Source organism: Oreochromis niloticus, linkage group LG4, assembly GCF_001858045.2.
Source record: "Oreochromis niloticus isolate F11D_XX linkage group LG4, O_niloticus_UMD_NMBU, whole genome shotgun sequence".
Classification (NCBI taxonomy): Eukaryota; Metazoa; Chordata; class Actinopteri; order Cichliformes; family Cichlidae; genus Oreochromis; species Oreochromis niloticus.
This window is the reverse complement of record NC_031969.2, coordinates 5,971,035-6,043,123: the sequence shown is the minus strand read 5'-3', so window position 1 is coordinate 6,043,123 and position 72,089 is coordinate 5,971,035. Positions and strand designations below refer to the sequence as shown.

Genomic DNA, 72,089 nt, shown 5'->3' with positions numbered 1-72,089 from the left:
TTTTTTTTTTTTAAGGCTGTCATTACATGGGTCAAACTTAGACGGCAACATTACTGTCTGACAGAACACTAATTGAAGTGTATGGAAAAGTCCCCTTCTTGAGGCTTAAATACCAGTTCATCTGTTTAAGGTCAAAGTTCAAGTCAGTATTTAAATGTAACCTTAACTAGCTGATTCTGACCACCCTCGACTGAAGATGTTGACCCTCCACTTTTTATTTGCCAGCTATACAGGATATTAGGATTTGATAAGGAACTTAGTATTACAGAAAACATCCTGAGGGTTGTGTCTGGCTCCTAGCATAAAAGACCTTCCAATGTGATGCTGTTTGGGGGTTGTCAGGCTTTTCTACCTTTGCTTGATTGGCTAGTTTGAAACAACAAGGAAGTCAAAAATGCTGTTTAACCAATGCAAATGTACCAAATGTTGGCAGACCTCTCTGCATCGAATCATATCTGTTATTAATCTCTGTCTCTCTTCCACAGCATGTCTTTATCCTGTTTTTCTTCTTTTGCCCCAACTTGTCGCAGCAGATGGCCCCGCCCCTCCCTGAGCCTGGTTCTGCCGGAGGTTTCTTCCTGTTAAAAGGGAGTTTTTCCTTCCCACTGTCATCAAAATGCTTGCTCATAGGGGGTCATGTGATTGCAATCTCCAGTGACTGCTCTGTCTAGCAGTAGCTACACCCCACTCAATTATTGAGCCAATAACAGATGGTTTGTTTGATCTGCCAGACCCTTATGAAATACACTTAGCGTTTTGGTATGAATCAAGTTGGTATGAATCATATCAGGGCCTGGTGCGGTCCAATTCTTTTTACACAGGGAGATGCTGTGATCTGCTTTTAGCTCCACTAGCCACTGAGCATTATTGTCATAGCTGGACTGGCCATCATGCATACCAGGCATTTAAGGGCTGATGTTTTTTTATTTGTTTGTTTGTTTTTTCTAACGGTATAAACAATGAAAGGTGGTGGATTGGCCAGATGCTGGCCGATGTGTAAAAATAACTCAGTTCTTTGGTGGTAGCAATGGCGGAGCTTCCACAGAGGCCAGCAGGTGGATGAGGGAAAGGGAGGCAGGAGGAGAGACCCGAGGCGGCCGCCGGTCCAAATGTCAGGTGAACTGAACTTCAGGTGAGAACTTATGACCTGCAGTCTATCTGGGTCAGATATAAACCAAGTTTAGGTGGAGTTTATTTTTGTTATGCTGACTTTTTACAGTCAGTTACAATAACTCGTACTGCGTGCTAGCTAGCATGTTTCTATACAGCTGGGCGGGTACTATGATGTTACTGATAGTGAACTTTATTTTATTCATAGGTTAGTTAGTAGAGTTGCCAACCGTCCTGTAAAAAACAGAATCGTCCCGTATTCAGAGAAAACATTTCGTATTGAGGTGAAAAGGAACACAGTTTGTCCCGTACTTCAACTAGAATTTGCTGGCATGTTTTGTACCTTAGGCTTTTGGTTTTTATGGGCCGATGGGGTTTTATTTCTTTTCTTTTTTAACGGTATAAATGAATGGTGGTGGATTGGCCAGTTGGTCATGATCGACTCTGGGCTGGACCAATTACAGCCGAGGAGGTCGAACTTTAAAGTTGAGGTGAAAAGGAACGCGATTTGTCCCGTTCTACGTCTGCTAGAAAGTTGCTAATTAAATCATGAAACTGATCAATGATCAGCTGATCAGCTTTTCTCTCTGCGCCAGAAAGAGGAAACCAGCGGATGTCGCGTTAAACAACAGCAGCACGTTTAAGCTTGATCCGCTGTTGTTAGAATTTATTTAATATTACTTTCTAGTATCAGCTGATGTTTGCTGGAACCACAGCTGTAAAGCTGCTGGTCATGATATTGGTTTGGATATGTGGTGAGAGGGAAACATGAAGCTGAAACCAGGAGATGTCCTTACTGAATCATCAGAGCTGAACAGGTGATGGAGAAACAGGTTTACCTTTTAGGTCACATGAATGAGTTGAAGGGAAGTTATGAACTGTTTCTGAGAGACAAATAACACCAGGATCCTTTTCTAAGTAGCTGACAGCTGGTAACTGTGCAGGGGCGGGTCTAGCAAAGTGTTGCCAGGGGGCCAGGTAGGGCATTAACAGGGAAAGGGGGGCACAAAGAAATACTTTTTTTTCTTATTCTCATTTAAAATATCTAGCTTTTATTAAATAATTATCTCAATCATACAACAAACGATCAATAGATTGATACATATATACCATCAGAACAGTGTACATCACTGTCACAACATTTGTTTTCATTCAAAGGCTTTATGATTTTTCCTATAATGGTGGGCCGGTCTCTAGTGAAAATGCCCGGGCTGATTTTTTTGTCCCAGTCCAGCTCTGTATGCAGCTCATCTGCAGTCTGGTGTTGCCTACATCTTCCTATTCAGAAGGCAGAATTTCTGAGTTCTGAGTACAATCAAAAACACCACGACTGCAGTTTTCGTGTTGAATGTAAGAAGCACACATGACGCTGTGATGTAGGCTAGAATCATGGCGGCGGTCAACGACGGTCCAGGCGTGGGATTTCTCTCGTGGAAATGTGCACATTATCTTTTCCTTTCTATTGGTAGGTGGCACAGTGCACTTGTGGCAAGTAAGCAAGCTAGAAGACTGGCGATCTTGCTGGGTATCCAGTTACGGAAGCAACACATTAACAAGAGAATTCTGAGTAAAGCCAAAGTTACTTTCCCTAGTAACTAGTTACTTTGAAAGTAACGAGTAACTTGAAGTAACTGAGTTACTTTTGATAGAAATAACTAGTAATCTAAGTTACTAATTTAAAGTAACTTACCCAACACTGAATGTAAGTCTTTTCACAGCGTATTAGCATATTTTACTTAAGCTTAATAATCATAATAATGCTTTGATCTCTTAAAATAAATGAAAGAATTCCTCTCTATTAAAACTGTCAGTCTGCCCCAGGGCAGCTGTGGCTACAACTGTAGCTTGCCTTCACCGGGGTATGAATGTGAGAGTGAATGAATAGTGGTATTGTAAAGCGCTTTGAGGGGTCCCGAAAAGCGCGATATAAATGCAATCCGTCATCATTATTATTATTATTATTATTAAAACTGTTTATGTTGTTCTCCACCTTTCCCCTAAACACACCAGACCCTTGTGCTGCAGGATTAACCCGAGTGTCCCAGTCCTGGACCATTTTTTTTAAACCAGCAGGATCCCAGGGCTGATTTTTGTTGATGTATTATAAATATTCTTGTCGTATTGTTATTGTTATTTACTTTATTCTCATTAAATAAATATCCATTTAAAATTGGTCAAAGTTAGCGTTATGTTCATACATGATAAAGATAATGTAAAGGTAAATAAAAGTCCTGTGACAATTACTGTTACTGTTTGTTTTAATCAATTTATTCATAACATAAAACTTTTAAACTAATTTAACTCGTATAAAAACGTAACCAGTGTTGGGAAGGTTACTTTTAAAATGTATTCCACTACAGATTACATGCTCCAAAATGTATTTTGCAACGTATTCCCTTACATTACTCAATGAGAGTAACGTATTCTGAATACTTTGGATTACTTAATATATTATCAAGCTTTTTACAACTACATGAATGTACTATTGCTGTGTGATTTATTAATTTTACTAAAGGATACTCGCCATAGCAATTATGAATACCACCTTTTTAAACGGTAATGGTAACGGCACATATTTTGTATTTTAAATGTCTAATGCCGGTAAATGCTCTCCGTTACTCCCCAACACTGCTTGGCAGTTTCCAAGCCAGCTTGCTGTACTTCTTAGGCATATCTTTATTCATCACACCTTTCTGAAGCTCCAATAGTTGGCTAACTAAACTCCGCGCTGCCTTGATATTGATACTTCATGGAGGGTACCTCTGCTTTTAGCTTGTAGTTTCTAGTAGACCTGCAGAGTTGTGTGTGTGTGACATGTTTCAGATCATCAAATATTTTGAATCATTAAGCAAATTTTAATATTGTCTAGGCTTGTTACTCTGTTAATTATTGCACTAAGAAAGTAATTTGGTGCATTACTGTAATGCTAAACTGACTTGAATGCACTGTCTCCTCATTATAGTTAACAACATAAACCTATAGGATACACTTCCACACACCAACATAATGTATCATTCTCTCATGCTCTTGGATCTTTTACCCCATGTTTTTGTGTCATAGCCTATCCTATCAAGTAATTTTTTTAATATCTTCTGATGATTCTTGGCTTGCTTAGTGTTTATGTGCATTTTCTTTGCTGTGTTTGGTCTGGTCTTAGTTCCTGGTTCATTTAAAGTTTAGATTCTTCATGTTTTCTTGTTTCGTCCTTCTGAAGCGGAACCATTTCTTCCTCCCTGCACATAAAAACAGAAAACATTTCTCTTTTTTCTTCCTTTCTATCCGCTCGGAGTGCAGATAACTAAAGAATGAAACCCAACTGAGGAAATGGTCCTAATGTATTTAGCACTATGTGAAAAATAAGTTTCCATCTTCTTAAATCCCAAATTAATATGAATTGTGATTAATAACATTTTTGGAAAGCTGGAAAGCTGAGTTCAGTTTCACCACTCCTTGTCCTTGGGGTGAACCTTGTCCTGCAGCTGTCGTTGGGTTTGAAGTGCACTGGAATGCCATGCTTGTAAAACATACTCAGGAGATTGTCAGACAAACCTACTACATAAGGAAAGCCAATGTTGCTTTTATTCTGCTTCTTCCTAGTTGATGCCTGATCTTCTTTCTGTGCATCTTCCCTGATTTGATGAAAGCCTTATTTGTGTTCTAGAATGTGATGGGAGTCGAGCTCATTAAATCACCAGTAAACAACAGGGTCTGGCTGTGGGGCTGGGGTTATTCAGTGTTATCATTACTCTGGGTTCTTATCTAACTTTGTGTTAACCTGCGGTCAATGCAGATCCTTTGCAAGGAGTTTTGTTAGCAGTTATAATGTGGTTGTTTCTGTACCGGACAGTTTCCACTGTGCCATTGTGCTCTCGCCATTTTGTACCATAAAAATAACTGTAACGATGTCTCCATTCCTGAAAAGCTGCATCGCTGCACCGCTTCACCATTCTCCTCCAGTACAACACAAAAGGAAAGTTTTTAAAGCAGAAAAGGTCATTTATTTACAAAAACCAGGCACAAGAAAAGACATCTGTGAAATAAACATCTGGAAAGAAAAATCCAGATGACCTGCAAACACTGGGATAGGGATACATTGTAGGTTAATTTACATTAACATTTCCCTGGAGTGTTCTTCCACAAATACCATGAAAACAAACTGTATATTTATCTCAGCAATTCAACACAGTGTTTTTATCTGGCAAATGTATATATTTGTTTCATATTATACAAAATACAGACAATACCAAGAAAAAAAAGGACTGACAAGCAGAGGTCAGCATTAGCTCAGCTGCTCAGGTTCCTGTTAACATGAAATGCTGCCACAATATCTTCCTTCCACAAGCGGGTACTCCCAGTATCCAACACTGGGATTATAATGGAGCAAAGTTATATATATTTTGTATGTCAGACATATATACATCTATACACATCACCTTCAAATGAACTGGTGGCAAACAGACAAAACCAGTTTGTCAAAGAGTCCAGTACAGTCAAATGAAAATGTGACATGCAGATGGTAAAACTGTGTAGATGATTGCTTAATGTGACTGTTTTAAATAAATGTTTTTATTTGATTTTTGTTTTTTTATTCATTTCTTATTTATTTGTTGGTTTTAAATACAGCTTTTTATACACTTTACAAGTCTGGCTCCTGTGTTCAGATATGTTCACCGGGTCTTTTCTAACAGTTGTGCCAACCAATGACTCCATTATCTGCGTACATTTTTCTCTTTTCAGTCTGGACATTTTTGTTCCACACCAAGGAGTATGTATGGGAATCATAGATGCTTGTCTAAACTCACATCTACACATTCCAAAAAAAAAAAAAAAAAAATACTCCTACTCAGACTCTATTACAAACACAATAAATAAACTCGCTGGCTTAAAAAATATATAAAAATATATTTTTTTACATAAAAAAAACTAAAATATATTCCACAAATGCATCAAAAGCCAAACACTGAAAACACAGAACCATGTCTACAGTCTTTCATATGTGACGGACAGACAAGATGTTATTTTGGGATAATTAGACATATATAAGATTGAAATAACGTGACAGTATGATAATGAGAAAGTGCAGAGAAGACAGCTTTTTTCACATCTGTTTGTTTTTGCAGTGATTTATGAAAATAATAAAAGCATTGTGGTAGGGAATTTTCTATTTCTACTTCCATGAAACACAAACACAAATGCATGTGTGAAGACTGTATCTAGAACAACTGACAAGATCACATTTTAGAGGTAAAGCTCGCACAGCTTGCTTTAATTTGGAAAAAGGTAAAAGTTCAATTTTCTTATGGTGGCTTAGCTTAATGTGCATTGTGCAATAAAAAAATATATAATATTCAAATTTTTTTAGGCACCTTTAGCTTTTCAGCTGAAGCTTTATCACATACTTAATACATACAAAGAAAAGAAAAAAAGCCACCAAACCTTTTCCCAAATATGTACACATGAACATAGGCAATTAGTCCATTAGCCATAAAAACGTAACTTTTTTTCTTTTTTGCACAGTTGAACACTTTAACACACACACACACATATATATATGTTCACTGACTACATGCATAATGTGTGTCTTTGTGTTTAAAATTATTCTAAATATGACCAAAAACCAACTCGTTATTGCTCGTGTTAAATGGACTTTCTGCAGTGCACTTCTTCTGGCAAGACCTTGGTCACTTATAACCAGCACAGCAGTAAAACTTTTTGCATGAGGCGGACAGAAAACCATCTTGATGTGCGACTGCAGAGCAGTTACATGAACAGGCATGCTGCGGCTTGTTTGGTCTCACTCTTCTTCACATTGGAAGCTTATCCACCTTTGGGCGCAGAGGCCTTCACAGACCACCTTTACTTCACCTGGACTGTTACGAAGCTGTGTCAGGCAGATCCTCGTATCCAGATTTATCCAGATTCTTAGCAGTTCAGAACTTCAAATGGTGTGTTCTATTTGGGCAAGGGCTTTAAATTATGGTGTTTTCAGGTGAATTTATGATGATGGAACTCTCGGGCGTCTGTATGACAAAGAGAAAGAGAAAAGCATTTAGTCTGTGCATTACCAAGTCAATTGTGTGCTTGACTGGCGAAACGCCTGGCTGATCATTTTTAATGGAGGTTTCTGTGGCAGAGTGACTGTAGTCAGCTCTTATCAGTCCCAAAGATCTGACTGAGTAGTCCATATCTTTTGGTAAGCTTTCAAATGGAGCATCCTGGGCTGTGTATTTGAACTGTGATCTTTTCCCAAAACCTGAGTAGTTTTCTTGCTTAGACCTCCATGTATCAGACAATACAATAGAAATAGAGGTAGTCAGTAAGTGAAAGTACATTTAAAATAAAAAGTCCAAAAGACATGCGTCAAACAAAATGACTGTGTTGAAAGTCATTTGTCGCATCGTGATTTCTTTGGACTGTTATAAAAGCATACATCTTTTATAACTTTATGAAAACAAGTATTTGGTGCACAAGTTTGAATTCATTTTGGACTTTCTCTAATCCACACCGTGTCAGAATTATACATGCATGCTCCAATATATAGATCAACCACCCCTATTAATATTAATGTAAATGTCCTTTAGCCACATAAACCAGGTGCTTTCCATAGCCAAGAACCGTCTTATGGTTGGATATTTGAACCCTCTTCCTGGCTGAACTGGTAGAGAGTCATTCGTCTCAAATTCTGTAGAATTTTAGCTTTAAATATCACACATACTTTACATACTACATACTGACATTTTCAGTGGCCTTTCTTACCATCAAAATAAACCTGGATCTATAATTTGGGACTGGTACATTAAAAAAAATGTCTGCGTGCTTGCTAGTTGAAAATATGAAAAAAAAAAAGTCTGATATTTAAACAGACACTAGTAAAAAAAACTTGTAAAAGTCAGCTTGTGATCATCTCTGATCAACAGCCTTATTAAATGCAGAGTAGTTTGGGCCCAGAAGCAGGATTCAACATGTCATCACTTAAAGACCAGATACAATAGAAACAGAGGTGAGAGTCAAGTTACACACACACAAAAAAAAGCCAGTCAAAATGAATGCAAAGTCCAAAAGACATGCATCACACAAAATATCTGTGTTGTGTCATGTGGCCTAAATCTTTTTTCACATCGTAGACAAAGATGTTGTGGAAATTTGGGGACTCCTGCAGAGACCCATATTTGAACAGACACAGTAAAAAAAAAACTTGCAAAAGTCAGCTGGTGATCATTTCTGAATGGTGTATTACTGAATTTCACAATTATGCAAAATAAAACAGGTAGATTATTTTTCAACATGAAATTGTTAGTCACAAAAAAAGAGAAAATGCTACTTTTGTCTAACTTTCATCGTTTTTTTAATCAGCTCCTCACAAAGGAAAATTAACCCAGTGATCTGTGCGTTTCTTCCCAGCAGAGAGAAGTCCAGTATCGAGCACATAAGCAGGCCCAGTTTTGTTTTTTTTTTAACCTACAGTTGGTGGAAAAATAGATTTTTGTAGTTACAGCTGGACCTCTGCTGACAAAAAAAAAAAAAGAACACTTAGTGGGAACAAATATCAAATCAGTCAAGGCTGTGTTTCCATTCAGGTCTTGTCTGGTCTCATCAGTCAAGGAAACCACATGTGTGAAATATTAAGTCTTTTAAAGGCACCGTTTATGAAAGTAGTAGTACAGTAAAAATTACCATTAATCAATTGGAACCCTCTTCAACATCTGTGGGAAATGGGTTTTGCTAAAAAGAGAAGAAAATAATACTGTTAAAGCAAAAACACCCTGACCAGGGTTTAACACAAAGTTGACTCTCCACAAATGTTAAGAAACAGATAAATCACTTCTGTTGTTCTTATTAATGAAATGTAATATCTAAGTAAGACTATCAAATAACTGCAAGTTTAGTTGTATCCTAATCCTCTGTGCTTCAGTTACAGTGAGTTAGCATCCACATTCTACAAAAATACCTGTATCTCTGTCATTCCTTCTTCTTCCCTCAAGTTTCGAATCTGAAGCAGAAATGAAACAGAAGTCAGGGTCAACGTTCATTTCCTCATCAATGTGACAAATTCGTGCTATTACATAAAAGGTTTAACACATACTCTGTCATACTAATGTTCTCACAGAAACTGATACAAAAAAAAAGAAAAATTGTGTAAAACTCTCAAGTTCCCTCGCTTGCGTGTGACTTTCAACTTGCAAGTACGAATTCCTTGCAGCGATTGGTCTTTGTCATGACAACCACAAATTTAACAATCCAATCAGAAATCAGATGGGTTTGGCTTACTCAGCTTTACTGAGCTTCAGGTCCTGGAAGGGTGATACAGTTTGAAGCTGGAGGATCTCTATATGAATATCCCATGAGGCTCATACAAGCTAGGTCCCTTAACTTTCGGTAGCTGTTGGAAAGATAAAGTTGTGCTATACCAGTCAGAAATACCATTATTACTTTAGTATTACGTTAACACAAAGTCAGGGCTGACCCGGGACCTTTGCTGTGAGTCACACGGTGCAGCATAAAGGCCCTTTCACAACGGATGCGGCATGCGCTGCACTCATCACTAACTAAGAGCGAAGGATCCAACATTTGTTGCGCTGGCTGCTGTCATTTCAAAACATGTACCTCTCTGACTTTATATCCTCTACAAGAATTTGTGTTGTATTATGTTGAAATGTTCAATAAAACATGTATCGCTCATTCATAATGAAGAAAGCTTTGTAACTGTCCTGACTAGTGAGGAATCTGTTGTTTCCACAGCACTGTTTTCCCCCTGAAGTCCGCAGAGCAGTTGAAAAGGCTCTGAGTCTGCATAAACACATAAACCTGTGACACAAAAAATTTACTGAACTCAGACAGGCACAAAATGTTTTCCTTCGTGGTGATGAAGGAAAACACTGGCACATGAAAGGGCATTTACCCTTCAAGGGCCTGAGGCTAAGTAAAGCCCACCCATCTGTTATCTGATTGGATTGTTAAATTTGTGACATGACATTGACCAATTAGCTGAAAGGAACCGGGTCAAACCTCATAACTGCAAGTTGAAAGTCACACACAGCCTTGAGAGCAGAATTTTACACATAGTTTTTTTGCTTTGTATCTGTAGCCAGACCTCAACAAAAATATTTGTAACTTGTGTAAATATTTTTTTACAAACTCATAAATTCTCATCTATCACAAACATAAAAATTTTCAGATATTTTGGTTTACAAAGTACTCAGTCCACAACTACACATTGTGATTTAAAAGTACAAAATATTTATGACCACAATGTGAGCCCATATATGTCTGGGTACATGCTGCTACACCCTTGTATTCTTTAAGCCACATGTATCACAAACACGGCCCTGGGCCCAGAATCAGTCTGGCAAAGACTCTAACCAGAGTCTTCAATCATTTTGTTTTTCAGTGGGGGTTTTTTGGTTTTGGTTTTTTTAAACAGGAAATGTTGGTAAATTTATGGGAATTATCCTCTTTTATCTGGAATTTTACACATTTATTTATTTTTATCAGCATTTGCTGTCCTGCTTTATTGTATTAAATTAAATTAAATGTGTAGTTGAACATCCTTCCATCCCTGCATTAAGCAACATTCACATCTGAGCTCCCACTCACCTGTTGAATCTGGTAACGCATGTACAGATAAACAGCTATGGGGACAATGATGTTCGTCGTGATAAGAACTATTGAAATCGTTTGGATGTCACTTCCTGTTTAAGAAGAGGTTGAACATGTATTAATTTTCAAAGTAACACTCCCTTGATAACACATATTTATGCATGAATAAAGTTTTTAAAGTGCATGAACTATAAATCTTTGTCTTGTTTTCTATAGTGTGGCCAATCTGTAAGATTCACACATTTAATAAATATCGTACATGCTATATGGTTGTTTTAAAACAATTATGTTAAATTCTGTATTTGTTTTATCAGTTTTTGGAACCTGAAAAAGAAAATGAGGACTTGGGCTACTCGGTACTACAACAAACTTGTCAATATACATTTTACTGAAGCAAAGAATAAATAAATAAACAAATAACACAAGCTTACCCGTTTCTTTTTCTGAAGCTATGAAAAAAGGAAAGACTGCATGAGAACATCTGCAAACTAAATGTGTGTCAAGAGTATTGTGGTTTGTTTCTTTCAGTACATAGCTTGTTATAGAATGTTAAATATAATGGCAATGCAATCTTGTTAATATATATAATTGTATCAACCCAAATAAACACTAAAATATTAATAAACAATAAAAATTAACTAAAACCATAGAAGTACAACTGCAAATTAAAGTAACTCTTAATTTCAGTATCCAAAGTATATTCAAAAAACTTACATATTTCTTTCTCTGAACCTATGGGAGAAAGAAAAGACTATGAGTACAACTGCAAGGAACAGTTTTTAAATCAGAGTACAGCATCAAGTTAGTTAAACTTGTAGGTCACTGATCTGCTCAGTTGTAAGTACCAGAGGGGGGATGTTGATCAGTTTCATCTGCTTTAGTGTTAATGAAATTGACGACAGGTGCACTACAAGGGCAGCAATGAGAGATAATGGTTTTACATGTGGGGGACACTTTTCCCTTCTCATCTTTTCTTATTGTTTGTTCACTAGTTTTGCATTTGGCTGCTGGTAGCATGAGACGATACGGATACAGAGGTTGCACAGGCAGTCCATCTCATCCAGGATACGTGTTATTGTCAGCAGGTTTGCTGTGTCCCAGCACAATCTCAAGAGCATGGAGGAGAATCCAGGAGATAGGTTGTTACTCTAGAAGAGCTGGACAGGGACAGAGAAGATCCTTAACTCATCAGCAGGTATCCACTTCTTTGTGCCAGGAAGAACAAGATGAGCACTGCCAGAGCTACAAAATGACCTCCAGCAGGTCACTGGTGTGAATGTCTCTGACCACAGAATCAGGAACAGACTTCATGAGGGTGGCTTGAAGTTCTCTAGTGGGCGCTGTGCTCACTGGCCGACACTCCGGAGACTAATTATCATTTCCGCCTATAACATCTCACATCATTGGATGTTTCCAGGTCCAAACTTCTCTTCAGCTCCCAAACTCAAACAAATACTGTGGGGTTAAAAATGAGTTAAATCTGTCTAACTTATTTTATCTTCAATAAAATGATCAGTGTGGCTGCTCTACTAGATGTAACAATAAAGTTTAACATCCAGGCATCCATTAAAAACAGGATTTATGACGTTTAGCAGAGTTAGAAGTTAGCAGGGAGTTAGCCTGCTAGTTTCCATCTAAAGATGATATACCATGTTCTTACTGAGGGATTTCTGAAAAATTAAAATGTACAGCTCTGCTATCACTTCAGACATACACAAAGACAGTAAAATAAACAGCAGCAAAGTTTGTAGGGTTACAGAAGTTAGCTCTGTAGCCAGCCACCATTATATGCCAGCAAGCCTATAGATAGCATAATATAAACACATTACCACAGTAATGCTGGAGGATGAACAATTTTTCCCCCACAATAAAAGTGAAAAAACAAAACAAAATTTCGGTCCCCGAACACAACAGAAAAACGGACCAAACTTCAGTCAGGAGAATACCTGATATAATCTATCAACAATACGAGGTTAGTCATTAATATACTGCTAATATATAATGCAAAGTTCCTGATCCTCAGTTTCATACCTATTCAAATGATTATTAGCCTCAGAGTGATTCTTTTATGACACGTTCAAATATTTGCTGTCTGGCAAACTGTCAGCCGATGGGCTGTCGTTAAGGTTTCAAAAAATATTGAGCGTTCAAAAATGGAGCTTTAAAACATGCTGCAGATGAATAGTTATAATAAAACCTCAGAGGCCAACAGTGATTACTGACTATTTTTCAAGGCCTGTTAAAAAGAAAATAGCCTTAACGAACACTGTGTAGTTTGCACCCAGAACCTGGACCGGGACTTGAACACAAAAGCGAATCTAAGTCCCTACCCTCACCTACAGTCATGAGCTTTGGATTGTGACGCAAAGATAGAGACACTGAATACAAGCAGTGGTAATAAGCTTACTCCAAAGGTGGCTGGCCTATCAGATTAGACCCTCTACTCGTCCATGTGGAAAGTTTTTCAGAATCATCGTTAAACTTAGTTTTAGTTCAAATAAATAACCTATTACAATATATTTTCCATGACATATCAAATAAAGTTCTATTAATGTAACTTACAACTCTTCTGCTGTGAATTCACCAGGGATGATGCTGCGGTTGTACTTGTTGTTGACGATGTTGTTTTTGTTGTTGATGCTGTGCTTGGGTTTTTTGTTGTTGCTTCAATGGTCGGTGTTGCTTCGATGGCTGGTGCTGTTGATGGTGTTGCTTCGATGGTCGGTGCTGTTGACAGTGGTGTTGATGGTGTTGCTTCGATGGTCGGTGCTGTTGGCAGTGGTGTTGATGGTGTTGCTTCGATGGTCGGTGCTGTTGGCAGTGGTGTTAATGGTGTTGCTTCGATGGTCAGTGGTGTTGATGGTGTTGCTTCGATGGTCGGTGGTGTTGATGGTGTTGCTTCGATGGTCGGTGCTGTTGATGGTGTTGCTTCGATGGTCGGTGCTGTTGATGGTGTTGCTTCAATGGTCGGTGCTGTTGATGCTGTTGCTTCAATGGTTGGTGTTGTTGGTGAAGTTTTTGGTGGTGCTGTTGGTGGTGGTGGATTGAGTAAACACAAGAGTTTGTAGCCATTTTTTTTCATGTCTTAATTATGTTAGCGGTCATAAAAATTACATTTTTGGGAAAATTCCAGACTGTTTCCAAATTAATTATTTAAAATTCAATATCACTACTTATATTTAGTTTGAATAGAAGGGTAATTTAAAAGGCTGGTGTAAGTACTACAGAAACTGCTGATCTCCTGGGATTTGCCTCTATACCCGTCTGTAGGGATCACAGAAAGGACCCTTCTGTGAAGGGCTGCACACTGACCAGTACATTTAAAACATGACACTGTTTTACAAATGACTGTTGTCCACTCGAAGAGACCAGATCCTTAAAAAACTAGTACTTTCTGTTACAAAATGTTTATTTAGCTATTTTACAACAGTTTGGTGTTCTCATACGCAAAACAAAGAAAAGCTTGAATTGTCATTGAAATGTTAATTTGAACAGATAATACTTAGTAAATATGATCAAATATGTATTTTGTCCATGTGTGAAACTCAAAGCTTCTTTAAAGTCAGAATTTTTCTACGAAAAAAACCCCTTGGAGGGGATCGTCCCGACAGAATCGCCCCGTATTCAGAGAAAATATTTCATATTGAGGTGAAAAGGAACACAGTTTGTCCCGTACTTCAGCTAGAATTTGCCGGCATGTTTTGTACCTTAGGCTTTTGGTTTTTATGGGCCGATGGGGCTTTATTTCTTTTCTTTTTTTAACGGTATAAATGAATGGTGGTGGATTGGCCAGTTGGTCATGATCGACTCTGGGCTGGACCAATTACAGCCGAGGAGGTCGAACTTTAAAGTTGAGGTGAAAAGAAACGCAATTTGTCCCGTTCTACGTCTGCTAGAAAGTTGCTAATTAAATCATGAAACTGATCAATGATCAGCTGATCAGCTTTTCTCTCTGCGCCAGAAAGAGGAAACCAGCGGATGTCGCGTTAAACAACAGCAGCACGTTTAAGCTTGATCCGCTGTTGTTAGAATTTATTTAATATTACTTTCTAGTATCAGCTGATGTTTGCTGGAGCCACAGCTGTAAAGCTGCTGGTCATGATGCCGGTTTGGATATGTGGTGAGAGGGAAACATGAAGCTGAAACCAGGAGATGTCCTTACTGAATCATCAGAGCTGAACAGGTGATGGAGAAACAGCTTTACCTTTTAGGTGACATGAATGAGTTGAAGGGAAGTTATGAACTGTTTCTGAGGGACAAATAACACCAGGATCCTTTTCTACATAGCTGACAGCTGGTAACTGTGCAGGGGCGGCTCTAGCAAAGTGTTGCCAGGGGGCCAGGTAGGGCATTAACAGGGAAAGGGGGGCACAAAGAAATACTTTTCTTTCTTATTCTCATTTAAAATATCTAGCTTTTATTAAATAATTATCTCAATCATACAACAAACGATCGATAGATGGATACATATATACCATCAAAACAGTGTACATCACTGTCACAACATTTGTTTTCATTCAAAGGCTTTATGATTTTTCCTATAATGGTGGGTCGGTCTCTAGTCAAAATGCCCGGGACGATTTTTTGTCCCAGTCCAGCTCTGTATGCAGCTCATCTGCAGTCTGGTGTTGCCTACATCTTCCTACTCGGAAGGCAGAATTTCTGAGTTCTGAGTACAATCAAAAACACCACGACTGCAGTTTTCGTGTTGAATGTAAGAAGCGCACATGACGCTGTGACGTAGGCTAGAATCATGGCAGCGGTCAACGACGGTCCAGGAGTGGGATTTCTCTCGTGGAAATGTGCACATTACCTTTTCCTTTCTATTGGTAGGTGGCACAGTGCACTTGTGGCAAGTAAGCAAGCTAGAAGACTGGCAATCTGGCTGGGTATCCAGTTATGGAAGCAACACATTAACAAGAGAATTCTGAGTAAAACCAAAGTTACTTTCCCTAGTAACTAGTTACTTTGAAAGTAACGAGTAACTTGAAGTAACTGAGTTACTTTTGATAGAAATAACTAGTAATCTAAGTTACTAATTTAAAGTAACTTACCCAACACTGAATGTAAGTCTTTTCACAGCGTATTAGCATATTTTACTTAAGCTTAATAATCATAATAATGCTTTGATCTCTTAAAATAAATGAAAGAATTCCTCTCTATTAAAACTGTCAGTCTGCCCCAGGGCAGCTGTGGCTACAACTGTAGCTTGCCTTCACCGGGGTATGAATGTGAGAGTGAATGAATAGTGGTATTGTAAAGCGCTTTGAGGGGTCCCGAAAAGCGCGATATAAATGCAATCCATCATTATTATTATTATTATTGTTATTATTATTAAAACTGTTTATGTTGTTCTCCACCTTTCCCCTAAACACACCAGACCCTTGTGCTGCAGGATTAACCCGAGTGTCCCAGTCCTGGACCATTTTTTTTAAACCAGCAGGATCCCAGGGCTGATTTTTGTTGATGTATTATAAATATTCTTGACGTATTGTTATTGTTATTTACTTTATTCTCATTAAATAAATATCCATTTAAAATTGGTCAAAGTTAGCGTTATGTTCATACATGATAAAGATAATGTAAAGGTAAATAAAAGTCCAGTGACAATTACTGTTACTGTTTGTTTTAATCAATTTATTCATAACATAAAACTTTTAAACTAATTTAACTCGTATAAAAACGTAACCAGTGTTGGGAAGGTTACTTTTAAAATGTATTCCACTACAGATTACATGCTCCAAAATGTATTTTGCAACGTATTCCCTTACATTACTCAATGAGAGTAACGTATTCTGAATACTTTGGATTACTTAATATATTATCAAGCTTTTTACAACTACATGAATGTACTATTGCTGTGTGATTTATTAATTTTACTAAAGGATACTCGCCATAGCAATTATGAATACCACCTTTTTAAACGGTAATGGTAACGGCACATATTTTGTATTTTAAATGTCTAATGCCGGTAAATGCTCTCCGTTACTCCCCAACACTGCTTGGCAGTTTCCAAGCCAGCTTGCTGTACTTCTTAGGCATATCTTTATTCATCACACCTTTCTGAAGCTCCAATAGTTGGCTAACTAAACTCCGCGCTGCCTTGATATTGATACTTCATGGAGGGTACCTCTGCTTGTAGCTTGTAGCTTCTAGTAGACCTGCAGAGTTGTGTGTGTGTGACATGTTTCAGATCATCAAATATTTTGAATCATTGAGCAAATTTTAATATTGTCTAGGCTTGTTACTCTGTTAATTATTGCACTAAGAAAGTAATTTGGTGCATTACTGTAATGCTAAACTGACTTGAATGCACTGTCTCCTCATTATAGTTAACAACATAAACCTATAGGATACACTTCCACACACCAACATAATGTATCATTCTCTCATGCTCTTGGATCTTTTGCCCCGTGTTTTTGTGTCATAGCCTATCCTATCAAGTAAATTTTTTTTATATCTTCTGATGATTCTTGGCTTGCTTAGTGTTTATGTGCATTTTCTTTGCTGTGTTTGGTCTGGTCTTAGTTCCTGGTTCATTTAAAGTTTAGATTCTTCATGTTTTCTTGTTTCGTCCTTCTGAAGCTGAACCATTTCTTCCTCCCTGCACATAAAAACAGAAAACATTTCTCTTTTTTCTTCCTTTCTATCCGCTCGGAGTGCAGATAACTAAAGAATGAAACCCAACTGAGGAAATGGTCCTAATGTATTTAGCACTATGTGAAAAATAAGTTTCCATCTTCTTAAATCCCAAATTAATATGAATTGTGATTAATAACATTTTTGGAAAGCTGGAAAGCTGAGTTCAGTTTCACCACTCCTTGTCCTTGGGGTGAACCTTGTCCTGCAGCTGTCGTTGGGTTTGAAGTGCACTGGAATGCCATGCTTGTAAAACATACTCAGGAGATTGTCAGACAAACCTACTACATAAGGAAAGCCGATGTTGCTTTTATTCTGCTTCTTCCTAGTTGATGCCCGATCTTCTTTCTGTGCATCTTCCCTGATTTGATGAAAGCCTTATTTGTGTTCTAGAATGTGATGGGAGTCGAGCTCATTAAATCACCAGTAAACAACAGGGTCTGGCTGTGGGGCTGGGGTTATTCAGTGTTATCATTACTCTGGGTTCTTATCTAACTTTGTGTTAACCTGCGGTCAATGCAGATCCTTTGCAAGGAGTTTTGTTAGCAGTTATAATGTGGTTGTTTCTGTACCGGACAGTTTCCACTGTGCCATTGTGCTCTCGCCGTTTTGTACCATAAAAATAACTGTAACGATGTCTCCATTCCTGAAAAGCTGCATCGCTGCACCGCTTCACCATTCTCCTCCAGTACAACACAAAAGGAAAGTTTTTAAAGCAGAAAAGGTCATTTATTTACAAAAACCAGGCACCAGAAAAGACATCTGTGAAATAAACATCTGTAAAGAAAAATCCAGATGACCTGCGAACACTGGGATAGGGATACATTGTAGGTTAATTTACATTAACATTTCCCTGGAGTGTTCTTCCACAAATACCATGAAAACAAACTGTATATTTATCTCAGCAATTCAACACAATGTTTTTATCTGGCAAATGTATATATTTGTTTCATATTATACAAAATACAGACAATACCAAGAAAAAAAAGGACTGACAAGCAGAGGTCAGCATTAGCTCAGCTGCTCAGGTTCCTGTTAACATGAAATGCTGCCACAATATCTTCCTTCCACAAGTGGGTACTCCCAGTATCCAACACTGGGATTATAATGGAGCAAAGTTATATATATTTTGTATGTCAGACATATATACATCTATACACATCACCTTCAAATGAACTGGTGGCAAACAGACAAAACCAGTTTGTCAAAGAGTCCAGTACAGTCAAATGAAAATGTGACATGCAGATGGTAAAACTGTGTAGATGATTGCTTAATGTGACTGTTTTAAATAAATGTTTTTATTTGATTTTTGTTTTTTTATTCATTTCTTATTTATTTGTTGGCTTTAAATACAGCTTTTTATACACTTTACAAGTCTGGCTCCTGTGTTCAGATATGTTCACCGGGTCTTTTCTAACAGTTGTGCCAACCAATGACTCCATTATCTGCTTACATTTTTCTCTTTTCAGTCTGGACATTTTTGTTCCACACCAAGGAGTATGTATGGGAATCATAGATGCTTGTCTAAACTCACATCTACACATTCCAAAAAAAAAAAAAAAAAAATACTCCTACTCAGACTCTATTACAAACACAATAAATAAACTCGCTGGCTTAAAAATATATAAAAATATATTTTTTACATAAAAAACTAAAATATATTCCACAAATGCATCAAAAGCCAAACACTGAAAACACAGAACCATGTCTACAGTCTTTCATATGTGACGGACAGACAAGATGTTATTTTGGGATAATTAGACATATATAAGATTGAAATAACGTGACAGTATGATAATGAGAAAGTGCAGAGAAGACAGCTTTTTTCACATCTGTTTGTTTTTGCAGTGATTTATGAAAATAATAAAAGCATTGTGGTAGGGAATTTTCTATTTCTACTTCCATGAAACACAAACACAAATGCATGTGTGAAGACTGTATCTAGAACAACTGACAAGATCACATTTTAGAGGTAAAGCTCGCACAGCTTGCTTTAATTTGGAAAAAGGTAAAAGTTCAATTTTCTTATGGTGGCTTAGCTTAATGTGCATTGTGCAATAAAACAAATTATAATATTCAAACTTTTTAAGGCACCTTTAGCTTTTCAGCTGAAGCTTTATCACATACTTAATACATACAAGGAAAAGAAAAAAAGCCACCAAACCTTTTCCCAAATATGCACACATGAACATAGGCAATTAGTCCATTAGCCATAAAAACGTAACTTTTTTTCTTTTTTGCACAGTTGGACACTTTAACACACACACACAGACACACATATATATATATGTTCACTACATGCATAATCTGGGTCTTTGTGTTTAAAATTATTCTAAATATGACCAAAAACCAACTCATTATTGCTCGTGTTAAATGGACTTTCTGCAGTGCACTTCTTCTGGCAAGACCTTGGTCACTTATAACCAGCACAGCAGTAAAACTTTTAGCATGAGGTGGACAGAAAACCATCTTGATGTGCGACTGCAGAGCAGTTACATGAACAGGCATGCTGCAACTTGTTTGGTCTCACTCTTCTTCACATTGGAAGCTTATCCACCTTTGGGCGCAGAGGCCTTCACAGACCACCTTTACGTCACCTGGACTGTTACGAAGCTGTGTCAGGCAGATCCTCGTATCCAGATTTATCCAGATTCTTAGCAGTTCAGAACTTCAAATGGTGTGTTCTATTTGGGCAAGGGCTTTAAATTATGGTGTTTTCAGGTGAATTTATGATGATGGAACTCTCGGGCGTCTGTATGACAAAGAGAAAGAGAAAAGCATTTAGTCTGTGCATTACCAAGTCAATTGTGTGCTTGACTGGCGAAACGCCTGGCTGATAATTTTTAATGGAGGTCTCTGTGGCAGAGTGACTGTAATCAGCTCTTATCAGTCCCAAAGATCTGAATGAGTAGTCCATATCTTTGGGTAAGCTTTCAAATGGAGCATGGTAAAGCTGGCTTTACATCCTGGGCTGTGTATTTGAACTGTGATCTTTTCTAAAAACCTGAGTTGTTTTCTTGCTTAGCCTCCTGGGACCTGGCGTCCACATATGTGGACATCACATTTTGGGTTGTCTACGCCAAAATACTATATTTTGGGGCCTGATATCCACTTACGAGGACATTATACTGCCACTGTTCTATTGAAATCTTAAACAAATATCCTCATATCTGGCTCTCATTTTTCTCAGAAAGAAAAATTAGGTAAAGAAAAAAAAAATCTGGTAATTCTTTGTTTTTACATTCATCAGGTGCCAATCAGCCCAAATATCAAAGAGAAATTTAAAAAGAATATCATGGAAGAGTTCAGGTCTTAGGAGGTTAGACCTCCATGTATCAGACAATACAATACAAATAGAGGTAGTCAGTAAGTGAAAGTACATTTAAAATAAAAAGTCCAAAAGACATGCGTCAAACAAAATGACTGTGTTGAAAGTCATTTTTCACATCATGAGCATACCTGTTGTGGAAATGTAGGGCTTTTAATGATTTCTTTGGACTGTTTTAAAAGTATCTTTTATAACTTTATGAAAACAAGTATTTGGTGCACAAGATTGAATTTATTTTGGATTTTCTCTAATCGGCACCGTGTCAGAATTATACATGCATGCTCCAATATATAGATGAACCACCCCTATTAATATTAATGTAAATGTCCTTTAGCCACATAAACCAGGTGCTTTTCGTAACCAAGAACCGTCTCATGGTTGGATGTTTGAACCCTCTTCTTGACTGAACTGGTAGAGAGTCATTTGTCTTAAATTCTGTAGAATTTTAGCTTTAAATATCACACATACTTTACATACTACATACTGACATTTTCAGTGGCCTTTCTTACCATCAAAATAAACCAGGATCTGTGATTTGGGACTGGTACATTTAAAGAAAAAAAAAAATGCGTGCTGGTTGAAAATATGAAAAAAAAGTCTGATATTTGAACAGACACTAGTAAAAAAAAACTTGCAAAAGTCAGCTAGTGATCATCTCTGAATTGTGTATTACTGAATTTCACAATAATGCTAAATTAAACATATATATTACTTTTCAACAGGAAATTGTTAGCCACAAAAAATAAGAAAATGTTACTTGTTTAACTTTTATCACTTTTCTTTTCATCTCCTCGCAAAGAAACTTAACTCAGTGAACTGTTTGTTTCCAAGTCCAGTATCAAGCACATAAACAGACGCAGACTTTTTTTTTCTAAAGCTGTTGGAAAAAAACATTTTAGTAGCTACAACTTGATGCCTTCTGACAAAAAAGCAAACTTATTATTAGATCAGTCAAGCCTGTGTCTATCTTTGTTTTACAATCCCTTTTGGTCTAGTGCAACCATCGGTCAAGGAAACCATATGTGTGCTTGACTGATGAAAGGCCTGGCTTATCATTTTTAATGGAAGCTGCAAACTGAGACTGGACACTTGAACATGCACATAGAGGGGGGAGGGGGTGATGCCTAACCAAGCTGAAGAGATCTTTGTGTGAAACACAAAGTCTTTTAAAGGCACTGTTTATGAGAGTAGTAGTACAGTAAAAATTACCGTTAATAAATTGGAACCCTCTTCAACGTCTGTGGGAAATGTGTTTAGCTAAAAAGAGAAGAAAAGAATACTGTTAAAGCACAAACACTCTGACCAGGGTTTAACACAAAGAAGACTACACAAATTTTTAAAAAATAGACAAATCACTTCTGTTCTTTTTATTACTAAAATGTATTAGCAAGTAAGACTTTCGCAAAGGATTAAGAATCAATTACAAATAGCTGAGTTGAAAACATTTCAAGTATATTAAAAAAGAGACAATGTCCTAAGTAAACACAAGCCGTTAAAGTGTAGCTGGAATGTTTGTCATTGAAGTCTGAGGTTTTTTGCATCTTTTGTTCCCATTATCTGCATTTGTCATTCAAAATGTAGTTTAAACTTCATTCCATCTAGCACAGGGATTCGGCTTTCATGAAAATCCTTTCATAAATCTTTGTGATATGACGTGATCTTCAGATCTTTTTCTTCCCCTTATAATAGAGATTGACAGACCACGTGACTTTCGCGCATTGCATTGTAGGTACAAGTGGCAACAAAATCAAAACACTGCATCAAGCGCTAGCATTTCCAGCACCGGCAATCATTCATTCTGCAGTTTTAATCCCTACTTGCATTTTATTTGCCCCAGTTATGTACAAAACGACGGAGAGCACGGCAGGTCTGTACAAATACAGACTTGATGAAAAGGAAAAAAAAAATACGAGGAAAAAAATAAAAGGAGTGAAAGGGTTAGACCGATACGAGCATACAGAGTGGAGTAAGGACGTTAGCGTGCTGCCCAACTTTCATCACGCACATATTTATTATTATATGGTCCTAAGTGTGAGTGTATGCACTTCACGTTTATTAACTTCAGATCCTTGCAACAAGCCCAGGTCCAGTTTACTTTGGTGATTTGGACTATTCCATTTCACAGCTGTTGTTACATTTTTTCTTTATCTCCTGTACAGGCAAACACAATCTATTTGTCTTTTCAGGTTGTAGTATTACACAACATTTTCAGATCTAATAGAAATAAAATGAGTGTTTCGTAATTCATTCAATTTATTGTCTTTATTTATAACTGGCTTTATTGTTGCATTCTATTATAGAATCTTACAAGAAAGAGGCAAAATTGTATTCTATTATGCTTTATTAGCTGCTTCGGTGAAAAATGCAAAAAACAAAAACAAAAAAACACAACAAAAGAACATACTGGAAAACAGTTATTCATCACTTGATTGCAACCCTTTGGCACATATATGCGGGACGTTTCGTGGCTGTTTTGATATCGCTCTCTCTCTTAACCGATCAAATCTTGCTGTGGTAGCAGCTTTAAACTCGGTATGACCCAGGTTGATAGAGGTGCCCAGTCTGGATCACATTCCTGCATTTTGTAGGCTGGTTTTCCTACAAAACACAACAAACATTACCCCGCAAAGCCACAGTGAACACAGCAGCATAGCGCAACGAATTCAATTCAAATCAATATAAGACTTATTTGTAACCTACATCAACAATTGTGTTATGATAAATTATGTAATAACTACAACAGAAGACTTACCATTGTGGAAATGCTTGAAGCAGACTAACATGTGAGCTGGAGTGTTCTGAAAAGTTATATTTGGTCTGCAATCCAGGCCATCCGTCAGCTCTTTGTTACTTCGGAAACATGGCTTAAACAATTTCTCTTCCACGACGTAATCCGATAACAACCGCTCTCTTTACCCGTCAGCTTCCCATGGCTGGCATGCGACCGGCTATTGCAGTTAATAATACAAATGCTTCTTGCCATTCTTTGTTTTTCTTTTTATCACTGTGTGACTGTTTTCATCTGAATGTCTGCATACTCTAGTACCGCTTGCCACTCGTACCTACAATTCTTTGCGGTTTTACCCTGGATATGACATCACATTTTCAATCTCTATAGAGGAGACATGCTAGAGCCCACCCCTCCCATTTCATGCTATCAAATAACTGCAACATTAATTGGATCCTAATTCTCCGAGCTTTAGTCACAGTGAGTTAGCATCCATAGTCTACAAAAATATCTGTACCACTGTCATCGCCTCTTCTTCTGTCAAGTTTGGAATCTGAAGCAGAAATGAGACAGAAGCCAAAGTCAAAGTTAATTTCCTCATCAAAGTGACAAATTTGTGCTATTACATAAAGCTTAACACATACACTGTCATACTCATGTTCTCACAGAAATTACACAGGAATTGATCTTCTGATTCTGATGAATAACAATATGTCTGGGTGCATGCTGCCCTTGTTTTCTTTAAGCCACAGGTATCACACACATGGAGAAGTTTCAGATTTCTGACGTTTTACTGTATTGTCATAGCTTTTCACAATTTTTTCTACTGATAAAGACCTTGCTATCATAATACATAAAACAAAGTAATTAAATAACAGTTAAATAATAACCATTAAAAGAAACATCAAATTTCCTAATTTTCAGTATTACTGTAAATTTCAATTCCACAAAGGAAGACAGGTTATTTGAAAAACTGGAATTTTTTGTGAATTTATGGGAATTACTCTCCTTTTTCCTGTAGTTTTACACATTTATTTATCCATGCTGGAAGATTTCTTTCATGTACTACAGCAGCATTTGTAGAGAGAATACTGTTGAAACTGTACTACTTTTTTTATATTAAATATGGATTAAATGTGTAGTTGAACATCCTTACATCACTGCTTTAACCACATCTGAGCTCCCACTCACCTCGTTACTCCTTTGAAGCCTCCGCGTGTACATGTAAACACCCACCGCCCAAAGGAAGTTGGTGAAGATAAGGACACCTATTATAATATGTATGGCTGTTTAAGAAGAGATTGAATATCTATTAAGTTAAAAAAAAAAAAAAACAGTCCCTTGATAACACATATTTATGCATGAATAAAAATTGTTGGGCTATTAAGAAACTTGTGCTCTAACAGAAAAGGCTCCAAAAAGGGCCCAGAAAACTTTTTATATTTAACTAAAAAAGCACAACTGTACACACTGTACAGTTGTGCTTTTTAAAAGCGCTAAAACATGGTGCAAAATCTCCAAAAGTTGATTCTGTTCATCTGGACGTAGCATTTGTGGGAGAAATGTTTCGTCACTTCCTCAGTCTCAGCTGACTGCAGGTTTCCCCAATCTTATAAACAGTACATTTGCATAATGACTGAAACCAGCCCACTGAAGGAACAATGGGCTGGGAGGTCAGTTCCTTAATCTTAATTATGCAAATTCTCATGACCATTGATCAACAACCACTGATCAATGGCCATGAGTACCATTCACTGAGAGTTGGGGAATGGCTGCAATCACAGCATTGTAAGATGGCGAAAGATGTACCCTTAGGCCCCCTCCTTGATTCAGAGATGGTCTTTCCCTTTTCACGTAAATGGCCTCCTTGACTCCGCGCTCAAACCAGTGTTCCTCCCTGTCCAGGATGTTACATCCTCATCATTGAAAGAGTGTCCACTGGCCTGTAGGTGTAAATAAACTGCAGAGTCCTGGCCTGATGAAGTAGCTCTTCTGTGTTGTGCCATCCGCTTCGCCAGAGGTTGTTTGGTTTCCCCGATGTATAAATCCTGGCAATCCTCCTGGCACTTAACAGCGTACACTATGTTACTCTGTTTGTGTCGGGGGACCCGATCCTTGGGGTGGACCAGTTTTTGGCGCAGTGTATTTTGGGGTTTAGAAGCCACAGAGACACGGTGTTTAGAAAAAATGTGTCTCAACTGCTCCGATACTCCTGACACGTACGGGATCACTACGGGTTTTCGCTTGGGCAGGACGCTACGTCCAGATGAACAGAATCAACTTTTGGTGATTTACTTACCTGGATGATTGAGCATGCATCAAGATTCTGTAATTAGTTTTATTATTTTAAAAATTATTTTTAGTTTAAGAATTTGATTTTTTTTTTTTTTTCAAAGTGGGGGATTGCTTGGGCCCTTTTTGAATTCACCAGTTTCATTAACGCATGTTTGGTACTACAACAAAATTGTCCATATACATTTTACTGAAGTAAGAAAAAAAAATTATGAATAAAACAAGCTTACTTTTCTCTTTTTCAGCACCTATGGAAGAAAGGAAAGACTGTATGAGAAAAAAAGTGAGGAAAATCTATACTAGTAATATAGTATAACTATAAACTACATTCTTTGTTTATTTCAGTATCAAAAGTATTTTTAAACAAACTTACTTTCGCCCTGCAATGTTTCTGTGAAAGAAAGGAAAGAGTGTATAAGTACAACAGCAAAAAACCCTTTTTAATCTGAGTACAGCATCAAGTCAGTTAAACTTGTGGGACATTGTTGTGGTCAGGAAAGTAGCAGAGGAGGTTGTTAGTCATTTTCAGTTGCTTGGTGTTAATGAAATCAACAATGCACTAGAGGGGCAGCAATGAGACAACCCCCCAAAAAGGAATGGTTTTACAGCTGGAGGACACTGACATTTCTCCCTCCTTATCTTTTCTGACTGTTTTTCGCTAGTTTTGCCTTTGACTGGGGCCAGTGTCATTACTGGTAGCATGATGGGATGCCTGAACCCTACAGAGGTCACACAGATAGTCCAGAAGGTTTACCGTCTCTCCCAGCACAGTTTCAAGAGCATAGAGGAGATTTTAGGACTGGTAGTCACTCTGAGAGAGCTCGACAGGATTTTAGAAGGTCCTTAACCCATCAGCGTGACCGGTATCTGCTCCTTTGTGCAAGGAGGAACAAGATGAGCACTGCCAGGCTACAAAATGATCTGTGTGAATGTCTCTGACCAAACAATCAGAAACAGACTTCATGGTCTGAGGGCCCGAATTTGCCATAAAATACCAGAACTGGCAGGTTCACCACTGGCGCCCTGTATTTTTCACCAATGAGAGCAGGTTTTAGGGTCTTGTTCACAAGTGAGTGAGCAGTGTATGGTAGTCAGAATTTGTGTTGTTGTTGTTGTCGTCGTTTTTGTCGTTGTTGTTGTTGTTTTTAAACTTTGAGACTTATTTTGCATAATCCATCATACAAAATGTAATCAAATGGAAACGTCTCTTTTTAAAACTTTAAACCTTTTAACTTTATGCATCAAGCAAAAACTTAATTATATGCAACATTCTCTGACTGGAAGAAATTTGTTTAACATTTAAACCTATTTTCTGCACATTCCAGCAGATAAAATAAAATAGTTTTTTGTGTTTACACTCACTCTTTCAAATAGATGCAAGTAAAACACAGCTGAAAATAAATAAAATCAAAGACTAGCAGTCCTGTTGCTCTATTTTCACCTGTAAAGCAGGAGTGGGGTAGGCGGAGGTTTGCCCTGGTGCAGGTGTGCCGCAGCGGACAGTTGAAGGATACGCAAGTGAATTTCCCATTGCGTCGTAGCGCACTCGGTGCTTGCTTGGAAGTTTAGGGGTTTTTTTCGCTGTAAAAAGAAGTTTTCTTCCCACGCAGTGAACAGTGGACACTAATGTTTTTGTCACTTTTTATGGACTCAAAGTAAGGTCAGTACTTCCACGCTTTAAACGCTGCACGCTCATACTCTCTCCTGCACTCGATTTATTATCCATTGTTGATCTGCACACAGCTGTTGCCATGAACGTCGCACTCGCTTACGTCATTGTCATGAAACACTCTCGCAAAAAAAAAAAAAAAATCACGGTTTAGTAACGTAGTAACTACGGGAAAGTAACGGTAATCTTATTACCGTTTTTGCAATAGTAATCTCTTACTTTACTCATTACTTGAAAAAAGTAATCAGATTACAGTAGCGCGTTACAAGTTACGTGTTACCATCTCTGGTGGGGACAACAATAGATCCATATATGTTTTCCCACAATTTAAGTATTATTGCATTATTTCAAGAGGGAGAGTCAGTGGAGGTAAAGTCAGTGGAGAAAACATGTTGGTTATTATTATTATTACGCTTACCAGGGGCCCGTTCTTCGTACCTCGCTAAGTAAGTTAGCCGGATTTGATTGTTGACGATTTCGCGTGATCTTGGATCGTTCGGTTCTCCGAAGCTCATCTGGGACTTGCTGTCATAGCAACAGATCCGTAAGCGTAAACCTGCTCGGGAGCAGGTTTACTTTATGTAAACAGGATTAGATCGCGGCCACTCAGGTATGTCCGCTGCATGTACACGAAAGCAACAGCGATATTTCACCACTATTTCTCCATAAATAAATATTATCAATGTAACTAAAGATAATGCAGTAGTTGATTCTTTTATTGATTGCATACAGATACATACAGGTCATTTCCTAAGAAAAAGGGAAATGTACTAGTAATCATTCTATTACACGTATTTGATTATTTCAGATGTAATTCATATTTTAGAGTAGTAATAGTAAATTACTTCGTGTAATCAAGATGAGAGACCATGGCTATAAAAGCGAAGGTGGATTTGGGAAGTCTGTCGCAGCCATGTCCTGTCCGTTTGTACGCGAGCAACCCATTGCGGAAGGTGCAAGATTGATATGGAGAGTTTCCAGAATTCAGCGTATATTGCGGGATAGACAGGATCCGTCCTGTCCTTCCTTCCTCTCTCTCTCTCTCTCTCTCTCTCTCCATATATATATATATATATATATATATATATATATATATATATATATACACACACACACACACACACACACACACACACACGAGGGGGTGCAGGACCACCACCTGTCTTTATTTGCTCTGCCCTTTTCTTGGTTGCTGTTATGAACAAACAAACAGATTATTTCAGGGTCTCTTTTCAAGAGACTAAAAGCAATATAAGTGATAACTATTACCATTCTGTGGAATATTCTTATATTTCACTTTTACTTGTCCCCATGTTCTAGTGGGTCCTGTTGTGGCTCTAATGTGAAAGAGGATATAATGGAATATGATATAATAAATTACTTACAAGTTTAATTTGTCAGCAACTTTCTGCCAGCCCTCTCTCCTTGCTTTTGCAGCCTTTGCAGTGTTCCCTTGCGTTTTAATTAAACTCTGAAACTCCTGATATCCCTCAGTCAAGAGTTCTTGCTCTGCTGCCGTAAAATACTGAGCGCGCGCCTTCGACATCTTCGCCGACCAATCACAGGGTTGCCGATCAATGTTTCTACTATCGATGCGTAGCCCCTTTTGAGACACCCAGTGATCTCAGATTACTTCATCCAGCTATACTAATCGTCAACAACAGGTGTGTTCGGAGAACCGGATTAGCGAGCTCAAGGTTAGCGCGATGATTTGATCTTGGATGTGTCATTTGATCTTGGATGTAGTAAGCGAGGTACGAAGAACGGGCCCCAGGACATTAGTTATGCATGCTATGTAATTCTCTTTACTGGATGGGTGATTTAGCTGCAGCTGAATACGTTTTAAACGCACAATAATCATTAATCACTGACAACTTACCATACTTCTGTTGTAAATTCAGTAGGGATGATGGAGTTGTTGGTGTCGATGTTGTTTCTTTTGTTGTTGCTGTGGTTGGGGTTGTAGTAGTAGTAGCGGCTTTTGGTGTTGTCTTATTTGTTGTTGCTTCTGTGGTTGTTGTTGTTGTTGTTGTTGTTGTAGAAGGTGTCGATGTTGTTTCTTTTGTTGTTGCTGTGGTTGGCGTTGTAGTAGTAGAGGCTTTTGGTGTTGTCTTATTTGTTGTTGCTTCTGTGGTTGTTGTTGTTGTTGTTGTTGTTGTTGTAGAAGGTGTCGATGTTGTTTCTTTTGTTGTTGCTGTGGTTGGCGTTGTAGTAGTAGAGGCTTTTGGTGTTGTCTTATTTGTTGTTGCTTCTGTGGTTGTTGTTGTTGTTGTTGTTGTTGTTGTTGTTGTTGTTGTAGAAGGTGTCGATGTTGTTTCTTTTGTTGTTGCTGTGGTTGGCGTTGTAGTAGTAGAGGCTTGTGGTGTTGTCTTATTTGTTGTTGCTTCTGTGGTTGTTGTTGTTGTTGTTGTTGTTGTTGTTGTTGTTGTTGTAGTAGAAGGTGTCGATGTTGTTTTTGTTGTTGTTGCTGTGGTTGGTGTTGTAGTAGTAGAGGCTTTTGGTGTTGTCTTATTTGTTGTTGCTTCTGTGGTTGTTGTTGTTGTTGTTGTGGTTGTTGTTGTTGTTGTTGTTGTAGAAGGTGTTGATGTTGTTTTTTTTGTTGTAGCTGTGGTTGTTGTTGTAGTAGTAGAGGCTGTTGGTGTTGTCGCTTTTGCTGCTGATGTTGGTGGAGGTGGATTGAGTAAACATAAAGGTGGTTTAATAAATGTAATTACAGGGATTTTAAAGGTACAGGAAACTTAAGTATTTAGAGTCTTTCATGTGTTAATTATGTTAGTGGTCATAACATTAAATTTGGGGGGAAATTCCAGACTGTTTCCAAATTAATTATTAAAATTCTAAATCACTGGGTAATTTAACAGGTTGGTGTGAGAACTTTGGAAACTGCCTGGGATTTTCCTGTATACCCGTCTGTAGGGATCACACAGAGGACCTTTCTGTGAAGCGCTGCAAGCTGACCAGTACATTTAAAACATGACACTGTTTTGCAAATGACTATTTGTAAATTTGTGAATTTTCTATTACAAAATGTTTATTTAGCTGTTTTACAACAGTTTGGTGTTCTCTAGCTCAAAACACAGAAAAGCTTACTTGCAAAATATTGAAATGTTTCAAAATGTTAATCTTAACAGATAATGCTTAGGAAATATGATCAAATATGTATTTCGCCCATGTGTGAAACTCAAAGTTTCTTTAAAGTCAGGATATTTACATAAAACAAAAACAAAATAAAAAACAAACAAAAAAAACCTTTGAGCTTTCTTTAAACATTTTTCTTGAATATACCTCCAGGTGTGTCCTTGGATGGAGTCTGACTGCTTTTAATCTCCTTTTTGGGCAAAGAATAGAAAGACAGCAGCAGCTGCCAATCATTGGAAAAAATTTATTTTTTTTCCATCTGCTAAACAGCAATTTCCAAAGAGAAAAACAAATATTCATCTTTTGCAATAAAATGGAAAATATAAGTAGCATTGTATGTGTGTGCATCTTCTTTTAGAAGACACAAAGAACCCACTTTGTTGTCGTTGTTTTTCTGCTTTTAATGGCTAATATAAAGTTTATGGCTATATGATGGTCAACTGGGGGGGGGGGGTTGGATTTTTCAAAGTAAATTGTCCTGGCTCCCTTCAGAAAACATCTCTCTGCATATCTGCATAACGGTTGTAAATCTTCTTTCCTGTACCTTTAAAGTGATATTTACCTGAAAAGCTGCAAAAAGAACAGCAGTCTGTCCATAACGCATGAAGTAACAAAAAATGTTTAGTGAAAGCCTGATATAAGCAAGTGGGGAAATAAATATTAATAAAAATGGTAATTAAATGAAAAGAGCTGGAGTAGCTTTTAAGATGGTGAACAGCAGCAGTGCAGCAGTCAGTGTGATTTCTAGGATCTGACATCAGCTAGAAGCAAAACACACACATGCACTGTTTCAGCATTAATTAATAAAATGTGTTTCCTACCTGGGTTGGGAGAATCTCGCTTACACACTTTTTCTAAACAAAAAAGAAAAAAAGAGAAAAATATGAAGACAAGCAAGGTTGTGAATTTTAAAGTCAATACACTGTAAAACATCCCAGACACACATTGTTTAAAACTGAAACAAAACAACAGAAAATGTGGATGTAGGTTTCAGTACCTGTACACACATCTCCACACTGACAGACACAATAGCAGCATGGATACACATGCTTACAATGACGTAAACACAAAGCGCTGACCCGACGCATCAGAATCTGTGAGATGTTGGCTTTCTCATCCGACGGCACGAACACAGACACGCTGTCGGGGCTGAAAGCGGACATGTCACAGATTCTGATGCTGCAGGTTTTGTCTCTCTCCAACCAAAATTCACTGAAGCAGCAGCAAAAGAAGATCAAAATTACGCTTCACGTTTGATAAACATCGTCAGTGTACTTCGAGGACAGTTTCCCATCTCAAATTTCTGTTTTCTGCATTATTTGCTTGCTTATTATGCACCAGTCTACTGTTGTGTACAGCGCTGAACTGTTGTTTTGTTTTGTTTGTTTGTTTGTTCAAAAATTACCTGTGACAAGAAAGTCTAATTTCTGCAGTTCAATACCAAAGAAATGTAAACTTTTTAAAATTATACCAAATTGCAAATCTCTTAGCTATGTCTCTGATAAAATCTCAGCAGCATCAGGTAATGTTCATATGCTGAGTTCAGTTTCAACTGCAGAATATTTTTAGGGTTATCTGTTATAAAAAGCCAGGCCAGGAAAATTACCCTCATGTTTTTTCTGTTTTATCCTCAGTTACTTTGACACAAAGGCATCTGCTGTGATGGTTACACCTTTGATAAAGTCTCACAAGTGTCAGTACTGATAAGTGGTCAGAATTATAATATTTCTGACTGTCTGAGGCAAAATTTCCCCGACTGAAATTGAATCGAAACCTTGTGAATGGGAATCGAATCGGTCATAGAAATCAGTGACTATACCCAGACCTGTGTGTGTGTACTTACCGTACACTTTACAGACTTCTTCTGCAGTGAGGTTTTGTGGTTCTTGTTTTTTTTCATCTTTGGTGAAAAAGAAGAAAAATGTTAGCAGTAAGAACCAGAAGTTAATTTTAGGTTTATTGTAGGAGATCCACATTTTACAGTTTGAAAAAGACCTGCTCCTTTTCTTTCTCTGAATTTCTAAAACCTCTAAGCTCGTTACAACAGTCGGTGTCACAGTGTTGCTTCTCACAAAGACATTCAAGCAGCAAGTCTTAAAACTAACCACAGCTGAAAGTATCAAAATGAGGTGATACCATGTAGATGCTTGGCTATATCTGTCAAGCACATGAAGTGGTAGAAAGGGACACTGATGTTTCCATCTGTCTCGTCACATGTCGGTTTATAGTCCTGCAGGACAAACAACATGTTTATCAGATATAACCCTTGTTTAACCCGACCAGGAGTAGAAAACAACAAACAAAACTTGAAAGAGATTAGATTTTTTTACTTGCCTTAAAACAGTCCCGTAGAAAACAGGTTTCTTCTGTTTTGTTGTCACAGTCTTCGGGTTTCATTAAACTACATACAATGGTGTCCTGCAATGAAACAAGGGCACATTTACCATTAACCAAATATAAGTCACTCCAACATAAATTTAAATACATTTGGACATTTTCTAGTTTTTAAACAATGTTTCACAAAGTTACCTCAGACTTGTTCATTATTTTGACAGTAATATTCTCCGGGAGCTTGTCTATTGTAGTTTTCTTCTAAACATAGAGAAATGGTAAAGAAGCAAAATACATCATTAGTTATGTTTATTTTTAGTGAGTGATCATCACAACTGAAACTGCAACATGTCCAAAGAGAGTGAAATATATTGGCTGCTAAAACACAAATCTGCTGGGGTTGGAGGCTCCCAGAGGGCTGCCGGCTGTCTAAAACCTGATCCCAACACCCAAATCTGATTGTTTGGTCTGTCTGTCATTTCATTGTTTTAAATAAAAACTTGAAATGTAATCATTCAAAATTACAAGAAAATGGAAACAAAAAAATGTCACCAAAGGCATCAGGAAGTTTTTGTATCATATATCTTTACTTTCAAAAAAAGGAAAAAATTTAAGTTAATGTACAAGTTCTGATGACACTAAACCTTTGTTGTTTTATATTCTCAACAGATTGCATACAAAGCTTACAATCTCTGACCTTGAGCCCACCACAAGTCCTTAAAAATGTCTTTTTTCCATCACTGACAACAAGTAAAAACTGTTAACTTGGAGCTCACACATGTGTTACACACTGAAACAGACGCAGATTTCCACACTTGACAGACCAAAAATCTTTACAGACCATTTAAATATGGCAACTTTTAAAGTAGCTTATTAGCTTCTAAGATATAGATAACAGCATAATGCAGTTAAACAGAAGTAACCACTCATTACAGTCATTGAATATTTGTTGTTTTGGGGCCTGATTTATATCATCCTCAAATTACCTTTTATCTTAGCACCCTTGTCACCCAGCATTAGAGATCGGCCTATTAAGGAATTAAATAATTAGGGAGAAGAAAAAAAATTTTCTTACCCAGTCTTCTTTTTTGAAGTAGTTCTGACAGTTTGCTTCTGATGGCTCGATCAGGATTACCTGGTAGACAAAAGGTTGTTTAATTAGATGGACAGAATTACCACCATATAATGGACATAATTTGTATAACACTATATAAACTACACTAATGCAGATCTAAAGTTAAGAATGACAGGCTACCAAAAAAATTAAAAATGAGTAAATTAGGTCTCATAGCTTTTTAATAAAATCAGAAGTTACAGTAATCAACAAAACATTACATGTAAAAATATTCGAGCTCCTCTTGAAACTATTATGTGCGGATCACCAAGAGCACATTTTACAGCACTTATATAAAAGCAAATTGAGTAAAACTGCAAAGAGAACACTCACACTTAAAAGCAACAGGCAGAGATAACAGCCGTGTGACATCATGATGCCCTCTGTGGTCTTTGCAAACTACAGTGAAATAAAAAAAGCAGGAGAAAGGTATATTATGGTATATTATGGACACATAGACACACAGAAGAAAAGATTTAAATAATAATAAAACAAAACCCATAAAACTTGTTTCCATGGGAAGTGCTGGCCAATGCAAAGTCTTCACACATCATCTTGATGACATGTTAAGGCTTTAGGGTTAGATCAGTGTTGTAACGACTTCCATTTAGAAAGTCGTTGAGAGAAGAAGTAGGATTTGATGTGCCATACGAAGGCCATTATAAAAACCAGTTGTCTTTGAGGATGCTGATTTCATGAAAGTAAAATGTCAGCAGTTAATAGACAAAAGCTCAGATGACACAATCAACAGGCAGGTCAACAATATCTGAGACCTTTTCCCTCTCCCACCATCCCATCACAGGGCAGATCTCTGCTGGTCTTGCACATGATAAATATTGTTTATTAAAAATAAACTAAAGTTTAGCGCTTTGACCAAGTAGCTACAATAACACTGATATCATCTCTAAATATGTCCCATGATGTTATCACCACAGCTTTTCTCCAAACTGCCCTCTCTTTTTGTGAACAGCAAGTGACTCTGAGTTCTCTGCAAGAACATCTTTTAAGTATACACTGGGATAGCTATGCACTGCAGGCATTTCTTGTTTTAGCGCAGTGAGCTCACTGTCACACTCTGAGAATGGCTTAAAGGTAAGTGTAGTCAGCTCCACAAATCATGAAAAATAGCATTTACATTTATCTACAAGAAGGGGAGAGAAACAATCAGTTCATGTGTTTCATTTCACGTTGTATTGTGCTGTAGTATAGGCTGAAACCTGTGGTTAACATCCAAAACTAAATCATATAATCATTTAATCATACAAGACATAAAACACATGTTCAATCTGAATTAATCCAAGGACGTTGTATTGTGCTGTAGTATAGGCTGAAACCTGTGGTTAACATCCAAAACTAAATCATATAATCATTTAATCATACAAGACATAAAACACATGTTCAATCTGAATTAATCCAAGGACGAAGGATCAGGAAGGCTGAACAGATGTGAGTATGGATGATGTAACAGGAAGAGGTGAGAGGGAAAAGAAGGAGTCCAAGTTGAACCGAGGCAAGCGGTAGAAGAAGAAACAGGCGTAAAATCCTGAGCCAAAGAGGCAATACAGCCAAGACGAGAGAGGGGAGGAGACACACTTCCCTGAGATTATTCCCAGTGGTCCCCATATTAAAATGTCTGAAGTTCAATAAAAGTTGGAAAAGAAAATGCTGTGTCATGTAAAAATGATAATAATATTTTGAATTATGTGTAATGAGTATTGAGCAATGTCGCTTTGAAAATGCAATGAACAAACTTGTGCTTATCAGATTTAATTTAGCAAAGAGGATTTTTTCCAGCACTGTTGAAGTTCATGCAATTTTTTTTGTATGCGCATTTAGACAAATTCAGCACAGCTGCATGAGCGGCGTTCACACAGAATGAATATTACCAGAATAAAGACTTTTTTGTGTTTTCTTCTTTGATGCCTTCAAAGTTATTTTGACTTGATTTGTGGGATAGCCTCCTGAAAACCAGCCAATTCATTTATGTCCTCTGTAATGGGTGATTGTTTTTGGTCTACATCTTTTGACTTATCTGTGCTAGCCTACTAAATCCTGATGTAATAAACAGAGGACATCCTGGGCTTTCAGTTGATATCTTTGGTGTTTGGGTAGCTTCTTTCTGCTCTGAAAATGGAGGAAATCACAAAAAGTTAAAGGAGGATTTGATGTGGGAGGATTCTTTTTCCTCAGTTTTCAGGAGGATATTACAATTGGAAGAAATCCCAGTTAAAAGACAATGAATTCTGTTTTTAATGTCAGAGCTCAGAATCTTAAAACTGCAGTTAGTGCCACAGACTAATTACAGTAACACATAAATATAGTACACGCTCAGGAAAATCTAGCCGCATGTGCAAAAATATCTGAGACTACAGAGGCGAAGCAGGAAATAAACATGAGAGACATTATCTCCAACTCTAGAAGTGGATCAGTGAACTCCCCACACACTTGGACAGTAGGCTGTGAGTATGCAGTGTCCTCAAAGCACATTCCACATTTCTTTTGCAATTTTCCAGCAGGCCCATGCTTTTAAACTAACTACACAAACTGATAAGTGACCTCTTTGTTTTCAAAGAGACATGAGGGTACTTCTAAAAGTCTGACCTACTTAATATTCACTCAGCGTCCTCATCAGTCCCACTGCTTACCATGACTACTGAAGAAGCACCTTTTGGTAATATGTGTTTTTAAGTTTTTCATTATATGTTATTAACTTATAGTTGAAGTATATCTGTACACAAAGGCTAAAATTTACAGAAAATATAGACGAACAAACACAATATATAAATATTAAGACAATCTCAGAAATTTTAGTCTTGACTGCTTCAGAAAATATAGTTTTCACTCAGTCATATAAAGAATCAGTCAGTTTAAAGGTCAGTAAATCTGAGCATAGACTTCTACAATGGTGCCATACATGAGTTTCCTGGGGGTGTCAAGACACAGACAAACTGGATGCTGCTGCTGAGTAGGCTGAAGCATCTGTGATGAGTGAGTCACATTCTGGTGTATAAGCAAGGATAAAGGAAGTGAGGAAGTATGCTTTCTGTGTTCACTGTAGTGCCCTTTCTTAGTAGATTCAGTCCAAAGTCTGTCGGATTCAAATTTCAAATCCAAATTTCTTCTCTTTACAAATGTTTAATGGGGGACCGAGTGAACTGCAGTGCCACATTGGTCTTCTGGACATATATCACAGATAGGTTGGCTGCTATTTGGTGTGTGCTGAGAGATATCTCATCAGATAGCAATGCTCAGAGAGCTGCAGGGCAATACTGGTTCAAATGGACCTGGAGTCTGTTGCATGCTTTGCACTCTTTTGAAAAGTGTTGGGCGGATCTAATATGTAATCAGATATGCTTCAGTCCAAAACTGTTGATCTGTCTAAGGCTGAATCACCTAAGGATTCAACAGTTCATTAGTGCAATTATCATTGTTTTGATGATCTGCCGACAGATATTGTGCAGAAGTGAAAACAGTGGCATCTCATCCTGACTAGAGATGGACCGATCCGATATTACATATCGGTCCGATACTGACCTAAATTACTGGATCGGATATCAGAGAGAAATAAAAAATGTAATCTGATCCATTAAATATCACAAAAGCACCTCACAAAACTTGCGACATGGCGTAACCCAGCTCATGACCTTAGCACGTCGGAGCAGGATGCCTCATGTGATAGAGCGGCTGTGGCGTGCGAGACCTGTCGGCGGTCTGGAGTTCACACTGAAAGCATCTGGAGCATCGCTACGTGCTTCCAAACCGGCATTTCATCTCTGAGAAAGCTATCCCAGAGAAGTAAAGCAAGTGTGTAAGTTCATCTCTGAATGTTTGCAAAGCATTCCCACATTAAGCTTAACAACCGATATATGGAGCGACTGCCTCTTCTCTCTCCCTCCCTCTCCTGTTGCTACTTCAACCATGAAACTGATCTGTCATGGTCCTGGGTCATTTTGACCCAGTGTTTTGTGTTTCCTTTTGTATCACCTTGTGTTTTGTGTTAATTTTGATTTTGTATGTGTTTTTAGGGTTGGTTTTGGTGTTTAGTGTTTTATCATCCCTACCTGTGTCTTTCCTCTGTGTTAACTGGTATTCATTCCACGTCTCTCTGCCAACACTCTCCGTGCACTTTGCTCCTTCTCCCGTGTGTCTTTGGTTTCAGGTTAGTTCTTTAGTTTTCCCCAGTTTAGGTTTGTTTACTCCCTGCTCTGCTCTTCCTGTTTTTGCCACTTTGTCACTTCTGTAAATAAACACTCACTCGCACCCCAGCCAGTATCTGCACTTTGGATCCTTTTTCTCAATACACCACATGACTGCTGCCCCAGCCGTGACATGATCAATGATCAGCTGATCGGCTTTTCTGTTGCGAGTCCATTTCTCTTGTTTGTTTTTGGCCCACTTTGCACCAGAAAGAGGAAACCAGCGGCTGAACAACAGCAGCACATTTAAGCTTGATAAGCTGTTGTTAGAATTTATTTAATAAATTTAATATTTAATTTAATATACTTATTTACTTATGTCTGTGAAGGTTCTCAGTCATCCAGGTCATCCGAGAAGCTTCTTCAACTGAAGAAGCTTCTCGGATGAGAGGTGAAACGTCTTCAAGCAACTTAAAGAAGTCCAGACGCCTTTCTTTGCAAACTCCTTTGACTTATTTACTTACTTTATCTGTTAGATAAAATAATGAAATGTCGCTTTTTGTAAATAAAATAGACAGAGCGTGGCAAGATGAAATAAAACGATATAAAAAGTAGACTGGAGTTATAGATGATTTATTGGTGATCATATAAAAAGTTACCACCACGTTAAAGATCCTAACTACATTGTTTTGTGAAAATTCAGTTCAGTTTTATTTATATAGTGCCAAATTGCAACAACAGTTCCCTCAGGGTGATTTATATTGTAAGGTAAAGACCCTACAATTATACAGAGAAATCAGAGAAAAATCCTGACAATCTGATGACCCTCTATGAGCAAATGCTTTGAGGGAAGGTGGGAAGGAAAAACATCATTTTAACAGGAAAAGCCAGAAATTAATAATAACTAATGATTTAAATACAGAGTTGTGCATAAACATAGTGAGTGAAAAAAGTGTGTGAAGAACAAGCTACTGGATACATTATCTTATTCATCAGCACATTATGTAGATGCTATATTTTTGTGAATTATTGTTGAGGTATTACACAGTGAATGCAGCAATCAAATATGTGGCGCTATATGTAATGTTCACAGTCATTTTTGTTGTTTTTTCCTCCACTTTAATCTATAATCGGTAAAGTATGGACAAGACAAATTTAAGACAGCCCAACAGTGCAGATTTTTTTCCTTTGTGCTCTGCGACTAGAGGAGAAAAAAGAGGAAAAGAGAAGTGAAAGAGAAAGAAAAAGAGAGAAGAAAAAAAAAGAATTTATTTAATATTACTTTCTACACCAGGATCCTTTTCTACATAGCTGACGACTGGTAACTGTGCAGGGGCGGGTCTAGCAAAGTTATGCCAGGGGGGCCGATAGGGCATTAACAGGGAAAAGGGGGACACAAAGACATACTTTTCTTTCTTATTCTCATTTAAAATGTCTAGCTTTTAATAAATAATTATCTGAATCTTACAACCAAAGTTTTCATCTGATGTGAAATGTATAAAAGTCCATTATTGTATATAGTAAATATTAAGTCAAATTTATGACCTAGTAAGCTAAAGTAATTTTTCCTTTGGGAAGATACCGTCTGTGCAGTCAATTCTGTTGAAGAAAGATGTTGAATCTATTTAATTATTGTAGAAAAATTATTGATTTCTGTGCTTTTTTTTTTTTTTTTTTTTTTTTTTTTTTACACGTGCGTTAAATTAAAGTTGATTACGTCAATTAAGCATTATGAGGTGGAGGGTGGGGGGTGGCTCCCTATACCAGAATAGGGAGGATGGTGCAGGTTTAACTTTATGAGAGTGATCAGTTTTGCAGAACTATGAAATATTTTGGGTGCAGTGTATTTTTTGCATACAGGTATAACAGAATAGCTTTAGTTTTGTTTTGTTTTTTTTAAACTTCAGTATGAACTTATACAAAGTGCCGCAAGATATTAAAAAAACAACAACATTTTATTGATTATAAAATAGGCTATATTGGATTTATATCGGTATCGGCAGATATCCAAATTTATGATATCCGTTTCGGACATTAAAAAGTGGTATCATGCCATCTCTAAACAGTCCATTCAGGAAGCAACAAAACTTAAAGATTGCCTCCTTACTTCTACTCTTATTCCTAACTTGACATCTGAAATACCTCAGAGTAGACAAGTCTCAGACTTGCAAAGAGTGATGGTTCCTACCACTGACCTACAGTGTGGGAGTTTTTCAGATCATGTTGTTCGAACAGTTCAAGCTCTCTAACTGTGGCATCGCCTGTCAGCAGTGCATCTTATGAAAGGCCCTTTTCTGCTGAAAGGATAATCAAAAGTCATTTGCGATGAACAGTGACCGAGGACAGACTATCCAATAAGTCTACACTCCTTCCTTATATGAAAGACATTTAGAATTTAAATGCAAGTCAGAGCCTAAGAGGACTCAAATATTATTAAAGATTTCAAACAGTAGACTAAGCAGAAGCAAGTGCTAAATTGATTTTAGTATGTAATTCAGGAAGATCAACAATCACGGCCTTGTTGGAGTTTAAAACATGGCAACAGTGGACAAGGATAGACAGCCAATCCAGCCGGCAAGGCTTAAAAGACGTGTAACTAAGTGTCGTCTGCATAAAAATGATGAGAAAATGTCATTAAAAGATTGAACCTTGTGGTGTCATGATCTCGTTTGAGCTTTTGAGCTCAGAATTCTTGCTGGTTTTAAATTTGAATTCAGAGCCAAAGAAACCAGCCAAAGCCTTAAGTAAATTAAGTAAAAAATTTTCGTCAACAAGGCCATTAACAAACATTAAAAGATGATTCTGGCCTTTGTTTTATAGGTTTACAAAGATCATACTAAAGGAGCTTAAAAAAAATCCAGAACTCTCACAAACCTTTTTCAGTGATGATTAGATTGAATACTGTCAAGTTTCTCATATGATGCATTTTGGATACAAAACAGAGTAGAAATCCACATAAAACATGCAAGTCCTCCTTTAAATAAGATAGCTTTAGAGTGAAAATGGGACTTATGCCTGTTTTTAAGCTTTCTATTATTTATTATTCTGGGTTTTCAATTTGTTTGATTGGTTTTTGTGGGGTTAGGGCAGACACACACCACTTTGTAAGCAAGCAACTGACACACGCGACAGCGTTAAACTCTCAGCCTTTTGGACTATACACAGTCCCACGCACCTGCCTGAAAGGTTTTCCAAACCTCATATCCAAGATTTTTATGCTAATGAAACACACAAAATGAATCTTTCCAGCATAGTTGTCCTTGTTATCTACATCCGAGACTTTAATTCATCAATAAATCATACAGGTCAGGGACAGCATCGCTATCAGTAAACTGGCTGATTGATCTTCTGCAGAAAGTATGGTGAATGGACTGAGGACTGGGGCAAAGTGATATTCTCCGATGAAGCCTCTTTCTGATTGTTTGGGGCATCTGGAAAAAGGCTCGTCCGGAGAAGAAAAGGTGAGCACTACCATCAGTCCTGTGTCATGCCAACAGTGAAGCATCCTGAGACCATTCATGTGTGGGGTTGCTTCTCATCCAAGGGAGTGGGCTCACTCACAATTTTGCCCAAAAACACAGCCATGAATAAAGAATGGTACCAAAACACCCTCCAACAGCAACTTCTTCCAACAATCCAACAACAGTTTGGTGAAGAACAATGCATTTTCCAGCACGATGGAGCACTGTTCCATAAGGCGAAAGTGATAACTAAGTGGCTCGGGGAACAAAACGTTGAAATTTTGGCTCCATGGCCTGGAAACTCCCCATATCTTCATTCCATTGAGAACTTGTGGTCAATCTTCAAGAGGCGGGTGGACAAACAAAAACCCCACTAATTCTGACAAACTCCAAGAAGTGATTATGAAGGAATGGGTTGCTGTCAGTCAGGATTTGGCCCAGAAGTTGATTGAGAGCATGCCCAGTCGAATTGCAGAGGTCCTGAAAAAAAGGGCCAACAATGCAAATACTGACTCTTTGCATAAATGTCATGTAATTGTCGATAAAAGCCTTTGAAACGTATGAAGTGCTTGTTATTATATTTCAGTACATCACAGAAACAACGGAGACAAAGATCTAAAAGCAGTTTAGCAGCAAACTTTATGAAAACTAATATTTGTGTCGTTCTCAAAACTTTTGGCCATGACTGTACATTATTATTATCATTGCTTTATGTCACATGACAGGACTGGCTTCTAAGTACTTTGCCAAGCGGCCGACGCACTCCGGCAGGAGTCTTGCTTTCACAACACTTTCTAATGATAGTTTATCTTTGTTTTTATACATATAAAAAAAGCAGATATGTGAAACATACTGGTGGTTACTTGTAGTTTGCTCAATCAGTAGCGCTTTTTGATATGGGCGACATGGGCGGTTGCCCAGGGTGGCATCACAGGTATCGGCACCCCTCGGTGCGCCTGCTTGCTGCTGAAGTCAAAGTAAACTTTATTGTCATCTCCGCTACATACAGTCCAGTATACAGAGACGAGACGACGAGGCTCCAGTTACAGCAGTGCAAGTAAACAAACAAATATCAGAAGAGTAAGAAAATAAATATACACTTTAGGACTAGGGGTAAAGGGATCAATAACAATTTAAAATTTATAATTAAATAAAATTATTATTAATAAAATATTAATTATTAATTAAATTCTAATTAAAATATATTAAAAAAAATTTGATGATTAAAAGTCTCACACACAACCCGTCGAAAGGGGAGGGAGACCTGCTGCTTCCAAACAGAGCCCACTTCATTTATAATGTTGTAATTCCAAGCCCATTATCTATTCATGATTTGAATCCTGGGTTGTGCAAAATCCCAGAAATAAAGACAAAGTGAATCTGTGAACTAGGTGTAGGTCTATTAGGTTATGTTGTGGTGATCCTCAGGATGAGGGATGGGTGTTCATACTGGAGTGCAAAATTAAAACCAATGAAAGATGGACAAGAAACGTTCAAAGCCATCAGGTGCTCAGTTTAGAAAAAAGAGAAAAGAAAAGGAGGAGAAACAAGCAAAAGTTACAGGTAAGCAGATGTGTCATTGGATAATGGCAGGTCATGTATCCTGAAACAATCAGAATCAGAATCAGAATACTTTATTAATCCCTAAGGAAATTATGTGGGTTACAGTTGCTCCAAGAAGAAATTCTAAAAATAATAACAGTAACAGACTAAACTCCAAACAATACACCATGTTACAGATTTTACACATTTAAGAAATAGCGCTAATATATGCAGATCACTCAATTATAAATATGAAGGATTAACAGAGGTGATTATAAATAAATATCAAGAAAATTGACGAGAATATGGTCAATGGTAACTTTATTGTCCCTAACGGGAAATTGATTTGCAGTATGTCCGTACAAACAAACAAACAGACAACCAACACATCACATACACACACTAAAATAATATAATATAATATAAGCCTGAGAAAACAACCTAGATTTTTCATCAAAAAAGTGCAATGTGCAATGGCAACAGCACTTATGGTTTAGTGTTATTAACTATGATAATAGCACTAGGTACAAAAGACAATCTATGTCTCTTTGTCTTCACTGCAGGCACTTTATAACGACAACCTGATGGAAGCAGTTGAAAATCATTAAAGAGAGGATGATTTGAACACAACAGGACAGAGGTTGCCTTCCTCAGCACCTGCATGTTATAAAAGTCCACAAGCTGGACCTGAGACCTCCCTGAAATCTGACCAGCCACTTTAACCAGGTTGCTAAGTCTGGTCTTATTATTCAGGGACATATTACCGTACCAAGCAATGATACAGAAAGTTAAAACAGATTCAATAAAACTTTTATAAAAAAAGAGTCATCATTTCAGATGAAACATTAAAACCTCTCAACCTCCTTAAAAAGTACAGTCTTTGTTGAACCTTTTTCACTGTAGCAGCAAGATGTGACTCAAAGGACAGAGCCTTATCAAGAACAACCCCCAAATACTTATAACTGTCCACCAGTTCAATGGCTGCACCATTTACCACTGTTAGCGCAGGAAGGGGGGATGTCTTCCTGAAGTCAATAACCATGTCCTTGGTTTTCAAGGTGTTGATCATTAAGAAGGACTGATCACACCATGAAACAAACTCATCCACAACAGGCCCATGGGAATCCTCTTCACCATGAAGGAGGCTTACAATGACTGTGTCATCTGCATATTTAATGAAATGCCTGTTGGCCTGTGTACTGCGACAGTCATTAGTGTACAAAATATACAGTAGAGGAGAGAGACAACAACCTTGTGGTGAGCCAGTAGAAGAGTTCAGCTGTTTGGAAAAACAACCCTTTACTCTCACACACTGAGATCTGTCAGTTAAAAAGTCTAAAATCCAACCAACGAGATTAAAATCAAGTTTAAACTGGTTAAGAAGCTTATCGACTAAAAGATGTGGCTGGATAGTATTAAAAGCTGAAGAAAAATCAATAAATAAGAGCCGAGCATGAGCTTTGGCGCCATCAAGATGGTGATAAAGGAAGGTCAACAGAGTGACCACTGCATCATCAACACCTCTACGAGGCCTGTATGCAAATTGTAGTGGGTCTATAAGCTTCTCTACTTGCTGCAGGATCTCCTTCCTGACAAGTTTTTCAAAAGACTTCATCACTACGGAAGTTAAAGCGACAGGCCTAAAATCATTTAGTGATGTAGGTTTTGTGGTCTTAGCAACTGGAGAAATAATTGATTTTTTCCATACCTCTGGAACCTTCTGTTGCTGAAGAGATAAAAGAAAGATGTAATAAAAAATATTGCATAATTGCTCAGCGCATGTTCTAAGCACCTGGCCACATATATTATCAGGACCTGGACTTTTATTAATCTTATTCATTTCCCAAGATTTCCCACCCTTCTTTCATCAAAGAACAAAGCTGTGGGGGCTCTGGTACTCTCTATTAAGAAATCAAGTGTATTCTTTGAATTATAATTAGCATTAAATCTCAAATAAAATCTATTCAGCTCATTGGCTAACTGAGAGTCTGAACTAAAACCAGGGAGACTTATCTTATTACAGTCACTGTAACAGTGACCAGTCAAGTGTTTCATGCCTGCCCAGGCAACCCTTAAGTTATTGCTACCCATCTCCGCCTCTACCTTATCCTTGTATTTTATTTTGGCTTTTTTAATTTGTGATCTGATCTCCTTCCTAATTTCTCTAACTTTCAAGATATTCCCTTCAATAAAAGCTTTTTTCCTTTCATGAATTAGCCTCATAAGAGCTTTGGAAGACCATGGTTTGTTATTAGGGAAAAAATGCACAACCTTTGAAGGGATAATCATGTCTCTGCAAAAGGAGATATAGCTGCAGACAACGTCAGTGAGTTAATTAATGTCTCTACATGATTCTACATGACATTACAGAGTAGAAAAGAGGATGTAACTATTGCAGTGTTTACAGTGTGTTAGATGGAGGAGCTGTACAGGGAGATGGCCACAGGAATGACTTCCTGTGTTGTTCAGTGGTGCTTTTTGGTAATCTCAGTCTCTCACTGAAGGCTAGGACCACCCCTGTGCTCAGTATAATAAAGTGATCCATGTCCCCCTTCATCAGTGTTAATTAGTTCATGAACAGCTCTAACATCTGTCTCTGTGCTGGTAAATCACTGCTTACAAATTAACGACAGAGTAAATCAAGGCATTCATTATTGGGATCCACAGCACCACACGCCACTAAATGTTAATGTGTTTGTTTTACTTAGCATCGATGTGTTTTTGTGCTACAAATGTCTTCACTGTCAGGGTTTTGACTAAAGGCTGTTTTTGTTGTTTCTGCACTCCACACATCACCTAGAGATGCACTCTGATGGGGTGTGGGGGTTGAATGGCACCATAGACGTATCACAGCAAGATTTGCTGAACGTGTTTGGCTGTATAAGTAAAAACAACATGATTTTAAACGTATCTAAATCCAAATCTATGTTAATTGGAAGTAGATTACGCTTATTCAACAGCCTACAGCTAAATCTTTCCATAGCTGTTCCATCATTTGGTCAGCAGCTAATAAGACAGATCTGAACAGACTTCAGTTGGTCGAGAACAAGGCGGCCAGATGAGTGTTAAGGTGTTCATACTATACAAATATCAATAAAATGCATGATGAATTTTCCTGGCTTCCTGTACAAGCTAAATTATACTATGGCTTAGTTTTATTTTTAAAGAAAGCAATACTGTTAAACACACCACATTTTTTTCTGCTCAGTTGCAGCATCCAGATGAAATACATAATCATACTGATTATTAACAAACTGCAATTTAGTAATTCCTCGAGTTAAAAGCAACTTTTTGAAAAACTCTGTTGTGTTTAATGCAATTAGAGAATTGGCTTCTATTCATAATTTCAAAAATCACTTAAAAGCCTATTTAGGCAGCTTTTAATTGTTGTAAATATTGTAAGAGGGAAATGTGATTTGTAATAGAAATTTGTGTATTTTGTCTCAGAGGTATTAATATTTATATGCTCATATTTTCCAAATTGTAAAACCTCACTGTGGATGTAAGAGCCAAATTATGTGGATATTTGGCATCCACTTTATTTTATTTATATATTTTATTTGATTGTATTTCATGGCTTGGGCCCCCGGAAGACTAGCAACCACTGTTGTGGAAGCTCATGGGGTTCCTTATACATAAACAAATGCTGAAAGATATATATACCTCAAAACATTTGAAGTGTCATAAAACCAAACATGCATAAAAGCAGACCCAGGACTCCTGAGCAGCTGGAATCCTCCAGGACTCTTGTGTCCTACAAGACAACATTCATCTCCAGCATCTGCTTCCTCTGTTCCCAGCCTGTTGTTACAAGAGGAGCAGATGTTATACTGTGGTAAACGTGACACTGTCCAGACGATTTTGAGACATGCTGTTGTTATCGATTTTCAAATGAGCTCTTTTTTCTATATAAATAAAATGAGTGAAATGTCTCAGTTTAAACATTTTTTTTCCTTGTTCTGTTGTGTAAATCAGATCAGTAACTGGCAAAGATCAGTCCCAACTTTGGTTTGAGGGGTTCGATCATCACATAAACTTTTGTTCTTAAACAAGCAAAGATCAGCTGAAGAATCCTCATTTACACCTACATAAAATTTACTTGGAATTTATTTTGAAATTTCTTACTTGGTTACTGCATTTACAAACATTTCAGAAGCAATGACTGAAATCTAAAAATCCCCTTTTGTAAGAAAAAATTGTGTATGTTTCTGTTCTGTGTCCTTAGTTCACAGACTCGCTTTGTCTAGGGTTTATTTCTGGGATTTCACACAACCCAGGATTCAAATCATGAATAGATAATGGGCTTGGATTTACAACATTATGAATGAAATGTGCTCTATTTGGAAGCAGCAGGTCTTCCTCCCCTTTTGATGGGTTGTGTGTGAGACTTTAAATCATAAAACTGTAAATTATAAATTTTTTAAATTGTTATTGATCCCTTTATCCCGAGTCCTAAAGTGTATATTTATTTTCTTACTCCTCTCATATTTGTTGTTTGTTTACTTGCACTGCTGTAACTGGTGCCTCGTCGTCTCGTCTCTCTCGTCTGGACTGTATGTAGCGGAGATGACAATAAAGTTTACTTTGACTTCAGCAGCCAGCAGGCGCACCGAGGGCTCTCGCGCTCTTTTATTTTGTTTTATTTTGCGAGTTGGTTATTAGATGCTGCTCCAGCCAGCCAGTGAATCCCCCGCCACCCCGCCCTCTCAGGTGGTAGAGCAGATCAGCTACTGATCGGAAGGTTGGGGTTCGATCCTTGGCTTCCCTAGTCTACATGCCAAATATCCTTGGGGAAGATACTAACCCCAAGTTGCCCTCCGATTCGTTCATCGGAGTATGAATGTGTGTAAATGTAGTTTTTGCACTTGAGTTTAGAAGCGCTTGTATGAGTGCGTGTGAATGGGTGAATGAGGCATGTTGAGTACTCCGGGAGAGTAAAAAAGCGCTATATAAGAATCAGTCCATTTACCATTTACCATTCCTCCCTGTGCCGCAAGCAGCAGGCGCCCTTACTCTCAGCAAATGGGCGATAGAAAACCGATCGGTGCCTTTGCCATTCCCAATATGCGCTGGCTGATGTCGGGCCAGCATGAGTACGAGCAATTTTGTTGTTGTTTTTTTGTTGTTTTTTGCCGATGCCGCCCCCACCACGAAACGGCTACTGCTTAGCACGTTAATTACAGCAGAGCACTCTGTAAACAGCAGTAGTCAGTTCCCACAAGGCTGCAACAGGAAGAAAAACTGTAAGTGTGCTGTTTGTGAGTGACACAGACCGCACCATAACGAAAGTCGAGGGGACGTTACCCTGGACATGCGAGATATCTGTCTAAAGAAAATTTCCATTCACAAAGAGAAAAAAATCAGCTTTTAACTAAATATTATTATAAATAATGACGCAATTGTTTGTTCTGTGTTATTATACCTGTTCTATGTGCTACACTGTAATCAACCCAATCCTGTTTGGTCACTAAGAATATGTTTTTATTACTGTTCCTATGAGCTCCCGGCCGCAACTCTCATTGCCAAAGGGACTGCACCTAAACTGTGATAGAAATGTTCTTTCTGGCTCAAAATGAGTTGATACCGTGTGTTTGACAAATTCCATCACACCCAGTTTTCCCACCAATGCCACCAATTTGGCTGATGACCAAGTTTCGGCAACAAGAGAAAAGTACTTTTCCCTGCTCGTATTTAATGTATCACTCAGTGATTGTTAATCATTGCCTTGACATGAGGACTCAAAGCGGTCAGCAAATTCCTCCAGGGAGACCACTGAAACAACTAGAATGTAAAGTACGTGGGAAACTCGCGGGACAAACGTGGCTGAGGTGCCAGGATTTTACTGATTTAACCGCTTGGACCTGACCCCAAACTGATTGTTCGAACACGGGAAACATGCAGCAGAAGCATGAATGCTGGTGACCAAGTTCACCACGTATGTGCGTCACGTGGGAAGCGATAATCATGCTGGTAGTTATGATACCCACCGATATCCTTTGTACGTGTTTTCGATCGTTAACGGTGAACGGCAACGGGATTTACCCCTTCCCCTCCTGCTCCCCTGCTCCTCGCGCTCCCGTGTGTGTGTGTGTGCGTGTGTGTGTGTATCGACAGATAGTTACCACGGGTTAACATACATGAGAAACAGCTGACCTTGAACACAGGCATGGTCTGCTGACTAAAAACCTGTTCTGCTCACAGCGCACACATTGTATGTCTGAGTCCACATTACTTTGGTCCGTCACGCTGTGCACAAGATAACTTGACAGGCTTCACAACACCTCTGTACCACAGCTCAAGCACATTTCTGTCGTCTGTCACCACAGTCCAACTAAGACATGCAAAAGCGATTTCGCACAAAAGCTAAAGACGGACATTTCAGCGACACACACTGAACACACAGTTAGAATGCAGAATGCTCTCTGCAGCCTACCTTGCCTTGGGGAGGTGCTGATCCATTCTGGCATCTTTACTTTCACTTTCAGCTTATATAGTCTTAGATGTCGTCATCCTCCGGAGTTTCCACACTACTACCCGGGACCTATTTAAATAGACTACCCATATATGTATTTATTTTTAACAATTAATTGGGATGCGGTTTTGGAAAGTTATGGAACTTCCAAATACTTACTTGGCTCCATCATCTCTATAAGATCACGACCCAAACACGACTAGACATTTTATACAAATCAACTCTTCCAAGTTTGTGTTTTTCCTTCTGACCAGATGCAGCTCTCTGCACTATCTTTTTAACGTATCTGTGTTTATCACTGTGTTCATGTGTCCTTGTCACTAAAACAGACTCTGAAGAATGATTTCACCAAGTCAGAGCAGCTGTGGCAGTTAGTCTTGAAACAACAACTATTCACACGTTTTAAATTTCTATCCATCCATTCGCTTCCACTTATCCTTTTTCAGGGTTGCTGGAGCCTATTCCAGCTGTCATAGGGCAACAAACAAACTTTATTTGTCACATACACAATTATACAGAGCACAACATGTAGTGAAACTCTTGTGTCCGAGCTGCGGACAGGCTGCAGACATAGCCGCGCCATTCCAGGGCTTTTTGTTTTTAGCATGAGGGGTCTAGCCAGGACCCTTACCTTACTGGATACCAGGTGGGAATTGAACTTGTGATTGCCGCTCTGAAGGTGTGTAGTCTTACCACTACACTATCCAGCAAGAGGCAGGGTACACCCAGGACAGGTCACCAGCCTGTCGCAGGGCTAACACACAGAGCCAGACAACCATTCGCACTCACATTCACTCACACCTATGGGCAATTTGGATTAATCAAGTAACCTATCCCCACAAGCTGCATGTCTTTGGACGGTGGGAGGAAGCCGGAGTACCCGGAGGGAACCCACGCAAACACGGGGAGAACATGCAAACTCCACACAGAAAGACCCCGACCGGATGGTGGAATTAAACTCAGGACCTTCTTGCTGTGCAGCAACAGTGCTAACCACCGTGCTGCCAAATTTCACGGTTTCAAATTTCTTTTTGAAATAAAATTACGACTTTAATCTCAAAGTTTCGACTTTATTCTAAAAATTATTCATATTTTGTCTTAATGTGGCCCCAAGACTCCTTTATAGTTTTTCTTTATCTCATAGCAATGTGCACTCTTCCCTCCATGGAGGAGCAGCGTTGCCCTGCCTTATGTATGGAAAACATTTGTGCCAGTAAGAAACAAACAAACAAACAAAAGAATCACAATAAATCTATAGTTGATAGCTGAAACGTAGACTCTGCTCCAAATTTACTGTACAATGCCCATGTGATGATGAGAACAATGAAAGCTAAAAATAAATATTTTTTAAAAGTGTCCCTGCTGTTGCCCTGTGATCGTTTGGTGATGTGACTCCCATGAGACCTCCCTGCAGGATAATCAGTACAAAGATGGTTGGTTTCTTCCCATTATTTGCCCTGGCCTCCTTTTGTGACCTCCTTGGTAAGTTTTTTGATGTCTTCTTGAAGTAATTTATGTAGGCTGGCCCACACTCATTTACATTCACTCCAGATACGGCTCATTTGGTTTTTTGCTCAGTTGCAAGTGAGGGACGGAGGAGTGGGTTTGAGGTTTGGTGTCAGGGCAGGTTGACCCACACGCCTGGCCTCCATCCAGCGTCTCCCCCGTTTGAGGTTGTTTCCGAGGCCAGAGAGGAGAGTGTTGTGTGGGTCTGAGCTGGGAATGCAGCTGGAAAACTGGACAGCAAAAAGCGCACAGAATAAAAACGTTTGATTTACGTAAGGGTATCGCTGTGTGCGTCGGTCCTTTATCTTCACAATTCACACATATGCACACACACACACACACAACACCAGTCAAAAGTTTGGACACACCTTCTCTTTTAATGCCTTTTCTTTATTTTTACTACTTTCTACATTGTAGGTACTTACTGAAAACAAATATGTATCTTTGATAAGTTTGGTTCCACCCCCTGTGTGTGTGTGTGTGTGTGTGTGTGTGTGTGTGTGTGTGTGTGTGTGTGTGTGTGAGATGCAGAAAAGGCAAACAGATGACAATGGCTTTTTTAGCCCGTTAAAAAAAAAAAAACCAAACTCCAGCAACACAAGAAACTGAGGAAACAACACGAGTAGAGACAGGACCATTTACCAGTTTACACACACACACACACACACACACACACACACACACACACACACACAAACCAACTAGTCAAGACAAGAAAACAAAAATATTCTGATCCTAACAGGAAGCCAAATGTTACGACTTTGCTTTCTGTTTTACAGGCTCACCATCCAAACTGTGAGAAGCCTGGCCACAACAAAAACATTTCTTTCCTAGCGACGCATTACTTCTTAAAACAAGACCAAGTCTGTCTATGCTGCACAGCGAAGTCATCTGAGGCACAAGGATGATGGATTTTCAGGCAGGTTGTGGCGTCAAAGTTTAGGTTTGGTTTTATTTAACAGAAGCTGCAGCAGCAAAGCAATCTCTAAATACCAACATTACCCATTTCCCCAAATACATTTATGGAAACTATTTATTTTCCTGTTATAAAATTAAAAATATTTTTGTTTCAGTGTTTCTAGAAAGCAAAAACAAACTGTTTTTCCTTTTGTAAATTCATTGAATTCACAAAGCATTTAAAAACAAGAAAGGAAACTGAAACCAGTGATGACACCAAGCTGTCTCCTTAAGGTTTCATTTTCTATTGTTGGTTTGGAAAATAATTTATGAAGTTATTAGAATGACTGCCATAAGTATAGAGAGGTAGAGACAGTGTAGCTTTAAATTGCAAGCATTCTACTAAACTGTAAAAGGGACATGCAGCTTCATGAAAAGAGGAGGAAATCTAGGCTGCTCTGACAGACGGCAGTCTGAAATATGAGCTGGTTAAACAGAAGCAGAGGCCACTGTGGTTTGAACTTATTACAATATTAAAGTCACAACCTTTACAGCCTTTGAAGTTAGAAATACAGTCAGTGGAAACACGGCAAACGTCTGTCTGAATATTTTGTCAATAATAAGAGACGTACTTTTGCTTTGGACATGTAAACACATCCTGGCACATTTAACAGATGTCAGCTGCACTACAGTCTTACACTTTGTAAAAGTCAGCAGGCATGCCACACATGCAAGGTTTGCTGTAGGAAGTGCACCAATTAAAAAAAATAAAATAAAAAATAGTGTTGAACCGTTTTTTCTTGGTGAACACTTGTGTCAGGCACACGTGGCTCTGTGGGAAGGAACCACTTCATTGCCCCTGGAAAATAAAAGCATGTCAACAAGTGGGCTCTTCGTACTTCCTTCACTCTGCCCATAACTGGTAAGCAGTTCATGTCTGGCATGTACAGACAACAGATATAACTTTGGAAGTGATATGAACCCAAGTACCCAAACGAGTCATTACCCAGAGCAAGTGACAAAATTAAATAAGATAAGATAAGATAAGATAAGATAAGATAAGATAAGATGGCCTTTATTAGTCCCACAGGTGGGAAATTTGTTTTGTTACAGCAAAAGTGCAAAGTTATGCAGCAGAAATTAGAAAACACTGGAATGCAATAAAATACAATAAAATAAAATAAAATACTATATACAATAGAATAAAATAGAATAGAATAATATATACAATAGAATAAAATAGAAATACAAATACTATATACAACTGAGTAGGAAAATACAAAAACACAACTTCGTCAGAAGAAGAATTGCATGTATAGCAGTCTTATTGCACATGTGTGGGTTTGTGTGTTTGATCAGCTGCAAAAGTCTTTATTGTAGAGTCTGACAGCAGTGGGGAGGAAAGACCTGCGAAATCTCTCCGTCCCACACCGTGGGTGCCGCAGTCTCCCACTGAAGGAGCTGCTCAGTGCTGTCACAGTCTCCTGCATGGGGTGGGAGATGTTGTCCATCAGGGATGACAGCTTAGCCACCATTCTCCTGTCACTCACCACCTCCACTGGGTCCAGAGGGCATCCTAGAACAGAGCTGGCCCTTCGGATCAGCCTGTTCAGTCTCTTCCTGTCCCCAGCAGAGATGTTGCCCCCCCAGCAGACCACACCATAAAAGATGGCTGAGGCCACCACAGAGTCATAGAAGGTCTTCAGGAGTGGGCCCTCCACTCCAAACGACCTGAGTCTCTGCAGCAGGTACAGCCTGCTCTGCCCTTTCCTGTAGAGGGCGTCTGAGTTATGAGTCCAGTCCAGTTTGCTGTTCAGATGAACACCAAGGTACCTGTAGCTGTCCACAGCCTCAATGTTCATACCTTGGATGTTCAGTGGTTGCAGTGGAGGTTGCTTGTGCCTGCGGAAGTCTACCACCAGCTCCTTGGTTTTACTGGCATTGATCTGGAGGTAGTTCAGCTGGCACCAGTCCACAAAGTCTTGAGTCAGTCCTCTGTACTCCTTGTCGTCCCCATCAGTGATGAGGCCGACTATTGCAGAGTCATCAGAGAACTTCTGCAGGAAGCACTGGGTGGAGTTGTGGGAGAAGTCTGCAGTGTAGATGGTGAAGAGGAACGGAGCCAGAACCGTTCCCTGTGGGGCCCCCGTACTGCAGACGACCCTGTCCGACACACAGCCCTGAGTCCTCACATACTGTGGTCGGTCGGTGAGGTAGTCCAAAATCCAGGTAGTGAGGTGATGGTCCACTCCAGAGTTCTCCAGCTTGTCCTTCAGAACCGAGGGAAGAATAGTGTTAAAGGCACTGGAGAAATCAAAGAACATGATTCTCACAGTGCTCCCAGCGGTCTCCAGGTGAGCGAGGGAACGATGTAGGAGGTGAATGATGGCATCATCCGCTCCAATGCCAGGCTGGTAGGCAAACTGAAGTGGGTCCAGTGATGAGCTCACAAGGCGCCGAAGCTGAGCCAGGACCAGCCGCTCCAGGGTCTTCATCAGGTGGGATGTCAGAGCCACCGGCCTGTAGCTGTTGAGGTCCTTGGGGCGTGAAGTCTTTGGCACTGGAACAACACAGGAAGTTTTCCAGAGCTGTGGGACTCTTCCCAGCCTCAGGCTCAGGTTGAAGAGGTGCTCCATCACACCACACAGTTGGTCCGCGCAGGACCTGACGACCCTCGAGCTGATGCCATCTGGACCCGCTGCCTTCTTGGCTTTAATCCTCCTCAGTTCCCTCCGAACCTGGGTGGTTGAGAGAGACAGGCTGGAGCCTTGTGTTGAGTGTGTATTGGATGCTGTTGTTGGGGGTGGGGAGGAGTGAGCAGGGTGAATAGAGGAGGTGTGAAGTGTCTGAGGTGTCAGAGGTGGAACAGCAGCAGTGGGGGTGGGTGAGTCTGCAGCCGATGTTGGAGACTGCCTCATGGCTGAATCAAATCTGTTGAAGAAATGATTCAGTTCATTCGCCCACCTCACATCCCTCCCAGGCAGAGAGTTCTGATGTTTGTGGCCTGAGATGGTTCTGAGGCCTCTCCAGACTTCACCAACATTGTTTTGCTGAAGCTGGTTCTCCATCTTCTGCCTGTAGCTGTCCTTCCCATTCCTTATCAGTCCCCTCAGCTCTCTCTGCACCCTTTTCAACTCCTCTTTGTCTCTGGATTTGAAGGCCCTCCTCTTCTGCTTGAGGAATGAAACAGATTACAGTAAATAATTTAAAAAAAATACAAACAAATGCAGTGATTCAAAAAAACACAGCTGTATCCCCAGCTGCCAACATCTGGACATCACACTTCCAATTCCCCCCTTTCCATAACCCCTGTAGCAACTGTGCCTAAAATGCAGGCACAGTTGCTACACAAACTTATCAAAAACAAGATTCCCCTTTTTAATCACCGCACTAAGCACACAACACAAAAGAACGTCACTGTTCTGTTCCCATCTTAATATGCTGCATTCTTGATAGTTATCCCTGGATCCCAGACCGAACACACCTAAAAGCTGCAGCTTGATATTGTGAGCCACGGGGAAATGCCCATTAGGCCATCCACAGCATTATCTCATCGATTATTGCGTCTTGTTTTGCAGTTCGTTTCTGGCGCTCTCAGCAGTTTTCCAGTAAAGAAAGAAGAACTGAAAGGACAACCTTTCCGCTGGGCCAAATACATCACAGTAATGTTTGTTCTAATTACATTACATTGCCCAAGTTGCGTTTTTGGATAATAAGCAATGTTTGTCCAACTTGTTTTTGCTGTTTTACTCGAGCTTCTTGGAGTGGATGGCCTGTGAATGTGAGGAGAGCCAAACCTCAATTTAACAATTCAAACAAGCTTCAAATGACAAGAGACTTTTGAAGCTTGTTGTCTGGAGGTCTGAGCCACAGTTTACAATTAATCATATATTAAACACCAGAAGCAATTACTCAACTGCACAACATAAAGGCTTGCTTTGACAGTTTAGGTACATTTACTGATAATACTTTAACTTGAGCAACTCTTTGAATGCAGTACTCTTACTACAAGTATTAGCAAGCCTTAGCAGAGTGTGGCTAAGCATCAGCAAAGAGAGTGAAGAAAAAGCTCAAAAGATAGCAAATAAACTAAAAACACGGCATTTTTTTAAACAAAATGTGATGATAATCATTTTTAAATGCAGCTTTGCATATAAAGCGATGTATGGCTGAACAGTTGGTCACTAGTGGAGATTCCACAGTCTGGCTGTGATGATGATGCCATCCTGCTTTCCTATGGATGCATAAGTCATTCCTGACAACAGTGGCCAAAGTTCTCTCTCCAGCTTTAAAAAGTAAATTAAAATGTTAATTATTAAGTCAGGCTGATGTACTGCTCTTGTCTGGAGTTCAGGTGATCAAACGATTACACCGGGTTTATGGAGACTAGACCATTTCCATCCGTCAAAACAAATGGCACATAAAGAAATAAATGAGTGCAGTTTGGCCAGAACTTCCTTTTTCCTGCCCACTGACGTTAGCAAAGCCCTTCAACATGCACTCTAACCTCCAACATCAAATTGTAATGAATGGTGTCAGTGCGCTCTTCACTTTTAGTGAGATTAAGGGCGTCTTAATGCTTTACACCAGTTATCAGGGACATTTGTCTCACTTTCACTCTAAGTATATATCTTGAAGATCACAGATTTTCAGAGTGCTGATGCAGCCTTCCAAATGATTGAGGTACGGTAGCGTTGAGGCTTGTCTTTTGTCACTGAGTGGGAGGTTTTAAAAACAGAACAATAGTAGGTATGTTTATCTGTTGGCCTGTAAAAGGCTGCTGTACATTTTTGTTGTGTCTGAAGACGAAAGATCTGTATCTATGAAACAAGCTCTCTGTTGTTTGCCTCTGACTTTAACTTTGTCAATTAATCACTTGTTGAACTGTGATTTCAACATTGTGGGTTCGGAATCATTAAGGAAATAGTCGGCTGACATTTGATTTTACTCGAGCTTCTTGGTCTGCGGATGGCCTCTGCCTTTGGATGACGAAGAGGTTTTGGGATCAGCTGAGAGAAGAGCCATGATGTCCTGCATAGCCTTACTTATCTGAATTCCAAACCTGTGAGAGTCCTGGTAAGGAAAAAAGAAAGAAAACGTAAGTATTGAGAAGTGAAAGGGAAGTGTAAAAAGCAGACAAACGTGTTACTGGGTACATAAATAAAACCACAGAGACAGAAGAAGGAAGAAAGAGAACATGGACAGAGAAGTGAGAAGTCAAACCCTCTTTAGAATGAACAAGGGATTTTTAGTGAGTTTCAATATGAAAAGAACAAAATATTTATAGACATTCATCTCATTAAAAAACATTAAATTCGATGTAACCCTTGGGTTCCGGCATTCACGTGGGCCCTTCTTAAAAACCATTAGACCCATCTATACACTCTTGCCACCAAAAGACCCATTAACGCAGTGGTTCCCAAACTTTTTTTGCCAGGCCCCCCTTTGTTTTAAAGAAAAATGTTTGCGCACCCCCCACCACCTAAACACCCCCGCACAAACACATCCTCCAAACACACACACCCATATTTTGTTTACAAACTCCATTGCGGTTCATTTCACACCTCAAACATTTAGTAAACAGTTAAGCCATTGTCAAGTAAGACCGTCGGTTTACCACAGTATTTCAATGTTGTTACAACATTGGCATTTCAACCCCGACCATATACGACAGATCGGATGAAAACTCAACATCAATTCAATGTCGTCTTGCTATCTGGGGTAGGGCTGAAATATGCTCAACTCCATGAACTCAAGGAGATAACAGACTGCTTTAAAATAGGACCAAACTCTCTTTCCAAAAACTATCAGAAAACGCTGAAATGTCTGTTATTACATTTATCTTTGCATAAAGTCAGTCAAATCTAAACAATCACAGAAAAAACAGGAACAAGTGTTGTGTCATTTTCTTGAATACAAGTCATTTTTTGTTCTGTTTTGAAACTCAAACTACTTTCATATCTTCCACTGCAGACCTGCATTTACTGAATGAAAGAAAAAAAATGTTTTATTTAGGTTTTAATGTTTTATCTGTTTTATAAAATGTGTATTTCAGTGTGAATTCATGCAAACAGGAATGACTTTTATAGATGGAAGATCCAATTATTTCATGTTGCCTTATCCTAACACTATGGAGAAGCCTTATAGGATGGCCTACTTGTTTTCTGTCAGTGATCTGAAAGGTAAAATTGTTGGATTTGTTTTGTAACTTGGTGAATGGAGAATAAAGCCTTATAAGAGGATCATTATTTCTAATTGTGGAGTGGAAGACCTATTTGGTTTTTCCATGTTAGAAAGAACCTTATCGGATTTGTTTTAGCCCCCATTATATTACCGTCTGTAAGCCAAATTGTCAGTTTGAGCAACACATGATCCTGCCCTTTCCTGTCTGATGCTATGTTTTCAAATCATGTGTAGTCTTTCTGTCTGGGAAGACGCAGTCCAAACATTTTAATGTCCTTTCCTCAAAGACATTTCCAGAGAAGCCAGACACCTATGGAGGTGTTTGTGTATCCTCAACTGCCCCCACCCAGCTGTCATGTTTGCTTGTTCATGTAAACTGAGTATTTTAGGGGTCTAAATGTTTAGAGACAATAGTGAGGTAGGGGTTAGGTACTGACCTGTCTGTCTCTTTAAATTGTAGATGTTTAATTCTAGGCTACATGTTATTCATCTCCCACTGAGTCTGCTTGGCATATGCTATGTATAAAGGCTCTGGACTTTTCCAAAATGGCATAAAAAGCCGGCTTTAGCGTGATTATTACTATTTCAATTTCTGGGAAGTTTTCAATTTTCTCTCCTGTGGCTATGAAGAGTTTGGATGGTGCAAGTTTTTTGTTTATTTGTGAAACTGAGCGTGGGTGTGGAGATTAATTTGAGTTTCATGTTTTATCCCTTTCTTCAATTGTTAATTCTCTTGGAGCCATGAAAACCCAAACTAGGGCTTACAAAGCACAGACTACGTTACCTGCACAGAGCGGTCCTTTCACATGGTAAGCATGTCTATTATTCTATTATAGCCTGCGCTGCATAAATGTCTGTCTGTTAGTGCTGATTATTCAAACAGTGTTTAAAACGTGAGTCATTTGGTACAGTCCTAACCAATGCACACTGATGCAGGCCTTTGAACTGTATGTTAATAAGTACATGAAGTGTACCTGTACCTCAATAACTGAGAAGAGTCTTTATCCATCATTTGTGGATCTACTGATTTGTTTTTTTTTTTTATGTGGCACCTTTTTTCATGAACTGCAGATGATGAAAATCCTCTTTATTAGAGAAAATGTGTTTTAACTAATTTTGTTCATACTTACCGAGCTCCTTAGCTACTTCTTTACTATGTGAATAAACGATTTGAACAGGAAAGGTATTGTAGAATTAAAAACACATCTCAATAGAAGCAAAAGTTAAAATTTGGAGTGAAATTTATGACTGTTCATATAAAATCCCCAAAAAAGAGTTAAAATCCAAAAGCTGCGGCAATCCTTTGTATTAATGATCTCACTCTCTCTTCCTCTGTGTGTGTGTGTGTGTGTGTGTGTGTGTGTGTGTGTGTCCTCCCTGAGTTGACATTTCCCCCGTAATGAACCATGAAGTCATGTGGATTGAGGACTTCCTGAGCTGCTGCTGAACATAAAAGTACAATCACTCCGGACAAAATGAGTTTTTATCTACCATCATGTATTTTCAAACACCATGCTGTAATTGTGTTTAGCTTTTGAATGCAAAAACTTATGTACATAGTAAATACACAGTCAGCTTATTTACATAGTTGTCCCCAACTTTTCTCACTTCTCATTTCCCTATCGGCAGGCTGGATAAGTTATCGTTGCGAGAATCATCTGATGGTCCATCAGACTCAAATTTCTCTAGACCAGCAGCCTGCGATCTCTTTTTAAAAGAGTCATTTTTGGCTAAAAACACATAGAGCTCCAAAAACACACTCAAGTGTTACAATGAAGGCAGCACCAATTAAAGCACAAATTAGTCTATCAGCATGACTATCAGGTGTAAATACCCTGCACTGCTCTGCTGCGGGCCATTGAATAATATGTAGTTCAGTTCATCATTACAGTGTCATGATGTATTTGCCTCATTTGAGGAACTATAGAGCTAAAATAATGAAAATTTAAATGTCAAAAAGTTTTGACTTTTCAAAGGAAACTTGCCAATAAAAAATTGCAACTCTGGTATTTTTATTCTTTTGTGAGTTGTGTTTAATTTGAGCTTAGCTGCAAACCTAAAATACATTTTTGTTTTTTGCAATTTGATGAATAAAAGGCAAAACTAGCATTTTTCTTAATTTCAGGTAACACAAATTGTCTGTACTTAATATTAGCTGTGCTTGCACATGTGCTCAGCCCTTAAGGCCCATTTAGAGCCAGGAGGAACATTTAGGCCTACTGTGATCTGAGTCCTGCCTGTGATTTTTTCCAAATGTATAAAATTGTCTATAGTGATGATAAATAAACCATGCAGCAACTTAGTAATGCTGTAGCTAAACTGATGTCATCAATTTGCAGACTGTTCCCCTTTCTGATGCTCACACGAATACTTTACTGGAAATCCAATGTTGTTTTTCTCTGAAAAAGCAATTCATCTTTACTTTGATTTCTAGCTATTTTCTTGCTGCTGACAAAGCGAAACTTTCTGCAAACTTGGAAACAACTCCAAAGGTTGGCTGTTTGTATGTAAAAAATATTAGCTATTGAGGTTTAGAATTAAGAGGATCATCTGATAAATCAAAGGGCTGATTTTGGCATTTTTTCAGAAGTTTTATTTTTTTATTTTAGATGAATGTGTGTTTACTAAGAAGAGTAGATGATTAAAATGGAAGTGAAAATGTGTGAAACAGTACATTCTGTCCTTTCGTGGAACAAGGGCTATGTCACATATCTTGTCCACATGACATTATAGCCTGTATTAAGAAATAATTCAGGGAAAATTCAACAACATTTATGTGTCATTTAAAACCACAAATCCACCCTAAACACTTAAAATCCTTCACCGTTTGTGGTCTTGCTGATTTGTGATGTTAAAATGAGAGGTGCACAAAAGTCAAGGTGGCTTCAACCAGGAAATTTCAGGAATTTAAAGGACTTAAAATGAAAGTCTGAAGCAGGCCCTGCCTTTATAGGTTAGATCCAGTTTTGGTAGTATTTACAGAGTAACCTGTCTTACTACACAAATAAACTTCTCGATTGTACTGTAGTGACTCATCCAAAGAGCCATCTGAGCCTAGACACACTCTTAAAGACTCGTTAGTATACGACCAACATTTTAAGATTGACAGAGCCAGAATAAACATCCTGACTTTACTAGGTCTGTATTTGGTTTCACTGCATTCACACTGAAGGATCCTTAGTTCTACTTTCATCATTGCATCATTTAGTTGCATCATTTAGGGCAAAGCTGACCAAGTGAAGAAAACCGAATCACAAAAAGCAAACAATATTATGTTGTTCCTACCAAGGGAGGAAATGCTTCCAATGTTGTGCCTAATAGGCCAGACTGTGCCAGTTGTAAAAGGCTCCAGAGGATTGTCTGGTGTAAATGAGCTTTCCTACAACAGCATGTTATATAACACTGGGACTCTGAACTTCACGACACGGAGACGTTACTTACAGTCTGACTGCAGGAGTATTTGGAAGACACGTGGAAGTTGACCATATCTTCACCCACGATGATGTATGAAACTCCATAACCATCGTCAGCGACCTGACATGACTGTTTATACACAGAGCACCGCGCCTGGGTCCTCCTTCCCTACACCCCCACGGTTTGCCCTGCCAAACCGTGACAATGACAGTGAAGACACAAGGTTTCGTGTTAACGCCTCCAGAAGTACATTATCTAGTCTCCCTGTCTTAGTTCCATAAAAAGATGTAAATGTGTCCACTCACAGGTCCAAAGCCCCCACCACGCGAGATGAAATCTGGGTGGTTCTTCAGGTCGAATATATTCATCTGCTGAACTGGAGTCTGGCTGGTGGAGAGGTGCCAAGGCTCAGACAGAACCTTAAATGAGGGATTGAGTGAGAAAAAGGTGGAGTGAACATGCAGCAGCAGATGTGAACAGCTAACAGAGAGCAAATCACACAAAACTCGCTAAGAATGTTTAATGCTTTGACTTCTCTTCTTGATTTTGGTAAAGAAGCAGTTCACAGCAGTGCATTCTTGACTGAACAAAGGGAGCCTTAGTCTCATTGTGTGTTAGATATGCATCTTTAAAGCAGCTGATCAATGACACGTTCCATTTTGTTGTTCTGCTCTTAAGTCTTTTATGGTTGCATTTCTAAAAGCTGAGACAGCCTGCTCACATACTATACAAAACAATTGTGATAGTCACTATGAAAGTTCCACTTGAACCGTTAACATATGAACTCTTAAATGTTTCTGCTGCTGCCGCCATCTGCAAAGGAATGGATCTCACTAAACATGTTGTGTGCAATACAACTGGAAACGAGAGCCTGAGGACATAACTAGAGATGGACTGATCCGATATTAAGAATCATATCGGTCTGATACTGACCTAAATTACTGGATTGGATATCAGAGAGAAATAAAAAATGTAATCTGATCCGACAAAACTTGTGACATGGCGTAACTCAGCTCATAACCTTAGCACGTTGGAGGAGTATGCGTCACGTGATAGAGCGGCTGTGGCGTGCGAGAACTGTCGGCGGTCTGGTTGAGCATTTGGAGCCTCGCTACCAAACCAGCATTTCATCTTGGAGAAAGGTATCCCAGAGAAGTAGAGAAAGTGTACAAGTTCATATCTGAATGTTTGTAAAGCATTCCCACGTTAAGCTTAACAACCGATATATGGAGCGACTGCCTCTCCCTCCCTCTCCTGTTGCTACTTTAATCATGAAACTGATCAATGATCAGCTGATCGGCTTTTCTGTCGCAAGTCCGTCTCTCTTGTTTGTTTTTGGCCCACTTTGCACCAGAAAGAGGAAACCAGCGGCTGAACAACAGCAGCACGTTTAAGCTTGATAAGCTTTTGTTAGAATTTATTCAGTATTACTTTCTACACCAGGATCCTTTTCTACGTAGCTGACGGCTGGTAACTGTGCAGGGGCGGATCTAGCAAAGTTATGCCAGGGGGGCCGATAGGGCATGAACAGGGAAAAGGGGGCACAAAGACATACTTTTCTTTCTTATTCTCATTTAAAATGTCTAGCTTTTAATAAATAATTATCTGAATCTTACACCCAAAGTTTTCATCTGATGTAAAATGTATAGAAATCCATCATTGTATATAGTAAATATTAAGTCAAATTTATGACCTAGTAAGCTATAGTACTTTTTCCTTTGGGAAAGTACCATCTGTGCAGTCAATTCTGTTGAAGAAAGAAAAATGTTGAATCTATTTAATTATTGTAGAAAAATTATTGATGTGCATTTTTTTTTAAAATTTACTTTATATTTTATTTTTGCTTTTAAAATTAAACACAACATGCTTATACAGATTCAATTGTGAACAATTACTACAGTTGGCATTTTGTGAACTTGTAAGCACGAAGAAAAAGGAGAGAAAAAAAATGTATAAAAAAAATCAATAGAAATCAATAATCGACTTTAATTTAATGCATGTGTTTAAATTGAAGTCGATTAAGCATTATCAGGTGGAGGGTGGGGGGAGTTGCTGGGAGTTGGCAACCCTATTAATTAAGTTTGCCTAATATTTCCGCTAAGTACTCTTTAAAATACCAGAATAGGGAGGATGGTGCAGGTTTAAGTTTATTACAATGATCAGTTTTGCTGAACTATGAAATAGTTTGGGTGCAGTGTATTTTTTGAATACAGGTATAACAGAATAAACAAAAAAAATTGTACTGATTATAAAATAGGCTATATCGTATTTATATCGGTATTGACAGGATAGTGTTACTTGGATCCTGTATGAGGAGGTTGAGGATCATTTTCATTAGAAGGTGAGCAGCACAACGCTGGTGGTTAGAAAAAAAGCCAGGTTTACGGCACTTCCAACATTGGCTTCACTTTTCAGATCTACTTGGATGATACTTGGATGTATACGGGATTGATCACTCGCTTTCTCTTTCTTCTGTCCACCTGACATCAGAGTCTTTGCTGTTTATGTCTCACTTCAAATTTGTTTTGTCCAACAAGAATTCTGCTAAAGAAGTGCACGTCCATTCAAATCAATGCAATCTGTTTACATATAAAAAAGGTATTCATGATTTTTGAAACAGTTGAAACTCGTTCACTTTCGTCCTGTTTAATATGTTTGGACAATTAAACCAAGCAGACTGAATATCAGTCTGAATAGGGACATCTGAGGATGGCTACATCTAAGGCTACGTTCACACTGCAGGCGAAAGCGCATCAAATCCGATTTTTTTTGACCCTATGCGACCCATATCCGATCATGGTAGGACAGTGTGAACGGCACAAATCCGATATTTTCAAATCCGATCTGGGTCACTTTCGTATGTGGTACTGAATTCGATACATATCCGATGTTTTAGAAAGCGACTGCTGTTTGAACGGTCATGTCGCATTAAATCAGTCTTTTACGTCACTGACACAAGACAGATGCCAATTATCAGCGCGGGAGAAGACATCGCGAACGCTTCCTGGCCATCCAGTGTAGATGTTAGTGAAACTGTTGGGAAGACAACGTTGGAGAAACGTGAACATTTTATTTGTACTGTATAATCTGCAGATTCTGACAGAAATCTGCAGCTATCCTTTGAAGCACCGCTCCTCTCTAAAACAGCAATAAGGATAATTATTAGGTTAGCTACATTATTATGTAAATAACAAAATAACTTAAAGCAAAAACTGTGAAACGTAAAGTCCGAAGTCTTTATATTAAGGGCCATCAGTCAAACAATACTGTTTGTTCTGGGTCTAAACAGAGCGCGTTGTGTGTGACATCATCTTTTGCGCATGCGGGCCGCTTTGAGCGTTCACACTGGAGCGCGTTTGCTGTCGCATTTTATTTGTAGTGTGAACAAGCAGACAAAAAAATCGGAATTGAGCATTAAGACCTGCAGTGTGAACGTAGCCTAAATGTAGCCATCCTCAGGAAACGACCAAAGGCTTCTGTCTGTGAAGGTCCTCAGTCATCCAGCTTGGAAAGAACAGGGTCTGGACTTCTTTAACTTGCTTTAAGATGTTTCACCTCATCCGAGAAGCTTCTTCAGTTCTAGGGTCAAATGGTGGAGAGTCCCCCCACCCCCGAGGGGGACAATGGACCCCCTAATGATCGTCTACCTAATCACATGAGCCAAGGTGTAGGTCACAATCAACCAAGGTTTAAGGCAGGGGTGTCCAAAGTCCGGCCCGCGGGCCAACCGCGGCCTGCGGTCCATTTTTAATTGGCCCTCAAGTAATTTTATAAATAGAATAGAATATGGCCCGCACTTCAACTTTTGCTTGAGTGTATTGCACTTCTTAGTTTTAACACCAGGGGGAGCTACTGTTGATCAAGGCAGTTGCTCCACCAAAAAGGACAATCACAGAAGAAATTTACCCCAAGTTACCAAACATGGCAGAACCAAAGAAGCGAAAGGTAGAAAGTGAGTGCCGAAAATTTCAGACACGGTGAGAGAGTGAATATTTCTTCAAAGAATTAAAGGGGACGTGTGTCTGTTTGATCTGCACTGAAACTGTGGCAGTTATGAAAGAGTATAATGTACGACGTCATTATGAGACCAAACATCAGGCCTATGCATCCTACACTGGTGCTGAGCCAGAGCAGAAATTAAAGCAAAGGGTAGCTATCCTGCAGGGTCAGCAACAGTATTTTTTTCGTGCTCAAATTGTCCAGGAAAAGGCTCCAATAGCAGCTATGAGGTCGCCCAACTCATCGCAAGACATGGCAAGCCTTTTTCAGATGGAGACCTCATAAAACACGGCCTCGTTAAAGTCACCGAAATAATGTGCCCGGAAAAAGTGCAGGACTTCAACAATGTCAGCATGTCCAGAAATACAGTTGTGCCACGCACTGAAGACTGTCAGCCAACATTAAACTGCAACTGTCTGATAAAGCTGTGCTTTTGATTTTTACTCCATCGCATGCGATCCGAGCACTGATGCCACAGACACCGCACAGCTGCTAATTTTTTGCGGGGAGTGGACGAGAGCACGAGCACTTTAGGTGAGTAAAAAATATATTCCACAGTACCCGTGTGTTAATGTGCAGGTGCACATGCTTCAAATATCAATAATGCGCATCAATTCTGTCACTACCCTGCTTTTGCGCACCACTTTCTTACATGCGTTTTTCTTGTTAACACACAGAGTACACACCGCTGTGCACAGCGCACGCACACGCAAAGTCAGCTGATCTCATCTGATGCAGATTTGCTCCTTGATCAAGTGACATTTGTCCGGATTTTTGGCACGAGTGGCGTACGATGAGCACCGCGGCTGGATGGCCCGATTTACATACCCAGCGCAGCTGATACTCACCAGAATAATTTACTAAAATTATATGGACTCATGTTATTAAGTCCAGTTCAGTCTGTTAATGTTGATAATCGTTTCAAAGGAACGTTAATGGATGCTTTGCTAAGCCTAATAACTTAAATAACAAGCTTGAAATGTACCCGTCCCATTTTCCCCTTTATTGTTTTTCCTCTGTGCTGTAAATCTTCTGTCCAAGAAGAAATCTGCTGCTGTTCTGAGAATGAGCTACCAAAGCTTTCTCTGAATAAATCAATAAAGATCCATTTATGGAAAGCTGTGATGAAGGCAGTTTTGTCTTTAATTATATTCAACAATATAACACATTTGACCACTTTTAAATGATTTTTCTAACTTTAATACACTACAGTTAAGGTTATATACCTAATTTCTAGTAAGTGGCCCAGCCCCTCCTATATTTGTATGTATGTGGCCCTCAGTGAAAAAAGTTTGGACACCCCTGGTTTAAGGTGAGCTCATTGTGAAACCTAGCCCCACCCTATCATGTGGTGGGGCTAGGTGAGGTCAGATGGCCCAGGATGTGAGTGGGCGTTAAGGCGTCTGGGAAGTTCATCAGTTGGTGTCGTAAACCACCGGCACCAACTGATGAACTTCCCAGACGCCTTAACGCCCACTGAAACCCCACAGACATTTTCTTTCTGAGCTCCTTAGACGACCAAAGGCTTTACTTCTTTGAGGAAAGGCGACTCCACTCCCAAGTATTTGGAGACTACGTAAAGGCAGAAGAGATGTCTGTTGATTCCTGCTCCAGTCATAACCATCCGATGAAGGTTCTGGTGCTTCCCAGAAGCCAGTTGGAAAAGGTGTCTGTATTCCTCCTCTGTCTGTCAAAGCAAACACAACTTTAATAGATGATCCGAGGGTGGCTGCTGTGCAGCAAAATTATTGTTAACTCAGGGGACCAAATTACCACTTCCATTACATCATGACCAGTGTTGGGATTAAATAATTTGCAGTGCTTCAATAATGCTATGGGTTTTTTTTATTAATAAGTGTTATAAAGTTATATAGTGTGGAAACAGCCCTGAAAATAAAGGCATGAGACCATGTGTCCTTGGGGACATGGTAGAAAGCTGCAGACTCACGCTTGCCTGGGAAAATGTAGATAAGAGGGGACCATCTCTAGTGGAAAGTTACTGAGACACTGTTGTTTAGATTAGAATGAGAGAGCTTCTGTAATAAAGCTGTCAGGACACATCTCCCTTCTAGAAGTAATAAAGTAAATAAAGTGTTAAATGGTCTACTCAGCAGTGTTTTGTCTTCCATCTGATGCCTCTGAGGAATGAAAAGAGCTCGGTGAAGTGTTGATATTCACATGTCACATTCATATGTCTGGACTAACTAGCAATTATATAGCTGCTATGCCCTATACGTGAATGCAAATGGTACATGGCCTGTATTTGTATAGCGCTTTACTTTGTCCCTAAGGACCCCAAAGCACTTTACACTACATTCAGTCATTCATCCATTCACACACGTAGTGTACACATAATGTGTACACATACGGTTCCTCCTGCTGGATGATTTAACACAATTACTAAATTCACATGACATGAAAATTTCAAGACGACTGTCGTATTTTGAGTTATTAATCTGACCAGTTACAGCAATACTGACAGAGTTGAGCTGGCCTTAGCTTTCGGACAGCTTTGCCATCAGTTTCCAGCACTGTGTCACTGACGCTCACTGAAAAATGCCTTGAAATACCCAAAAATTTCAACAGATTGATACACACAGCTTATGAGTTGGATTTTGTGAGGAATTTAGAAGAGGTGTGTGCGTGCATTCTTACAGATTATTGTTAATTAGTGTTATCTTTCATATTCACTGCAGCATGCAGAGAGGTGTCGTAAGCCTTAAGGTTGTATCCTTTTCAAGTTTGAACAGACACTTGGATCAGTGACACCTGGTATTTTTCTTTTCTTTTCTTCAAAATGAAAAAGATGCATAACAAGTATTTAAATACCTCTCCACTCTCCAGAGCTTTGATGAAAGCGCAGCTCTCACTGGAGCAGGCCCGCACAGTCTCGGCCCTCCCTGAACAGGCGGGTCATTGAAGCCTCGCAAGTCAGACAAAAGCCACCGCGATCCTGGAAGCACACAAAAGCAAGTCGTGGGGCGCAGATTAAACTGCCTGCGACCTTTATTTATACAAGACTGTTCTGTATGTGTGTGTGTGTGTGTGTGTGTGTGTGAGACTGACTGACTGAAAGAATAACAGTTATGATTTATTACACATGCACTTAAAAAGCCAGACCAAAAAAAAAAAAAAAGATAAAATCCACATTCCACATAGGAAAGGAGTATTTTCCACATTCATTATACAAAATGATTACTGGATTTTAACTGAAGGGGAGAAAAAAAAGGGCGGGGGCAAAAGCTAGGATCAGAAAAGTCCATTTTGATAAAAACCTACCACTACAAGGAAAATGCAGCACCTCATAAGGAAATTTGCCAACACAACACAAAATTTGCCAACAGGAATATCCATTCTTAATAATATATTTCAACTTAAGTATGTGATTGTGCATCACGTGAGTTTTTAGGTTGGCTCACAGGAAAATTAGAAAGCTGCCAAGGCTGAATACGGGCCTGCAACTGTGTCTTCCTGGCTCGTATAACCAGAGGTTAACAATAAAAATCATATACAGGTTGTGTCAAAAGAATAGTCTCATTTCAAAAGGCAAAATATTTGAAAGTGTTTTTTACAGTAATGGACATAGAAACTTGAGATAACTTTTGTAATACATGGCTGAAGTTTTCAGACAAAACTTAAAATGCTCACAAGACAAACGTCTTCAGATATGTTCGTGGTTGCTGGTAGTAAGTGAAACTCCCATATTTCTTACGCTGAATGTTTCTATTATTACTGGTTTATGGAATTCAACCTATATGAAATAGGTTTCTTGTTTTGAGCCATCTCATTGCTTAGTCTTGATGCATGCTCAATCATCCAGGTAAGTAAATCTCCAAAAGTTGATTCTGTTCATCTGGACGTAGCGTTTTGTGGGAGAAACGTTTCGTTACTTCTTCAGTCTCAGCTGACTGCAGGTTTCCCCAATCTTATAAACAGTACATTTGCATAATGACTGAAACCAGACCAGTGAAGGAACAATGGGTTTTCACGTAAATGGTCTCCCTGACTCCGCGCTCAAACCAGCGTTCCTCCCTGTCCAAGATGTGTACATCGTCATCCTTGAGAGAGTGTCTACTGTCCTGTAGGTGTAAATAGACTGCAGAGTCCTGACCTGACCAGGTAGCTCTTCCGTGTTGTGTGTTGGCGAAGCAGATGGCACAACACAGAAGAGCTACCTGGTCAGGCCAGGACTCTGCAGTCTATTCTTTCTGATGACTCTTCAGTAAACAGCTGCTGGATTAGATTGATCCCTCAGGTCCCATGCTGAGTCTTTCAAAAATCAGAAATGGTCCACTCGAGAAAATATGCCAAGTCCTTTTAGAGTCTAATGGGAAAAAACTGTTGACATGCTTGTCAAATTCCTAGACCATAGCGGGACTGGCCATTGGGCATACCGGGCATTTGCGAAAATCTGTCTCCCCCCAGAAAATTATATGTAATGGCTTCCAAGAGTACCACTTTATTTTTAGATTAGATAACAATGAGAGAAGGAAGGCTGATTTCAGACTATGGGTCTCAGGGCTGCGTTAGAAAAATAAACTGCACAATGTTCTCACTCGGCTTATCCTGGTGGTTTGAACTACATGAAAGTTTTTACCTTTGAGGAACACATGTTGGTTCATAAAGGCAGTGTGTACAACAGCGGCTTTTCTTCAGTTCTCGGATGAGAGGTGAAACATCTTCAAGCAATTTAAACAAGTCCAGACGCTTTTCTTTCCAAGCTCCTTAGGCTACGATGACCTGGATGACTGAGAACCTTCACAGACATGTGGAATGTTACGTTTCATCATCGGTTTTTGGAATTCAGAAACTTCTCAATTGGGAAGTTGGTCTCTTTCAATGACTAGAATACTTATGATTTTGTGAAATCCAGTCGACATCTATTCTTGTTTATGGGTCCAAATTTAAATCACCGTCATCTATACTTGTAGATTTAAGTACTCTAAACTGTGTTACAGTGTTCATATCAACAATGCTATCATCACGTGGTCTAATTTTTGATAATCTGTATGATTTAGCTCACATGTGTTTTTAAATGAACACATATTTTTACCTGTGTTCCATCTGCAACGTCATCACACAAGTTGGAAAGTTGGGTTCAGCATTGAGAGTGACCACCGTGCTACAGGCGGCTTAGAGGCAAATTTAGAAAAATGATACACACAGAGTAAAACGCACGTTCTTGCTAGCAATTTTTGTTGAACATGATTATTTCGTCTCATAAATAGACTAATTCAGTGTTTGGTCTTTTAAACTGGATCTCATAACTGCTGCCATTTTAACAGCACTCTTAGCAGGGTCCATTACTGTTTTTCATCCATTCTGATTTTGAATAATTCTTTGCAGGGTTGCAGAGTGTGTTCATGTTAGCAATTCATTCAAATTTGGCTTAAATCCATCGAGGTGTTCAAGGTCAAGTATATTAATTAAAAATTGACAAACTGCCTCAGAACTTTAAACCATGATTCTTGCACAGTCTTTGTACAAATCCAAAGCACTGCATGAAGATTCAAAGTATGTCTCATTTGACCTCTGGCCTCTCCTTCAAGGTCAAATACCATCAAACCTTCATAAAATGTCTTGGCTTTACAACTATTCTTAAATTACTGGAGACCACCAGCGCTACCTCTCAGCCTCCTCGGCGACACTCCTCTGGTGTCAATTTGAAGCTCCTACATCGCCTCAATCAGCAAAATGAAGTGATTTAACCCCCCCATAGCAATGATGGAGCATCCAGCATCCATCCGTTTGATGCTTTCTTTTGCTTGTTTCAGGATATAGAGTAATTAGTTGAATATTTTTTCTTACATAGAGTGATTCAGTTGTGTAAATGTGTTAATGAGAAGAGTAGGGAGCTTAATGTGATTCTCAGTCATTTGTGTTGAGTTTTAGATTTGTCTGTTCCAGCTAGCGGTGCTGGCTAGACTGACTGAAGGTAAATTGATAGCCCTATATAGTCAGTCTTACCTTGATTCAGATGAGAGTGGAGAGGTGAGCTGTATTACTGTGTCCATGTGCATTTTGATTTTTGTTAATTAAGTTAATTTGGGGGAGTTTAAGTTTCACATATAACGGGGGTCGCTGTAAATGCATTGCTCATCTCTGGGAACCCATGTCTGCTTACCTACCACCCTCCTTGATGCTTGAGTCAGACTATTTCACAAAACTGAAAAATAAATTAGCTCACTCCTTTGTTAGACCTTCACATTTCCTGCTGAGATATTTTTAGAGCATACAGGAAAAAAAAGAAAAGAAAAGAGAAACCCAAGCTTGTGGATAAATAAATAAATGCATAAACACTGATCTTCTTGATTCGAATGACAATATCCGGAAAAACAGAGCATTTCCTTCCTCTGTATTTTCTCCCTGATCCATTCTTTCAGGGAATCACAGTGGTCTATGTTTTAGTAGTTGTTTTTCCCTTCCCACATCTCTTGCATCTTCTCCACCTAGTAGTACACAGTCATAAAGCAGTTCTCCAATGGATTCAGCAAGACAGTTAGGTAGGAGCTCTCGAGCTGCCACATAAATAA

General features: G+C 38.8%; 2 protein-coding genes and 1 pseudogene across 5 annotated transcripts; all 3 read right to left on the bottom strand.

The window, feature by feature from the left end:
* Positions 1–5,525: 5,525 nt before the first annotated feature.
* On the bottom strand, positions 5,526–14,147 carry LOC102076904 (cell wall protein DAN4). 2 transcript variants are annotated; one of them, XR_002061974.2, is made up of 7 exons: positions 13,270–14,147; positions 11,422–11,864; positions 11,139–11,156; positions 10,705–10,799; positions 9,059–9,100; positions 8,785–8,832; positions 5,526–7,130 (listed from the first exon to the last, which is right to left on the bottom strand). XR_002061974.2 is itself a non-coding variant. In XM_025906714.1 (7 exons), exons 1-6 carry the CDS (start codon positions 13,787–13,789, stop codon positions 8,791–8,793), a joined length of 735 nt encoding a protein of 244 aa, XP_025762499.1. In that variant the 5' UTR covers positions 13,790–14,134; the 3' UTR covers positions 5,526–7,130; positions 8,785–8,790. The 2 variants fall into 2 exon arrangements, 1 of the variants encoding a protein (XP_025762499.1); XM_025906714.1 differs by having other exon boundaries at positions 11,422–11,439; positions 13,270–14,134.
* Positions 14,148–19,197: 5,050 nt separating this feature from the next.
* LOC102079120 (integumentary mucin C.1) lies at positions 19,198–49,627 on the bottom strand. 3 transcript variants are annotated; one of them, XM_019358255.2, is made up of 16 exons: positions 49,519–49,538; positions 46,749–46,886; positions 34,280–34,345; positions 33,908–33,967; positions 33,031–33,093; positions 32,836–32,919; positions 32,638–32,731; positions 32,345–32,401; positions 31,323–31,355; positions 29,243–30,019; positions 26,068–26,085; positions 25,925–25,942; positions 24,594–24,688; positions 23,920–23,955; positions 21,884–21,931; positions 19,198–20,098 (listed from the first exon to the last, which is right to left on the bottom strand). In XM_019358255.2, the coding sequence occupies exons 3-16, from the start codon at positions 34,319–34,321 to the stop codon at positions 20,048–20,050; spliced, it is 1,476 nt and encodes a 491-aa protein (XP_019213800.1). In that variant the 5' UTR covers positions 34,322–34,345; positions 46,749–46,886; positions 49,519–49,538; the 3' UTR covers positions 19,198–20,047. The 3 variants fall into 3 exon arrangements, with proteins under 3 accessions (XP_019213800.1, XP_019213799.1, XP_019213801.1); XM_019358254.2 differs by lacking the exon at positions 46,749–46,886 and having other exon boundaries at positions 49,519–49,627; XM_019358256.2 differs by lacking the exons at positions 46,749–46,886; positions 49,519–49,538 and adding an exon at positions 38,008–38,319.
* A 5,463-nt stretch (positions 49,628–55,090) lies between these two features.
* LOC109202020 (carnitine O-palmitoyltransferase 1, liver isoform-like) lies at positions 55,091–70,168 on the bottom strand (annotated as a pseudogene).
* Positions 70,169–72,089: the final 1,921 nt, after the last annotated feature.

Coding starts and splice junctions, on each gene's coding strand:
- LOC102076904 (XM_025906714.1), bottom strand. CDS start 13,789: ATGAAAAAAAATGGCTACAAACTCTTGTGTTTACTCAATCCACCACCA. Junction 9,101..10,704: donor TGCGTTACCAGATTCAACAG/GTGAGTGGGAGC, acceptor TTTCTGCTTCAG/ATTCGAAACTTGAGGGAAGA. Junction 8,833..9,058: donor AAGGAATGACAGAGATACAG/GTATTTTTGTAG, acceptor TTCTCTTTTTAG/CAAAACCCATTTCCCACAGA.
- LOC102079120 (XM_019358254.2), bottom strand. CDS start 34,321: ATGATGTCACACGGCTGTTATCTCTGCCTGTTGCTTTTAAGT. Junction 30,020..31,322: donor GCGAGATTCTCCCAACCCAG/GTAGGAAACACA, acceptor CACCAACATCAG/CAGCAAAAGCGACAACACCA. Junction 20,099..21,883: donor AGGGTTCCAATTTATTAACG/GTAATTTTTACT, acceptor TTTGTCATACAG/ACGCCCGAGAGTTCCATCAT.